Here is a 72,089-nt window from a genome sequence, read left to right on the forward strand (position 1 = left end):
CCATTCACTCAGTCTATCTAGGTCATCTTGTAGCCTCCTACTATCATCCTCTGTTTCAATCCTCCTCATAATTTCTGCATCGTCGGCAAACATTGAGAGGAACGAATCTATACCCTCTGGGAGATCATTTACATATACCAGAATCAGTATAGGTCCAAGGACTGACCCCTGCGGGACTCCACTTGTAACGTCTCGCCAATCTGAGACCTCACCCCTCACACAGACTCGTTGTCTCCTGTTGCTTTGGTACTCCTCTATCCACCGGAGTACCTTCCACTTCACTCTAGCGTCTCCAACTTTCGCACTAGCCTCTTGTGTGGCACTGTATCAAAGGCTTTCTGACAATCCAAAAATATGCAGTCTGCCCACCCTACTCTTTCTTGCCTTATTTTTGTTGCCTGGTCGTAGAATTCAAGTAACCCTGTGAGGCAGGACCTGCCATCCCTGAAACCATGTTGATGCTGTGTTACAAAGTTCCTTCGCTCCAGATGCTCCACTAGTTTTTTTCGCACAATCTTCTCCATCAGCTTGCATGGTATGCAGGCTAGGGACACAGGCCTGTAGTTCAGTGCCTCCTGTCTCTCCCCTTTCTTGTATATCGGGAATACGTTAGCTGCTTTCCAAATATCTGGCAGTTCCCCTGTTGCCAGTGATTTGTTATACAATATGGAGAGTGGTAGACACAGTTCTCCTGCTCCTTCCTTTAGAACCCAAGGGGAGATTCCATCTGGGCCTATAGCCTTTGTCACATCCAACTCTAGTAAACACTTCCTTACTTCCCCGCTGGTAATCTCAAACTCTTCCAGTGGTTCCTGGTTAGCTATTCCCACACTTACCTCTGGAATTTCTCCTTGCTCTAAGATGAAGACCTCCTGGAATTTCTTATTCAATTCCTCACACACTTCCTTGTCATTTGTAGTGAATCCTTCCGCCCCTATCCTTAGTTTCATAACCTGTTCCTTTACTGTTGTTTTTCTCCTGATGTGGCTATGCAACAATTTAGGCTGAGTCTTTGCCTTGCTTGCGATGTTATTTTCGTATTGTCTTTCTGCCTCTCTTCTCATCCTGACATATTCATTCCTGGCATTCTGGTATCTTTCTCTGCTCTCCAGTGTCCTGTTATTCCTATAGTTTCTCCATGCCCCTTTACTTTGCTGCTTAGCTAGCCCACATCTCTGATTAAACCATGGGTTTCTCATTTTCATTTCTCTCTTTTTCCTTTTGGACTGGGACAAACTTGTTTGCTGCGTCCTTGCACTTCTGTGTGATGTAATCCATCATATCTTGGGCCGTCTTTCCCCTGAGCTCTGTTTCCCATGCTATATCTGTTAGGAATTTTCTTATCCCCTCATAGTTTCCCTTTCGGTCTGCTTACCTTTTGGTTTCGGTATCCTTCCTTGAGTTCAATAACCCTTCTTCAATCAAGTACTCAAACACCAGTACACTGTGGTCGCTCATTCCTACTGGGTCCTCAAAACCGATTTTTCTTATGTCGGAGTCGTTCAGAGTGAAGACTAGGTCGAGTCTCGCTGGTTCATCATTGCCTCTCATCCTTGTGGGTTCTCTGACATGCTGTGTACGCGTGTGGGTGTGCACGCGTGTGGGTGTGTACGCGTGTGGGTGTGTACGCGTGTGGGTGTGTACGCGTGTGGGTGTGTACGCGTGTGGGTGTGTACGCGTGTGGGTGTGCACGCGTGTGGGTGTGTACGCGTGTGGGTGTGTACGCGTGTGGGTGTGCATGCGTGTGGGTGTGTACACGTGTGGGTGTGTACGCGTGTGGGTGTGCACTAGTGTGTGATTTTTCTGGTTTGAGCTTTTTGCACTATTCCTTTCCCAGGAAGTAAGTTTTGTTCTAGGGCAAGATATTTGCCTCCGCAATTTGGACGTTTAACTATTATGACTTGGTGTGCCTTATGCTTGATGGTGACTGTATATCTGACATATGAAGCTGCGCAAGGTACCTTGACATATGGTGTGTCGGTATATACCTCTATTTCCAAGATTGTGTTTTTTTCCATAAGTGGGTACAGGAACAAACGACTTCTCAATCCTATTAGCAGGCTGAGATATTTCCCTTCTCTTAGCTCATGTTATGCCTTACCCACTGATTCTGGCACCTTCCCTGTGACTGTCATCCAGAATCTGACATGTCACCGCCATGTCTTTCTTCGTGCGGCATCATTCCTCATTGAAGGTTTGCTTGTGCTCTAGTATACAAAGAAAAATCTACTCGGTATCCCAATAGTATGAGTCGTGTTTGTCTTTCTGAAGGGTCCAACGTTTCCTAGGATATATGTTTACCTTGTAGGAATGCTAATGTTTCTGAGTAATTTGCAGCCTTTTGGTCTGATAATGTCGTTATAATTTTTCCTCACAAGTTGAATGTGATAGAAATTTTGAGTCCTGGTCACTCTTTTAACTACTCCACATGCTGTAGGAAAGCCGTCTGTCTGCATTATCTTGAACCTTGGTAGATGTACAGTGTCTAACATTGGCTGGTGTGTGAGTGGTGGGTATCCTTACCAGGCTCATAATATTGTCCTGTTCCATTATGTCTAGTGTCTTGCTGGAAGAAGGATTTGGTGTAGCCTCAATAGCAATTGTCTTCTGTGCCTGCTGTACGTCGATGAATTGGCTCTCCTCGCATTCTCTTTCTCTTTGACTTCCACACATGACGTCTGTGCGTAGCGAGGACTGATTTACTGCCCTTAATGCCTAAACACTCCTATTCCTAAGAGAATTCACTATCTTCCAACGGAATATAAAACGTGTTTCCCATATGAGGATTCAGGAATACCTAGTGCCTATTTTAGCTTTTTGATCAACCTTTCCCTGGTTGACTTAGTACACCATCTCAGGGGCCCCCTTGTGGCACCGTTCGCAGGGTATCGCTTCGGCGTTTATGGTAAGACTCTGACTAGGCCAGTGATATGGTCCTAAAAAAAGGTCTTTTGGAGGTGGGCGCCCAGTGTAGTTATAGAGTTTGGGTGGCCACGGGTACCTGGGAGTGCTCAATACCAATCAGCTTGACAGAAAATAATCAACATCGATGTTTATCTTTGAATTGCAGGTAAAAGAGGTCACGTTCCCTTTCCAACAACCATTCTCTGATTCTTAGTGTTGATATGTTCTTCCTCACAACACACCGATGACTTGAAGTCGTGGTTGCTCAGAACCCTAGGATTTTCAGAGGACAACGCGGTGATGGGCCTGTTAATAGCAGTAGCGTCGGCACCGATGTTTAGTATGCTAACTAGCTCTTATTGTTATTATATGTATAATTATTATTATTATTACTATTGCTATTATTATTAATAATATTAATATTGTTATTGTATTATCTGTTATATATATCTTAGCATTTTCATAATATAACATAAACTTCATAATATATTTTCATCTACATGTCAACACAAGAACATGCGTTACAGCTGTGCGTAAGAAAATTCATGTTTTCAAAAACTCAAAAACTTTTCGTCTTTCAACACATTATCAAGGAATATTGTTTTTCAACATACAGTTGATTTTGTAAAAAAAATTAAATGTAGTATCACGCTGTCTCCAAACGCTATTCAAAAGTCTTTATACAAAATTGTTGTTTAAGTGCTGCGAGCATCCTGCTAGCAAAAACTGATTGCAAAGCAGTGCATAATAAAAATTCCATTGAAATAAAGACTTCTAATGTAACCAACAACGACCATGTTTTTTACTCTGGGTTTAAAAGTATTGCCAGAAAGTTTTCCATAAATATTTATGTCTATATTTTGTTGTAATACTTTCTTAACATCACTATTGGAAGCTAATACATGGTTGAACTAAAAACTGATACTAAGATGGTAGTCGGACTGGTGACAAATTGGTTGTAGTAGCACCATCTATGAGATGGGGACGTAGTGAGGTATTATAGCAGAACAGTACCTCTGTCTGGTGGGGGGGGGGGGGGGGGGAGACGTAGTGAGGCAGTGTACCATAATAGTACAAATAAAGCTCGTTTGTGGCTGGAATAATTTTTCACTAACTATCACCATCAACATTTCACAAAGACCGTCTATTTGCCATTACTCTGCCTCTCCTGTCAGTCTGCATCATTATCTTGTTTCACTCAACATCTGAGGAAATTCCTGCATGTGAAGGAAATAATTTTCTCGTGTATCCTCACCTATCTTTCCTATAACTTCCGCTAAAGATTTTTCTAAAGAGATTACGAGGTCTTTTTATTCGAAATCCTATATATTTTATCCTCTTTATATATTTTTACCATGGTGTTTGCCAATGAATGTGAAAATGCGAGTATATATAAACTTTTATGTATTTGGGCACATAATATACTTGAACCGTAAAAACTGTTTGAAACGTTTTACGTTCTGGTTTTGATGCTCCGCAGTGCACGTATTTGAATAGATATATATCAACTGTTTTAAATTAACTATTACGTAAAAACATAATGAAAATAAAAAATTTAAGCATGAGCACTGAAAAATAAAGACGATATCAGCATGCTGCGCCGTGGACATAATCCCAAAGTCCTCCAGACTTAGCCAGGAGTTATTCAAGTAAGCTTACGAGTATCATCCGTAGAAGAGGAAAAAGATTCGCTAACTTTTAACTTTCTACCTTGGCTCAGAGAGCAGGATTTGGTTAACGTCTTGAGAGACAATGACATGGAGAGGCAGAAAGTCAGACAGACAGAAAGGAAAGCCGAAACAAAGAAATATATCGAGAGACCGATAAATGAATTATATACAAATAGACAGAGAGCAGTAATCAGAAACATACAGGCAGAGATGGAGAGACAGATACAGAGATAATGAGAAAGACGGATACAGCGACACATACATAGACAGAGAAACAGAGACGCATGCGTCTAGTCTCCTTCAATTTTGCAGGTTGAATGGTTTGGGGTACAGGGTCGGTATTATTGGACTTATTATTCGTCAGGGTCCGAGACAGCAGTGTAGCAACCCGTTCTCGCACTTTCTTATAGGTAATAATGGCTTATTAAATAAGTGCATATGTGACATACTAATTTATTGTGAATATTTTAGTTTACCTTGAAAAGCTTTATAGAAAACACCGACTTTACCTAACCTTCTTAGTATCTTAAGATTAGCATCTTATTGCTTTGTAATTACAATTATTATTTAACCTATACCTATAATTTGTTAAGTAATAATTGTAATTAAGAAGCAATAAGATGCTTATCTTAAGATACTAAAAAGGTTAGGTAAGTCGGTGTTTTCTATAAAGCTTATCAAGGTAAACTAAAATATTCACAATAAATTAATATGTCACATATGCATTTATTTAATAAGCCAATATTGACTATTGTTACGGCCCTATTGGGTCGCAACTGGGTTCTTCTCTGATGTTATTAGAGTTTGGGTATCCGGCCCCAAGCTAGTAGTGGCTTTCAAGGGGTGCATTCCATAACGCAAGTTAAATTAAAGGGGAAGGGATACAAATGCACTGCTTTTGTATATATATTGGTAACACCACCATAAATATATCACAGTCACATGCGGGGTTGCTATAACTACACTTATTATATACAAATTAGTCTTCCTCTGAAGACACAGGATGCTCCACGGTGCTCAAGATGAGTAGCCCTGGTTCTCTTCGTCGTGGCCCACGATGAATCCTCTGATTCTCTCAGCGAATCTACCCTGGCTACAGGCCAGCCAAATCACAGTCCCACTGGGTGCACTGTCGTGGAGGCCTTCAACCACAAATCCAGCCTGTAGCTGGCAGGTTCCGATCAGCTCCACTGTGTAGGCTACTCCACGACCGATACTAGGGTTGCGAGCCCTAGGCAGGAGCCTCGTGCGATTCCTCAGATCACTCTCCTCTCTCCACACCACAGTGGGTAGTCTCTTCCACCAGCCAGCCCCCAGATAAGACGATTCCTGGTACTGCCACGTCACAGGCAGGCTAACACACTCAACAGTGTTCGTCCGACGGGTGACTTCACAGCTTCTGCAGCAAACACATGGAGAGACTTTGGCTGCCATGGGTAGACTCATCCACCGTCCAATCCAGCAGTCCCAGGTCGACTCTGTAATCAGACACGTCATCAGTACTAGGGACACTCTAGGGCACCTCACTTACAGGCTTAGACACAAACGCCCACCTATCCACTCCATAGATGGCGTTGCTGTCTAAGCGCCACCTCACCAGAGGTCAGCAGCGGCTATGTTATGAGCTGATCAAGACGGGAATCCAGCACCTGTGGCGAGTATATCCTGTCCTCACTAGATGGCGCTGTCCATTTGGAGGGAGTTTCGGGAGCAGACTGGCAGATGGCGTTGTCGTCACTGCTCCGTGCTAGGACGCTGGACTCGGGTCCGTAACAACTATAAGAAAGTGCGAGAACGGGTTGGTGTAGTAGAGTCAGTAGTGACTCTCCTGTTACGAATTAGGTGAAAGATGATACGATGATTCCCTAGATTTCGTAACTAAAAAATTATGAACAGGAATTCAGTATTACATTTCCTGAGACACAAAGAGAAAAAGATAAAGGTGAGAAAAGGAAGAAGGGAGGTGAGAGGCGATGTTTGAAGAGAGGGAAATGAAAAGGAGGAGAGGGAGGATGTTTGAAGAGAGAAATAAAAAGGAGGAGAGGGAGGATGTTTGAAGAGAGGGAAATAAAAAGGAGGAGAGGGAGGATGTTTGAAGAGAGGGGAAAGAGAGAGGTAGATAAATCTCTGAGGTGCAGTGGTAAAACACGAAGAGTGCTGTTCGTCGCACTCTTCGTAGCACCTCTTGTGCTGCTCGTCCCACTCTCTTGTGCTGCTTTTCGCTCTCTCTTGTGTTGCTCGTCCCACTCTCTTGTGCTGCTCGTCCCACTCACTTGTGCTGATTTTCGCTCTCTCTTGTGTTGCTCGTCGCTCTCTCTTGTGTTGCTCGTCGCTCTCTCTTGTGTTGTTCGTCGCTCTCTCTTGTGTTGCTCGTCGCTCTCTCTTGTGTTGCTCGTCGCTCTCTCTTGTGTTGCTCGTCGCTCTCTCTTGTGTTGCTCGTCGCTCTCTCTTGTGTTGCTCGTCGCTCTCTCTTGTGTTGCTCGTCCCACTCTCTTGTGCTGCTCTTCGCTCTCTCTTGTGTTGCTCGTCGCTCTCTCTTGTGTTGCTCGTCCCTCTCTCTTGTGCTGCTCGTCCCACTCTCTTGTGTTGCTCGTCGCTCTCTTGTGTTGCTCGTCGCTCTCTCTTGTGTTGCTCGTCGCTCTCTCTTGTGTTGCTCGTCCTACTCTCTTGTGCTGCTCGTCGCTCTCTCTTGTGTTGCTCGTCCCACTCTCTTGGGCTGCTCGTCCCACTCTCTTGTGTTGCTCGTCGCTCTCTCTTGTGTTGCTCGTCGCTCTCTCTTGTGCTGCTCTTCGCTCTCTCTTGTGTTGCTCGTCCCACTCTCTTGTGCTGCTCGTCCTACTCTCTTGTGCTGCTCGTCCCACTCTCTTGTGTTGCTCGTCGCTCTCTCTTGTGTTGCTCGTCGCTCTCTCTTGTGTTGCTCGTCGCTATCTCTTGTGTTGCTCGTCGCTCTCTCTTGTGTTGCTCGTCCCACTCTCTTGTGCTGCTCTTCGCTCTCTCTTGTGTTGCTCGTCGCTCTCTCTTGTGTTGCTCGTCCAACTCTCTTGTGCTGCTCTTCGCTCTCTCTTGTGTTGCTCGTCGCTCTCTCTTGTGTTGCTCGTCCCTCTCTCTTGTGCTGCTCTTCGCTCTCTCTTGTGTTGCTCGTCCCACTTTCTTGTGTTGCTCGTCGCTCTCTCTTGTGCTGCTCTTCGCTCTCTCTTGTGTTGCTCGTCCCACTCTCTTGTGTTGCTCGTCCCACTCTCTTGTGTTGCTCGTCGCTCTCTCTTGTGTTGCTCGTCGCTCTCTCTTGTGTTGCTCGTCGCTCTCTCTTGTGTTGCTCGTCGCACTCTCTTGTGTTGCTCGTCGCTCTCTCTTGTGTTGCTCGTCGCTCTCTCTTGTGTTGCTCGTCGCACTCTCTTGTGTTGCTCGTCGCTCTCTCTTGTGTTGCTCGTCCTACTCTCTTGTGTTGCTCGTCCCACTCTCTTGTGTTGCTCGTCGCTCTCTCTTGTGTTGCTCGTCCCACTCTCTTGTGTTGCTCGTCGCTCTCTCTTGTGTTGCTCGTCGCTCTCTCTTGTGTTGCTCGTCGCTCTCTCTTGTGCTGCTCGTCCCACTTTCTTGTGTTGCTCGTCACACTCTGGTACTATTCGTCACACTCTGGTACTATTCGTCACACTCTGGTACTATTCGTCACACTCTGGTACTATTCGTCACACTCTGGTACTATTCGTCACACTCTGGTACTATTCGTCACACTCTGGTACTATTCGTCACACTTTGGTACTATTCGTCACACTCTGGTACTATTCGTCACACTCTGGTACTATTCGTCACACTCTGGTACTATTCGTCACACTCTGGTACTATTCGTCACACTCTGGTACTATTCGTCACACTTTGGTACTATTCGTCACACTCTGGTACTATTCGTCTCACTCTGGTACTATTCGTCACACTCCGGTAATGTTCGTCACACTCTGGTACTATTCGTCACACTCTGGTAATGTTCGTCACACTCTGGTACTATTCGTCACACTCTGGTACTATTCGTCACACTCTGGTACTATTCGTCACACTCTGGTAATGTTCGTCACACTCTGGTAATGTTCGTCACACTCTGGTAATGTTCGTCTCTCTATTAATATTCGTCACACTCTGGTACTATTCGTCACACTCTGGTACTATTCGTCACACTCTGGTACTATTCGTCACACTCTGGTACTATTCGTCACACTCTGGTAATGTTCGTCTCTCTATTAATATTCGTCACACTCTGGTATTGCTCTACTAACAATCAACGATTACTTGCTCTTGCTTTTATGTGCTCATCTAACACAACGCCCAGACCCTCACCTCCTCGCAGATAGAAAATATTATCTGCATATTCTTCCCCTTTTTCTCATCCTCACTAAGTTGTCTACGTTCACGATAAAGGTAAGCAGACGCGACTGTTTTGAATAATAATACGTTCTTACCAGCGCCTCCGCGATATTGCTGTCTCTTCCTCGGCCATGTTGACAAAATCAATATTGAAAGTGGTGCTCAACTCTTTTAAAACTCAAAACTTAAAGAAGTTTTGTTTAGTAATATAAAGGTTATTTTTGGGGGTAGACTTGGTCTGTCTGGAGCAGCAACGGTCACGTGTTTTCCCAGGTCCAATTTCATTTCATGTCGGTCCATCTGAACCCCAATTTTTATATATAAAGATATATATATATATATATATATATATATATATATATATATATATATATATATATATATATATATATATATATATATATATATATATATATATATATATATATATATATGTCGTACCTAATAGCCAGAACGCACTTCTCAGCCTAATATGCAAGGTCCGATTTGCCTAATAAGCCAAGTTTTCATGAATTAATGTTTTTTCGACTGCCTAACCTACCTAACCTAACCTAACCTAGCTTTTTCGGCTACCTAACCTAACCTAACCTATAAAGATAGGTTAGGTTAGGTTAGGTAGGGTTGGTTAGGTTCTGTCATATATCTACGTTAATTTTAATTCCAATAAAAAAAATTGACCTCATACATAATGAAATGGGTAGCTTTATCATTTCAAAAGAAAAAAATTTGAGAAAATATATTAATTCAGGAAAACTTGACTTATTAGGCAAATCGGGCCTTGCATAGTAGGCCGAGTACAACGTTCTGGCTACTAGGTACAACATATATATATATATATATATATACAATCTTTGGACAACACCCACCAGTGGGACTCGAACCCAGAAAGCACAACTACCTTCCAGTAGCTGGCATAACTAGTATGCTTTAACCCACTACGCCATCAGACCTTACAAAAGAAGTAGATAGTTCGAGATATATATCTCAAACATCTCTACCTCCCGAAGGCACCAGATGAGTGAGGGGTCAGTCTGCATTTTTCGTCAAGCCACTGTCAATGTGAGAGAACTCGTGTCCAGCTTATAAGCCTATACTTGCATAAACCACAAGTGAAGATAAACAATCTTTGGACAACACCCACCAGTGGGACTCGAACCCAGAAAGCACAACTACCTTCCAGTAACTGGCATAACTAGTATGCTTTAACCCACTACGCCATCAGACCTTACAAAAGAAGTAGATAGTTCGAGATATATATCTCAAACATCTCTACCTCCCGAAGGCACCAGATGAGTGAGGGGTCAGTCTGCATTTTTCGTCAAGCCACTGTCAATGTGAGAGAACTCGTGTCCAGCTTATAAGCCTATACTTGCATAAACCACAAGTGAAGATAAACAATCTTTGGACAACACCCACCAGTGGGACTCGAACCCAGAAAGCACAACTACCTTCCAGTAGCTGGCATAACTAGTATGCTTTAACCCACTACGCCATCAGACCTTACAAAAGAAGTAGATAGTTCGAGATATATATCTCAAACATCTCTACCTCCCGAAGGCACCAGATGAGTGAGGGGTCAGTCTGCATTTTTCGTCAAGCCACTGTCAATGTGAGAGAACTCGTGTCCAGCTTATAAGCCTATACTTGCATAAACCACAAGTGAAGATAAACAATCTTTGGACAACACCCACCAGTGGGACTTGAACCCAGAAAGCACAACTACCTTCCAGTAGTTGGCATAACTAGTATGCTTTAACCCACTACGCCATCAGACCTTACAAAAGAAGTAGATAGTTCGAGATATATATCTCAAACATCTCTACCTCCCGAAGGCACCAGATGAGTGAGGGGTCAGTCTGCATTTTTCGTCAAGCCACTGTCAATGTGAGAGAACTCGTGTCCAGCTTATAAGCCTATACTTGCATAAACCACAAGTGAAGATAAACAATCTTTGGACAACACCCACCAGTGGGACTCGAACCCAGAAAGCACAACTACCTTCCAGTAGCTGGCATAACTAGTATGCTTTAACCCACTACGCCATCAGACCTTACAAAAGAAGTAGATAGTTCGAGATATATATCTCAAACATCTCTACCTCCCGAAGGCACCAGATGAGTGAGGGGTCAGTCTGCATTTTTCGTCAAGCCACTGTCAATGTGAGAGAACTCGTGTCCAGCTTATAAGCCTATACTTGCATAAACCACAAGTGAAGATAAACAATCTTTGGACAACACCCACCAGTGGGACTCGAACCCAGAAAGCACAACTACCTTCCAGTAGCTGGCATAACTAGTATGCTTTAACCCACTACGCCATCAGACCTTACAAAAGAAGTAGATAGTTCGAGATATATATCTCAAACATCTCTACCTCCCGAAGGCACCAGATGAGTGAGGGGTCAGTCTGCATTTTTCGTCTGCTACTGGAAGGTAGTTGTGCTTTCTGGGTTCGAGTCCCACTGGTGGGTGTTGTCCAAAGATTGTTTATCTTCACTTGTGGTTTATGCAAGTATAGGCTTATAAGCTGGACACGAGTTCTCTCACATTGACAGTGGCTTGACGAAAAATGCAGACTGACCCCTCACTCATCTGGTGCCTTCGGGAGGTAGAGATGTTTGAGATATATATCTCGAACTATCTACTTCTTTTGTAAGGTCTGATGGCGTAGTGGGTTAAAGCATACTAGTTATGCCAGCTACTGGAAGGTAGTTGTGCTTTCTGGGTTCGAGTCCCACTGGTGGGTGTTGTCCAAAGATTGTTTATCTTCACTTGTGGTTTATGCAAGTATAGGCTTATAAGCTGGACACGAGTTCTCTCACATTGACAGTGGCTTGACGAAAAATGCAGACTGACCCCTCACTCATCTGGTGCCTTCGGGAGGTAGAGATGTTTGAGATATATATCTCGAACTATCTACTTCTTTTGTAAGGTCTGATGGCGTAGTGGGTTAAAGCATACTAGTTATGCCAGCTACTGGAAGGTAGTTGTGCTTTCTGGGTTCGAGTCCCACTGGTGGGTGTTGTCCAAAGATTGTTTATCTTCACTTGTGGTTTATGCAAGTATAGGCTTATAAGCTGGACACGAGTTCTCTCACATTGACAGTGGCTTGACGAAAAATGCAGACTGACCCCTCACTCATCTGGTGCCTTCGGGAGGTAGAGATGTTTGAGATATATATCTCGAACTATCTACTTCTTTTGTAAGGTCTGATGGCGTAGTGGGTTAAAGCATACTAGTTATGCCAGCTACTGGAAGGTAGTTGTGCTTTCTGGGTTCGAGTCCCACTGGTGGGTGTTGTCCAAAGATTGTTTATCTTCACTTGTGGTTTATGCAAGTATAGGCTTATAAGCTGGACACGAGTTCTCTCACATTGACAGTGGCTTGACGAAAAATGCAGACTGACCCCTCACTCATCTGGTGCCTTCGGGAGGTAGAGATGTTTGAGATATATATCTCGAACTATCTACTTCTTTTGTAAGGTCTGATGGCGTAGTGGGTTAAAGCATACTAGTTATGCCAGCTACTGAAAGGTAGTTGTGCTTTCTGGGTTCGAGTCCCACTGGTGGGTGTTGTCCAAAGATTGTTTATCTTCACTTGTGGTTTATGCAAGTATAGGCTTATAAGCTGGACACGAGTTCTCTCACATTGACAGTGGCTTGACGAAAAATGCAGACTGACCCCTCACTCATCTGGTGCCTTCGGGAGGTAGAGATGTTTGAGATATATATCTCGAACTATCTACTTCTTTTGTAAGGTCTGATGGCGTAGTGGGTTAAAGCATACTAGTTATGCCAGCTACTGGAAGGTAGTTGTGCTTTCTGGGTTCGAGTCCCACTGGTGGGTGTTGTCCAAAGATTGTTTATCTTCACTTGTGGTTTATGCAAGTATAGGCTTATAAGCTGGACACGAGTTCTCTCACATTGACAGTGGCTTGACGAAAAATGCAGACTGACCCCTCACTCATCTGGTGCCTTCGGGAGGTAGAGATGTTTGAGATATATATCTCGAACTATCTACTTCTTTTGTAAGGTCTGATGGCGTAGTGGGTTAAAGCATACTAGTTATGCCAGCTACTGGAAGGTAGTTGTGCTTTCTGGGTTCGAGTCCCACTGGTGGGTGTTGTCCAAAGATTGTTTATCTTCACTTGTGGTTTATGCAAGTATAGGCTTATAAGCTGGACACGAGTTCTCTCACATTGACAGTGGCTTGACGAAAAATGCAGACTGACCCCTCACTCATCTGGTGCCTTCGGGAGGTAGAGATGTTTGAGATATATATCTCGAACTATCTACTTCTTTTGTAAGGTCTGATGGCGTAGTGGGTTAAAGCATACTAGTTATGCCAGCTACTGGAAGGTAGTTGTGCTTTCTGGGTTCGAGTCCCACTGGTGGGTGTTGTCCAAAGATTGTTTATCTTCACTTGTGGTTTATGCAAGTATAGGCTTATAAGCTGGACACGAGTTCTCTCACATTGACAGTGGCTTGACGAAAAATGCAGACTGACCCCTCACTCATCTGGTGCCTTCGGGAGGTAGAGATGTTTGAGATATATATCTCGAACTATCTACTTCTTTTGTAAGGTCTGATGGCGTAGTGGGTTAAAGCATGCTAGTTATGCCAGCTACTGGAAGGTAGTTGTGCTTTCTGGGTTCGAGTCCCACTGGTGGGTGTTGTCCAAAGATTGTTTATCTTCACTTGTGGTTTATGCAAGTATAGGCTTATAAGCTGGACACGAGTTCTCTCACATTGACAGTGGCTTGACGAAAAATGCAGACTGACCCCTCACTCATCTGGTGCCTTCGGGAGGTAGAGATGTTTGAGATATATATCTCGAACTATCTACTTCTTTTGTAAGGTCTGATGGCGTAGTGGGTTAAAGCATACTAGTTATGCCAGCTACTGGAAGGTAGTTGTGCTTTCTGGGTTCGAGTCCCACTGGTGGGTGTTGTCCAAAGATTGTTTATCTTCACTTGTGGTTTATGCAAGTATAGGCTTATATATATATATATATATATATATATATATATATATATATATATATATATATATATATATATATATATATATATATATATATATATATGTCGTACCTAATAGCCAGAACGCACTTTTCAGCCTACTATGCAAGGCCCGATTTGCCTAATAAGCCAAGTTTTCCTGAATTAATATATTTTCTCTATTTTTTTTCTTATGAAATGATAAAGCTATCCATTTCATTATGAATGAGGTCAATTTTTTTTTATTGCAATTAAAATTAACGTAGATATATGACCGAACCTAACCAACCCTACCTAACCTAACCTAACCTATCTTTATAAGTTAGGTTAGGTTAGGTAGCCGAAAAAGTTAGGTTAGGTTAGGTTAGGTAGGTTAGGTAGTCGAAAAACAATTAATTCATGAAAACTTGGCTTATTAGGCAAATCGGGCCTTGCATAGTAGGCATAGAAGTGCGTTCTGGCTACTAGGTACGACATATATATATATATATATATATATATATATATATATATATATATATATATATATATATATATATATATATATATATATATATATATATATATATGCGAACAAGCCTGAATGGTCCCCAGGACAATATGCAACTGAAAACTCACACCCCAGAAGTGACTCGAACCCATACTCCCAGAAGCAACGCAACTGGTATGTACAAGACGCCTTAATCCACTTGACCATCACGACCGGACAAAATGAGGTGATAGCCGAGGCTATTTGAACCACCCCACCGCCGGCACTCAGATAGTAATCTTGGGCATAGCATTTTACCAAATCACCTCATTCTTTGGGGCACACGTGAGGAACACAAATGCGAACAAGCCTGAATGGTCCCCAGGACAATATGCAACTGAAAACTCACACCCCAGAAGTGACTCGAACCCATACTCCCAGAAGCAACGCAACTGGTATGTACAAGACGCCTTAATCCACTTGACCATCACGACCGGACAAAATGAGGTGATAGCCGAGGCTATTTGAACCACCCCACCGCCGGCACTCGGATAGTAATCTTGGGCATAGCATTTTACCAAATCACCTCATTCTTTGGGGCACACGTGAGGAACACAAATGCGAACAAGCCTGAATGGTCCCCAGGACAATATGCAACTGAAAACTCACACCCCAGAAGTGACTCGAACCCATACTCCCAGAAGCAACGCAACTGGTATGTACAAGACGCCTTAATCCACTTGACCATCACGACCGGACAAAATGAGGTGATAGCCGAGGCTATTTGAACCACCCCACCGCCGGCACTCGGATAGTAATCTTGGGCATAGCATTTTACCAAAGAATGAGGTGATTTGGTAAAATGCTATGCCCAAGATTACTATCCGAGTGCCGGCGGTGGGGTGGTTCAAATAGCCTCGGCTATCACCTCATTTTGTCCGGTCGTGATGGTCAAGTGGATTAAGGCGTCTTGTACATACCAGTTGCGTTGCTTCTGGGAGTATGGGTTCGAGTCACTTCTGGGGTGTGAGTTTTCAGTTGCATATTGTCCTGGGGACCATTCAGGCTTGTTCGCATTTGTGTTCCTCACGTGTGCCCCAAAGAATGAGGTGATTTGGTAAAATGCTATGCCCAAGATTACTATCCGAGTGCCGGCGGTGGGGTGGTTCAAATAGCCTCGGCTATCACCTCATTTTGTCCGGTCGTGATGGTCAAGTGGATTAAGGCGTCTTGTACATACCAGTTGCGTTGCTTCTGGGAGTATGGGTTCGAGTCACTTCTGGGGTGTGAGTTTTCAGTTATATATATAAATATATATATATATATATATATATATATATATATATATATATATATATATATATATATAAATATATATATATATATATATATATATATATATATATATGTCGTACCTAGTAGCCAGAACTCACTTCTCAGCCTACTATTCAAGGCCCGATTTGCCTAATAAGCCAAGTTTTCCTGAATTAATATATTTACTATAATTTTTTTCTTATGAAATGATAAAGCAACCCTTTTCTCTATGTATGAGGTCAATTTTTTTTATTGGAGTTAAAATTAACAAAGATATATGACCGAACCTAACCAACCCTACCTAACCTAACCTAACCTATATTTATAGGTAAGGTTAGGTTAGGTAGCCAAAAAAAGCTAGGTTAGGTTAGGTTAGGTAGGTTAGGTAGACGAAAAAACATTATTTCATGAAAACTTGGCTTATTAGGCAAATCGGGTCTTGAATAGTAGACTGAGAAGTGCGTTCTGGCTATTAGGTACGACATATATATATATATATATATATATATATATATATATATATATATATATATATATATATATATATATATATATATGTCGTACCTAGTAGCCAGAACGCACTTCTCAGCCTACTATACAAGGCCTGATTTGCCTAATAAGCCAATTTTTCCTGAACTAATATATTTTCTCTAATTTTTTTCTTATGAAATGATAAAGCTACCCATTTCATTATGTATGAGGTCAATATTTTTTTATTGGAGTTAAAATTAACGTAGATATATGACCGAACCTAACCAACCCTACCTAACCTAACCTAACCTATCTTTATAGGTTAGGTTAGGTTAGGTAGCTGAAAAAGTTAGGTTAGGTTAGGTTAGGTAGGTTAGGTCGTCGAAAAACAATTAATACATGAAAACTTGGCTTATTAGGCAAATTGGGCCTTGCATAGTAGGCTGAGAAGTGCGTTCTGGCTATTAGGTACTATATATATATATATATATATATATATATATATATATATATATATATATATATATATATATATATATATATATATATATATATATATATATATATATATATATATATATATATATATATATTTATAAATATATATATATATATATATATATATATATATATATATATATATATTTATATATATATATATATATATATATATATATATATATATATATATATTTATATATATATATATATATATCTATATATATATATATATATATATATATATATATATATATATATATATATATATATTAGTATATTTTGGTAGCAGTCTTTCCTGTAGACATATATTATTAAATATGACCGAAAAAGTAAGATTAATAATTCTAACACGAATTTTCTCAATCTTTCGTACATTTCGCTTCACTGTTGGAGGTAAATAAAAAATCAATTCTCCAAAATTCATTTTTATTTCTAGTCTGACGCGACACGAGCGCGTTTCGTAAAACTTATTACATTTTCAAAGACTTTAGTTCACAAATACACAACTGAATAGAACTTACGCATCTCCGATTTTATATCTACATTTGAGTGAGGTGGAAGGGGTGATGTGGCATTAACACAAGACAGAACAAGATGTGGTATTAATAGGGTATTAATTTCATCAACACAAGACAGAACAAGAGTATTAATAGGGTATTAATTTCATCAACACAAGACAGAACACGAAACAATGGATATTGAATAGAAGTGTTTGTAGAAAGCCTATTGGTCCATATTTCTTGATGCTTCTATATTGGAGCGGAGTCTTGAGGTGGGTAGAATATAGTTGTGCAATAATTGGCTGTTGATTGCTGGTGTTGACTTCTTGATGTGTAGTGCCTCGCAAACGTCAAGCCGCCTGCTATCGCTGTATCTATAGATGATTTCTGTGTTGTTTACTAGGATTTCTCTGGCGATGGTTTGGTTGTGGGAAGAGATTATATGTTCCTTAATGGAGCCCTGTTGCTTATGCATCGTTAAACGCCTAGAAAGAGATGTTGTTGTCTTGCCTATATACTGGGTTTTTTGGAGCTTACAGTCCCCAAGAGGGCATTTGAAGGCATAGACGACGTTGGTCTCTTTTAAAGCGTTCTGCTTTGTGTCTGGAGAGTTTCTCATAAGTAGGCTGGCCGTTTTTCTGGTTTTATAGAAAATCGTCAGTTGTATCCTCTGATTTTTGTCTGTAGGGATAACGTTTCTATTAACAATATCTTTCAGGACCCTTTCCTCCGTTTTATGAGCTGTGGAAAAGAAGTTCCTGTAAAACAGTCTAATAGGTGGTAAAGGTGTTGTGTTAGTTGTCTCTTCAGAGGTTGCATGGCGTTTCACTTTCCTTCTTATGATGTCTTCGACGAAACCATTGGAGAAGCCGTTGTTGACTAGGACCTACCTTACCCTACAGAGTTCTTCGTCGACTTGCTTCCATTCTGAGCTGTGGCTGAGAGCACGGTCGACATATGCGTTAACAACACTCCTTTTGTGCCTGTCTGGGCAGTCGCTGTTGGCATTTAGGCACATTCCTATGTTCGTTTCCTTAGTGTAGACTGCAGTGTGGAAACCTCCGCTCTTTTCCATGACTGTTACATCTAGAAAGGGCAGATTCCCAAGGAAAGGGCAGCTCTGGAAAAGGATCCTCACCCCATCCACCTCACTCAAATGTAGATATAAACAAATCGGAGATGTGTAAGTTCTATTCAGTTGTGTATGGGTAAACTAAAGTCTTTAAAAATGTAATAAATCTTACGAAACGCGCTCAAGTGTCGCGTCAGACTAGAAATAAAAATGAATTTTGGAGAATTGATTTTTGAATTACCACCAACAGTGAAAAGAAATGTACGAAAGATAGAGAAAATTCGTGTTAGAATTATTAATCTTACGTTTTCGGTCATATTTAATAATATATGTCTACAGGAAAGACTGCTACCAAAATATATATATATATATATATATATATATATATATATATATATATATATATATATATATATATATATATATATATATATATATATATATATATATATATATATATATATATATATATATACATATATATATATATATATATATATATATATATATATATATATATATATATATATATATATATATATATATATATATATATATATGTCGTACCTAGTAGCCAGAACGCACTTCTCAGCCTACTATGCATGGCCCGATTTGCCTAATATGCCAAGTTTTCATGAATTAATTGTTTTTCGACTACCTAACCTACCTAACCTAACCTAACCTAACTTTTTCTGATACCTAACCTAACCTAACCTATAAAGATAGGTTAGGTTAGGTTAGGTAGGGTTGGTTAGGTTCGGTCATATATCTACGTTAATTTTAACTCCAATAAAAAAAAATTGATCTCATATATAATGAAATGGGTAGCTTTATTATTTCATAAGAAAAAAATTAGAGAAAATATATTTATTCAGGGAAACTTGGCTTATTAGGCAAATCGGGCCTTGCATAGTAGGCTGAGAAGTGCGTTCTGGCTACTAGGTACGACATATATATATATATATATATATATATATATATATATATATATATATATATATATATATATATATATATATATATATATATATATATATATATATATGTATATATATATATATATATATATATATATATATATATATATATATATATATATATATATATATATATATATATATATATATATATATATATATATATATATATATATATTTTGGTAGCAGTCTTTCCTGTAGACATATATTATTAAATATGACCGAAAACGTAAGATTAATAATTCTAACACGAATTTTCTCTATCTTTCGTACATTTCTTTTCACTGTTGGTGGTAATTCAAAAATCAATTCTCCAAAATTCATTTTTATTTCTAGTCTGACGCGACACTTGAGCGCGTTTCGTAAGATTTATTACATTTTTAAAGACTTTAGTTTACCCATACACAACTGAATAGAACTTACACATCTCCGATTTGTTTATATCTACATTTGAGTGAGGTGGATGGGGTGAGGATCCTTTTCCAGAGCTGCCCTTTCCTTGGGAATCTGCCCTTTCTAGATGTAACAGTCATGGAAAAGAGCGGAGGTTTCCACACTGCAGTCTACACTAAGGAAACGAACATAGGAATGTGCCTAAATGCCAACAGCGACTGCCCAGACAGGCACAAAAGGAGTGTTGTTAACGCATATGTCGACCGTGCTCTCAGCCACAGCTCAGAATGGAAGCAAGTCGACGAAGAACTCTGTAGGGTAAGGTAGGTCCTAGTCAACAACGGCTTCTCCAATGGTTTCGTCGAAGACATCATAAGAAGGAAAGTGAAACGCCATGCAACCTCTGAAGAGACAACTAACACAACACCTTTACCACCTATTAGACTGTTTTACAGGAACTTCTTTTCCACAGCTCATAAAACGGAGGAAAGGGTCCTGAAAGATATTGTTAATAGAAACGTTATCCCTACAGACAAAAATCAGAGGATACAACTGACGATTTTCTATAAAACCAGAAAAACGGCCAGCCTACTTATGAGAAACTCTCCAGACACAAAGCAGAACGCTTTAAAAGAGACCAACGTCGTCTATGCCTTCAAATGCCCTCTTGGGGACTGTAAGCTCCAAAAAACCCAGTATATAGGCAAGACAACAACATCTCTTTCTAGGCGTTTAACGATGCATAAGCAACAGGGCTCCATTAAGGAACATATAATCTCTTCCCACAACCAAACCATCGCCAGAGAAATCCTAGTAAACAACACAGAAATCATCTATAGATACAGCGATAGCAGGCGGCTTGACGTTTGCGAGGCACTACACATCAAGAAGTCAACACCAGCAATCAACAGCCAATTATTGCACAACTATATTCTACCCACCTCAAGACTCCGCTCCAATATAGAAGCATCAAGAAATATGGACCAATAGGCTTTCTACAAACACTTCTATTCAATATCCATTGTTTCGTGTTCTGTCTTGTGTTGATGAAATTAATACCCTATTAATACTCTTGTTCTGTCTTGTGTTGATGAAATTAATACCCTATTAATACCACATCTTGTTCTGTCTTGTGTTAATGCCACATCACCCCTTCCACCTCACTCAAATGTAGATATAAAATCGGAGATGCGTAAGTTCTATTCAGTTGTGTATTTGTGAACTAAAGTCTTTGAAAATGTAATAAGTTTTACGAAACGCGCTCGTGTCGCGTCAGACTAGAAATAAAAATGAATTTTGGAGAATTGATTTTTGATTTACCTCCAACAGTGAAGCGAAATGTACGAAAGATTGAGAAAATTCGTGTTAGAATTATTAATCTTACTTTTTCGGTCATATATATATATATATATATATATATATATATATATATATATATATATATATATATATATATATATATATATTAGTATATTTTGGTAGCAGTCTTTCCTGTAGACATATATTATTAAATATGACCGAAAACGTAAGATTAATAATTCTAACACGAATTTTCTCTATCTTTCATACATTTCTTTTCACTGTTGGTGGTAATTCAAAAATCAATTCTCCAAAATTCATTTTTATTTCTAGTCTGACGCGACACTTGAGCGCGTTTCGTAAGATTTATTACATTTTTAAAGACTTTAGTTTACCCATACACAACTGAATAGAACTTACACATCTCCGATTTGTTTATATCTACATTTGAGTGAGGTGGATGGGGTGAGGTGGCATTAATAGGGTATTAATTTCATCAACACAAGACAGAACACGAAACAATGGGTATTGAATGGAAGTGATTGTAGAAAGCCTATTGGTCCATATTTCTTGATGCTTCTATATTGGAGCGGAGTCTTGAGGTGGGTATTTAGCCAGAGTATTTTGTATGTCGTGAGCAAGGCTCACCTATGTCACAGTAAGGCACAAGTGTGCAGAGCGGGGCTACATAGAGCACTCACGGTATCTATAATTATTATTGGTGTGTGCAGGCACCCGGAGTAATTGATGAATTTTCTGTGTTGATAATGTCTTTCATGAGACTTTAATATGATCATTTAGTGAGAGAATATATATATATATATATATATATATATATATATATATATATATATATATATATATATATATATATATATATATATATATATATATATATATATATATATATATATATATATATATATATATATATATATATATATATATATATATATATAAATGTACCAGTATTTGGTGTTAGGCTATGTGCCCAGTAACTATATTATTACTATTATTGATATCTATGATTTATCTATACATATATATGTCTATGCTTGTGTATTGAATAACCACTCATGTGTGCAGTGATCAATTGAATATTCGCCTACGAAAGGAATTACTGAGAACTCCAGTAATATATACTTGCATTCGTTATCATTAAATGAAGTGCAGAGTGTTATACCATGATAGTGAATTATTGTGTTCATTAATATAGAAATGTTTGATTGAGCTCAAGATCAGTGCAGCGAAGTATTTACGTTCTATTGCTATTGTCGCAGATATTGTGTTGTTTGAACATTTAGTGATCCTTGAGAATTTAAAGAAACAGGCGTCAACAAACAAGTGCAGTAAGAGATCACGCAGTGAGGGGGGCGACTCCCAGCTGATTTTGACATTGACGTGTGGGGGAGCATTGCCAGCTTGGCGAGTTCCTGATTATTTGTGAGAACGAGCGACTTTCGCTTGAAATAGATGTTTGCTTATTGATATAATTATGTGATGTCTTGAGTTTTAAGTAAAACACAAAATACCTTGGCGTTTGTATCATCCCCTCCATATATCTTGTGGCTATATTATACGTGAAAGGAGATAGAGTGATAGAAATAAATACCTGCCTGATAGCAGACCTATTGAGTGTGCTCTTGCCACTGTTACCACAATTCAACAAAACCACTGACATGTTACTTGACACGGGAAACACCAGTTGGCGACCTTGTGGTTAGTAGTAGAGCCTTTTGTTGGGGCGGGCACACAGCAGTTAAGAGAACAAGATGTGTTCTCATTCATTCTCGATCAGCGGCAGGTTGGGATTGACTGGGATACCCTCCTGGCGTACAGTGGCGCCGCGAGGATAGAGTGAAGACCCGCAGGGCTACGGTGAGTGTACTTGGGTATACTGTTACTCGCCCCTCTTACGGTGGACCCCGACAATATATATATATATATATATATATATATATATATGTCGTACCTAGTAGCCAGAACTCACTTCTGAGCCTACTATGCAAGGCCCGATATGCCTAATAAGCCAAGTTTTCATGAATTAATTGCTTTTCGACTACCTAACCTACCTAACCTAACCTAACCTAACTTTTTCGGCTACCCAACCTAACCTAACCTATAAAGATAGGTTAGGTTAGGTTAGGTAGGGTTGGTTAGGTTCAGTCATATATCTACGTTAATTTTAACTCCAATAAAAAAAATTGACCTCTTACATAATGAAATGGGTTGCTTTATCATTTCATAAGAAAAAAAATAGAGAAAATATATTAATTCATGAAAACTTGGCTTATTAGGCAAATCGGGCCTTGCATTGTAGGCTGAAAAGTGAGTTCTGGCTACTAGGTACGACATATATATATATATATATATATATATATATATATATATATATATATTTATATATATATATATATATATATATATATATATATATATATATATATATATATATATATATATATATATATATATATATATATATATATATATATCACTAAGAACTCTTTGACCCGGCCAGGATTCGAACTCTTTGACCCGGCCGGGTCAAAGAGTTCTTAGTGATATATGGCTTGCGCGTTCATGCAGCTTTCTCACATATATATATATATATATATATATATATATATATATATATATATATATATATATATATATATATTTATATATATATACATATATATATATACATATATATATATATATATATATATATATATATATATATATATATATATATATATATATATATATATATATATATATAATATGGGTACCACCTCTGGTGCAATTGTAGGGACCCACAGCCTCGAAGAAGAAAATAAACAGTACTTAGAGAAAAACCTTGTGGATTCTCAGATACACTTTAATCTTTTCTTCTCCAACCACCCCTATTATTTTTTATATATATTTTGTTTAATGATATTTTTTTTACTGCTACAGTTTACAGAGAACACACATATATATAATAATCAGTGTTCGAAGACCTTATCCAGCTCCTCGGAGGTTGGGTGCATACCCAGGATACAGCACGCATTTCATCTCTGAACTGCGACACTGAGGCGCTGGAACAGGAAACTGGCCGCTCATGGGTCTTTAGTTTTCCCAATGAGTTCCTCGACCAGCTCCTTAAAGAACTTCAGTGCACATTTACCGCAGGCTTCCAGAGTCTCAGAGCCTATCGACACGAACCTGAAACAACATTTTAGATCTCTATACTTGTTGGTTTTCTGGGTCTCCCTGAAGGTAGCTGCGCCACCTCCCTCAACTGTACTGTAAGGTAAATAGGTATCAGCCAATGTAGATGCTCACATGTAATTCCATACGACCTATTTACCTTCCTTCCATGGCTGCAGGGTGACTCCATATGAGCGTTTTTGGCTGTTGTCAGGTCTGCACAACTGAGGTTTCCTTTGTACTGAACACCCTGCTGTGATGGACATGTGTGTGTACACACATGTCCATCACATGTTCACCTAGTTGTGCTTGCGGGGGTTGAGCTCTGGCTCTTTGGTCCCATTCAACCGTCAATCAACAGGTGTACAGGTTCCTGAGCCTATTGGGCTCTATCATATCTACACTTGAAACTGTGTATGGAGTCAGCCTCCACCACATTACTTCCTAATACATTCCATTTGTCAACTACTCTGACACTAAAAAAGTTCTTTCTAATATCTCTGTGGCTCATTTGAGCTTTCAGTTTCCACCTGTGTCCCCAAGTGCGTGTACCCCTTGTGTTAAATAGCCTGTCTTTATCAACCCTGTCGATTCCCTTGAGAATCTTGAATGTGGTGATCATGTCCCCCCTAACTCTTCTGTCTTCCAACGAAGTGAGGTTCAATTCCCATAGTCTTTCCTCGTAGCTTATACCTCTCAGCTCGGGTACTAGTCTGGTGGCAAACCTTTGAACCTTTTCCAGTTTATTCTTATGCTTGACTAGATATGGACTCCATGCTGGAGCCGCATACTCCAGGATTGGTCTGACATATGTGGTATATAATGTTCTGAAAGATTCCTTACACAAGTTTCTAAAGGCCGTTCTTATGTTAGCCAACCTGGCATATGATGCTGATGTTATCCTCTTGATATGAGCTTCAGGGGACAGGTCTGGCGTGATATCAACCCCCAGGTCTTTCTCTCTCTCTGACTCTTGAAGTATTTCATCTCCAAAGTGATACCTTGTGTCTGGTCTCCTGCTTCCTACCCCTATCTTCATTACATTATATTTGCTTGGGTTAAACTCTAACAGCCATTTGTTCCACCATTCCTGAAGCTTGTCCAGGTCTTCATGAAGCCTCAAGCTGTCCTCCTCTGTCTTAATCCTTCTCATAATTTTGGCATCGTCAGCAAACATTGAGAGGAATGAGTCTATACCCTCTGGGAGATCATTTACGTATATCAGAAACAGGATAGGTCCAAGCACAGAGCCCTGTGGGACTCCACTGGTGACTTCACGCCATTCTGAAGTCTCACCCCTCACTATAACTCTCTGTTTCCTATTGCTTAGGTACTCCCTTATCCACTGGAGCGCCCTACCAGTTACTCCTGCCTGTTTCTCCTGCTTTTGCATCAACCTTTTATGGGGTACTGTGTCAAAGGCTTTTCGACAGTCCAAAAAAATGCAATTCGCCCATCCTTCTCTTTCTTGCTTAATCTTTGTCACCTGATCGTAGAATTCTAGCAAACCTGTAAGGCAAGATTTACCCTCCCTGATCCCATGTTGATGGGTTGTCACGAAGTCTCTCTCTCTCTATATATATAGTCTATATATATATATATATATATATATATATATATATATATATATATATATATATATATATATATATATATATAAATATATATATATATATATATATATATATATTAATATATTTATATATATATATATTTATATATATATATATTTATATATATATATATCAACCCTGTCTTAATCCTTCTTATATATATATAATATATATATATATATATATATATATATATATATATATATATATATATATATATATATATATATATATATATATATATATTTTTATATATATATATATATATATATATATATATATATATATATATATATATATATATATATATATATATATATATATATATATATATATATATATATATATATATATGACTCGGAGGCTTTGGTGTCTGCACAGCCTCCCAGATTGCTCTACCAGCCTTTCTTTCCTCCTCCCATACATCACACGACCTCATCAGAGATATCTTTCCTGCAACCCTGAGAGATTCAGCAGGAATACACGATCCTGCTTTCACTGAATGTTCAAATCTGTGGGATGTTCTTGCAACCCCAGCAACCATTATAGAGCCAACAAAAAAACACAAACAGTCCGGCTAGGACCACCCACTAGTGGAAAAAGTAGCTGATGCCATGCTCAGCGCCGCAACATCACACAAGGAGAAATCCCGCTTCAGAGCAGTGCGTGCCTCCCATGCAGGAGACTTCCTTCTGGCAGTACCCATGTCGGCAATGGGCACGCGCCTAGATCCAGAATCCCTTCGTGTATCAGTGGCCCTCCGCCTTGGTGCCCCAATTCACACTGAATACAAGTGTATTTGCAACAGGGTGGAGGCAAACCAATATGGACTGCATGGGTTGCATTGTGAAAGGCTGGCATGCAAGACACAACGAGGTCAATGACATCATCAAGAGAAGCCTCGTCTCAGCTCGGTGCCCAGCGGAGAGAGAACCTCGCATCCTAGGGGTCCAGAACCCGGATTTCCCCGCACTTCGCCCTGATGGCATCACCATATACTCTTGGAAGGAGGGTAGAGAGTTGGTGTGGGACTACACATGTGTATCCACCCTGGCTGACACCTATGTACACCTCGGAGCTGATCAAGCAGGTGGGGTGGCCAACCACATGGAAATAGCAAAATCACTCAAGTACAGGCGACTGGAAGGTCATTACCTCTTTGTTCCCATAGCGTCTGAGACGCATGGCACCGGGGGCAAGAATGCCTTGGGATTTCTCAAGGAATTGGGCTCCAAGCTCATTGACGTCACCAGAGACCCAAGGGCTTCCATTTTTTTTGTTTCAGCGCCTCAGTGTGGCGATCCAGAGGGGAAATGCCTGCTGCGTCCTTGGTTCATGTCCGGAAGCGGAGAAGCTTAAAGAGATCCATAACCTTTAGGCATTTTTTGTATCAACCAATGTATGTCTTGTAACCTTTAAATAAACAATAAAGCAAAAAAACAAAAACAAAAGGAAGGGGGTGGTAGGAGAAAAACACACAGAAACTGTTGACGATGAAGAGAAAACTAACACAACACCTGTACCCCCTATTAGGCTATTTTACAGGAACTTCTTTTCCACAGCTCATAAAACGGAGGAAAGGGTCCTGAAAGATATTGTTAATAGAAACTTTATTCCTACAGACAAAAATCAGTTTTGACGATTTACTATAAAACCAAAAAACCGGCCAACCTACTCACGAAAAACTCTCCAGACACAAAGCAGAACGCTTGAAAAGAGAACAACGTCGTCTATGCCTTGAATTGCCCACTTGGGGACCGTAAGCCCCAAAGAACTCAGTATATAGGCAAGACAACAACATCTCTTTCCAAGCGATTAATAATGCATCAGCAACTGGGCTCCATTAAGGAACATATAATCTCTTCCCACAACCAGAGCATCACCAGAGAAGTCATAACAAACAACACAGAAATCATCGATGTATACAGCGATAGCAGGCGGCTTGACATGCGAGGCTCTACACATCAAATAGTCAACACCAGCAATCAACAGCCAATTAATGTACAACTATATTCTTCCCACTTCAAGATTCCGTACCAATATAGAAGCATCAAGAGGAAATATGGGCCAATAGGCCCTTTGCAGTTACTTCCATTCTTCCCTTTCATCTATACCCATTGAACCGTGTTCTGTCTTGTGTTGAAAGTTTGTTTACCTCATCCACAACTGTTGTAACATATAACCTCACCCAAATGCGAGTATATAAGACAAAAGCTGTTTAAATATTAGCATAGTTAAACTCTGTTTAGTGTTTGCAGGTTATAGTTGTGTGTGTGTGTAAACTAAAGTCTTTGAAAATGTAATAAGTTATTACGAAACGTGTTCAAGTGTCGCGTGAGACTAGAAATTAAAATGAATTTTGGAGAATTGATTTTTCAATTACCATCAACAGTAAAAAGAAACATAAGAAATATTGAGAAAATTTGTGTTAGAATTATTAATCTTACTTTTTCGGTCATATTTAACAACATGCTTTTACAAGAAAGACTGCTACCAAAATATACTTATATATATATATATATATATATATATATATATATATATATATATATATATATATATATATATATATATATATATATATATATATATATATATATATATATATATATATATATATATATATATATATATATATATATATGTCGTACCTAGTAGCCAGAACGCACTTCTCAGCCTACTATGCAAGGCCCAATTTGCCTAATAAGCCAAGTTTTCATGAATTAATTGTTTTTGGACTACCTAACCTACCTAACCTAACCTAACTTTTTCGGCTACCTAACCTAACCTAACCTATAGAGATAGGTTACGTTAGGTTAGGTAGGGTTGGTTAGGTTCGGTCATATATCTACGTTAATTATAATTCCAATAAAAATTTTTTTACCTCATACATAATGAAATGAGCAGCTCTATCATTTCATGAGAAAAAAATTAGAGAAAATATATTAATTCAGGAAAACTTTGCTTATTAGGCAAATCAGGCATTGCATAGTAGGCCGAGAAGTGCATTCTGGCTACTAGGTACGACATATATATATATATATATATATATATATATATATATATATATATATATATATATATATATATATATATATATATATATATATATATATATATATATATATATATATATACACAACGAGGTCAATGACATCAAGAGAAGCCTCGTCTCAGCTAGGTGCCCAGCGAAGAGAGAACCTCGCATCCTAGGGGCCCAAAACCCGGATTTCCCCGCACTTCGCCCTGATGGCATCACCCTATACTCACAGAAGGAGGGTAGACAGTTGGTGCGGGACTACACATGTGTATCCACCCTGGCTGACACCTATGTCCACTTCGGAGCTGATCAAGCAGGTGGGGCGGCCAACCACAGGAAAACAGCAAAATCACTCAAGTACAGGCGACTGAAAGGTCAATACCTTTTTGTTCCCTTAGCGTCTGAGACGCATGGCCCCTGGGGCAAGAGTGCCTTGGGATTTCTTAGGAATTGGGTTCCAAGCTCACTGACGTCTCTAGAGACCCAAGGGCTTCCAGTTTATTGTTTCAGCGCCTTAGTGTGGCGATCCAGAGGGGAAATGCTTGCTGCATCCTCGGTTCCTGTCCGGAAGCGGAGGAGCTTCAAGAGATCCATAACCTTTAGGCATTTGTCTTGTATGTTTTGTAACCTTTAAATACACAATAAAGCAAAAAAAAAAAAAAGGAAGTGGGTGATAGGAGAAAAGCACACAGAAACTGTATTGGAGGGGACCTACAATCCCTCCAATGCGTTATGTGTGGTTTCCTCTGAGGTTATGGGTCCCCCTTCTTCCAGCCAGAGGTAGTACTCCCTTCCATATATACATATATATATATATATATATATATATATATATATATATATATATATATATATATATATATATATATATATATATATATATATATATATATATATATATATATATATATATATATATATATATATATATTAGTATATTTTGGTAGCAGTCTTTCCTGTAGACATATATTATTAAATATGGCCGAAAAAGTAAGATTAATAATTCTAACACGAATTTTCTCAATCTTTCGTACATTACGCTTCACTGTTGGAGGTAAATCAAAAATCACTTCTCCAAAATTCATTTTTATTTCTAGTCTGACGCGACACGGGCGCGTTTCGTAAAACTTATTACATTTTCAAAGACTTCACAAATACACAACTGATTAGAACTTGCGTTTCTCTGATTTTATATCTACATTTGAGTGAGGTGGGAAGGGTGATGTGGCATTAACACAAGACAGAACAATAGGGGATATTAATAGGGTATTAAAAGTATCAACACAAGACAGAACAGAAACAATGGGTATTGAATAGAAGTGTTTGTAGAAAGCCTATTGGTCCATATTTCTTGATGCTTCTATATTGGAGCGGAGTCTTGAGGTGGGTAGAATATAGTTGTGCAATAATTGGCTGTTGATTGCTGGTGTTGACTTCTTGATGTGTAGTGCCTCGCAAACGTCAAGCCGCCTGCTATCGCTGTATCTATCAATGATTTCTGTGTTGTTTACTAGGATTTCTCTGGCGATGGTTTGGTTATGGGAAGAGATTATATGTTCCTTAATGGAGCCCTGTTGCTTATGCATCGTTAAACGCCTAGAAAGAGATGTTGTTGTCTTGCCTATATACTGGGTTTTTTGGAGCTTACAGTCCCCAAGTGGGCATTTGAAGGCATAGACGACGTTAGTCTCTTTTAAAGCGTTCTGTTTTGTGTCTGGAGAGTTTCTCATGAGTAGGCTGGCCGTTTTTCTGGTTTTATAGTAAATCGTCAGTTGTATCCTCTGATTTTTGTCTGTAGGGATAACGTTTCTATTAACAATATCTTTCAGGACCCTTTCCTCCGTTTTATGAGCTGTGGAAAAGAAGTTCCTGTAAAATAGTCTAATAGGGGGTATAGGTGTTGTGTTAGTTGTCTCTTCGGAGGTTGCATGGCTTTTCACTTTCCTTCTTATGATGTCTTCGATGAAACCATTGGAGAAGCCGTTATTGACTAGGACCTGCCTTACCCTACAGAGTTCTTCGTCGACTTGCTTCCATTCTGAGCTGTGGCTGAGAGCACGGTCGACGTATGCGTTAACAACACTCCTCTTGTACCTGTCAGGGCAGTCGCTGTTGGCATTTAGGCACATTCCTATGTTTGTTTCCTTAGTGTAGACTGCAGTGTGGAAACCTCCGCCCTTTTCCATGACTGTTACATCTAGAAAAGGCAGCTTCCCATCCTTTTCCGTCTCGTAAGTGAAACGCAGCACGGAACTCTGCTCAAATGCCTCCTTCAGCTCCTGCAGATGTCTGACATCAGGTACCTGTGTAAAAATGTCGTCAACATACCTGCAGTATATGGCCGGTTTCAAGTTCATGTCGACTAAGACTTTTTGCTCGATGGTACCCATGTAGAAGTTTGCAAACAGGACACCTAGGGGAGAACCCATGGCGACCCCATCTACTTGCTTATACATGTGCCCATCCGGGCTCAAGAAGGGTGCCTCTTTAGTACAAGCTTGGAGTAGTTTCCTCAGAATACTTTCTGGCATGTCAAGAGGAGTACAGGCTGGATCACGATACACTCTGTCGGCTATCATTCCGATTGTCTCGTCCACAGGTACGTTGGTAAACAGCGATTCTACGTCCAACGAGGCTCTTATCCCTGTGGCCCGTGCGCCCCGCAGTAAGTCCACAAATTCCTTTGGAGACTTCAGGCTGAAGGCGCAAGGAACATAAGGAGTCAGCAGGCCGTTGAGTCGCTTCGCCAGTCTGTACGTGGGTGTGGGTATCTGGCTAATGATTGGCCGAAGTGGGTTTCCAGGCTTGTGCGTCTTGACATTTCCATACGCATATCCAGGTTTATATTCCCCAATGATCTTTGGCAGGTGGAGTCCGGATTTCTTGGCGTTCACAGTTTCGATCAGTACAAGAGGAGAGGTTGTTAACGCATACGTCGACCGTGCTCTCAGCCACAGCTCAGAATGGAAGCAAGTCGACGAAGAACTCTGTAGGGTAAGGCAGGTCCTAGTCAATAACGGCTTCTCCAATGGTTTCATCGAAGACATCATAAGAAGGAAAGTGAAATGCCATGCAACCTCCGAAGAGACAACTAACACAACACCTATACCCCCTATTAGACTATTTTACAGGAACTTCTTTTCCACAGCTCATAAAACGGAGGAAAGGGTCCTGAAAGATATTGTTAATAGAAACGTTATCCCTACAGACAAAAATCAGAGGATACAACTGACGATTTACTATAAAACCAGAAAAACGGCCAGCCTACTCATGAGAAACTCTCCAGACACAAAACAGAACGCTTTAAAAGAGACTAACGTCGTCTATGCCTTCAAATGCCCACTTGGGGACTGTAAGCTCCAAAAAACCCAGTATATAGGCAAGACAACAACATTTCTTTCTAGGCGTTTAACGATGCATAAGCAACAGGGCTCCATTAAGGAACATATAATCTCTTCCCATAACCAAACCATCGCCAGAGAAATCCTAGTAAACAACACAGAAATCATCGATAGATACAGCGATAGCAGGCGGCTTGACGTTTGCGAGGCACTACACATCAAGAAGTCAACACCAGCAATCAACAGCCAATTATTGCACAACTATATTCTACCCACCTCAAGACTCCGCTCCAATATAGAAGCATCAAGAAATATGGACCAATAGGCTTTCTACAAACACTTCTATTCAATACCCATTGTTTCTGTTCTGTCTTGTGTTGATACTTTTAATACCCTATTAATATCCCCTATTGTTCTGTCTTGTGTTAATGCCACATCACCCTTCCCACCTCACTCAAATGTAGATATAAAATCAGAGAAACGCAAGTTCTAATCAGTTGTGTATTTGTGAAGTCTTTGAAAATGTAATAAGTTTTACGAAACGCGCCTGTGTCGCGTCAGACTAGAAATAAAAATGAATTTTGGAGAAGGGATTTTTGATTTACCTCCAACAGTGAAGCGTAATGTACGAAAGATTGAGAAAATTCGTGTTAGAATTATTAATCTTACTTTTTCGGTCATATTTAATAATATATATTTATATATATATATATATATATATATATATATATATATATATATATATATATATATATATATATATATATATATATTAGTATATTTTGGTAGCAGTCTTTCCTGTAGACATATATTATTAAATATGACCGAAAAAGTAAGATTAATAATTCTAACACGAATTTTCTCAATCTTTCGTACATTACGCTTCACTGTTTGAGGTAAATCAAAAATTAATTCTCCAAAATTCATTTTTATTTCTAGTCTGACGCGACACGGGCGCATTTCGTAAAACTTATTACATTTTCAAACTTACATTTTCAAACCTAGAAAGCCTAGAAAGAGATGTTGTTGTCTTGCCTATATACTGGGTTTTTTGGAGCTTACAGTCCCCAAGTGGGCATTTGAAGGCATAGACAACGTTAGTCTCTTTTAAAGCGTTCTGTTTTGTGTCTGGAGAGTTTCTCATGAGTAGGCTGGCCGTTTTTCTGGTTTTATAGTAAATCGTCAGTTGTATCCTCTGATTTTTGTCTGTAGGGATAACGTTTCTATTAACAATATCTTTCAGGACCCTTTCCTCCGTTTTATGAGCTGTGGAAAAGAAGTTCCAGTAAAATAGTCTAATAGGGGGTATAGGTGTTGTGTTAGTTGTCTCTTCAGAGGTTGCATGGCTTTTCACGTTCTATTCAGTTGTGTATTTGTGAACTAAAGTCTTTGAAAATGTAATAAGTTTTACGAAACGCGCCCGTGTCGCGTCAGACTAGAAATAAAAATGAATTTTGGAGAATTAATTTTTGATTTACCTCCATCAGTGAAGCGTAATGTACGAAAGATTGAGAAAATTCGTGTTAGAATTATTTATCTTACTTTTTCGGTCATATTTAATAATATATATATATATATATATATATATATATATATATATATATATATATATATATATATATATATATATATATATATATATAACTGAAAACTCACACCCCAGAAGTGACTCGAACCCATACTCCCAGAAGCAACGCAACTGGTATGTACAAGACGCCTTAATCCACTTGACCATCACGACCGGACATAATGAGGTGATAGCCGAGGCTATTTGAACCACCCCACCGCCGGCACTCGGATAGTAATCTTGGGCATAGCATTTTACCAAATCACCTCATTCTTTGGGGCACACGTGAGGAACACAAATGCGAACAAGCCTGAATGGTCCCCAGGACAATATGCAACTGAAAACTCACACCCCAGAAGTGACTCGAACCCATACTCCCAGAAGCAACGCAACTGGTATGTACAAGACGCCTTAATCCACTTGACCATCACGACCGGACATAATGAGGTGATAGCCGACGGTGTGCCGGCGGTGGGGGTGGTTCAAATAGCCTCGGCTATCACCTCATTATGTCCGGTCGTGATGGTCAAGTGGATTAAGGCGTCTTGTACATACCAGTTGCGTTGCTTCTGGGAGTATGGGTTCGAGTCACTTCTGGGGTGTGAGTTTTCAGTTGCATATTGTCCTGGGGACCATTCAGGCTTGTTCGCATTTGTGTTCCTCACGTGTGCCCCAAAGAATGAGGTGATTTGGTAAAATGCTATGCCCAAGATTACTATCCGAGTGCCGGCGGTGGGGTGGTTCAAATAGCCTCGGCTATCACCTCATTATGTCCGGTCGTGATGGTCAAGTGGATTAAGGCGTCTTGTACATACCAGTTGCGTTGCTTCTGGGAGTATGGGTTCGAGTCACTTCTGGGGTGTGAGTTTTCAGTTGCATATTGTCCTGGGGACCATTCAGGCTTGTTCGCATTTGTGTTCCTCACGTGTGCCCCAAAGAATGAGGTGATTTGGTAAAATGCTATGCCCAAGATTACTATCCGAGTGCCGGCGGTGGGGTGGTTCAAATAGCCTCGGCTATCACCTCATTATGTCCGGTCGTGATGGTCAAGTGGATTAAGGCGTCTTGTACATACCAGTTGCGTTGCTTCTGGGAGTATGGGTTCGAGTCACTTCTGGGGTGTGAGTTTTCAGTTGCATATTGTCCTGGGGACCATTCAGGCTTGTTCGCATATATATATATATATATATATATATATATATATATATATATATATATATATATATATATATATATATATATATATATATATATATATATATATATATATATATCACAATGAAGTGATATTTCAATGAAAATCAGTTTGAGGCAATAGAATGCCTTGACCAAGCAACGTGGTGATTCCCAGACGCCTGCCATAACCGCTCGGCCATGGTGGTATATACGTTGACCAACCCAAAACCCTACTGAGTTCTCTGGGAGGCTCTGGGGGACCTAAATCCGTGCCCAACTAGGGTTTTACTGTCACCCCGACCACACTCGGACCTATAGTAATGGTGTTTACACTCTTACGGGCCTGTCTGGTAGCTATGAAATCAGAGTTTAAGGCGGACGTCTGGGAATCACCAGATCGCGACTCCAAATCACTGCACTTCTTCAAAAGAATGTTGGTACATCTACAACAATATGAAGTTAATCTCAGGAAAGTCAATATATTTTAGAGCACATACAGCTAGCTGGTGGGGCATGGAGAGACTGGACTAATTTCTCTATAGTCACAGCTATTCAAGTACTCTTAGATGAGGACATACACACACGTATTCAGATAGTCACGTTGTCTAGAGCGTTTGCAAGACACACACACACACACTCACAAACACACACACACACACACACACACGCACACACACACACACACACACACACACACACACACACACACACACTACACACTACATAGCAGGTACTATAACAAATGGAGGGAAAAAATTATAGTCGTAGTCATATATAATCCACCACCAAATGACAGAAGACCTAGACAGGAATATGATAGAAACAACATGGCCACCATTAACATAATAGAAAGAGCAGCTTCTGTTGCTAGCAGGAATGGATCTGGACTACTAATTATGGGAGACTTCAACCATGGGAAGATAGATTGGAAGAACAGAGACCCGCATGGAGGACCAGAAACGTGGAGAGCTAAGCTGCTGGACGTGGCAACAAGAAACTTTCTAAGCCAGCACATCAAAGAACCAACAAGAATGAGAGGAGAAGATGAACCAGCAATGCTTGATTTGATATTTACCCTAAATGAGAGGGATATAAGGGAAGTTAAGATGGAAGCGCCCTTGGGAATGAGTGACCACAGTGTATTGAACTTTGAGTACCTGGTAGAGCTAGGACTTATCTCCCCCAAAAAAGAACTAGGAATCAAAAGGCTGGCATACCGAAAAGGGAATTATGAACAGATGAGAAGTTTCCTAAGTGAAATACCTTGGGGCACAGACCTCAGAGACAAGTCTGTACAGGGTATGATGGACTATGTTACCCAAAAGTGTCAGGAGGCAGTAAACAGGTTCATCCCGGCCCAAAGGGAAAAATCCGAGAAGCAAGAGAAGAATCCATGGTATAATAGGGCATGTATGGAAGCAAAGAAACTGAACAAAAAGGCGTGGAGGAACTTCCGGAATAACAGAACACCAGAAAGCAGAGAGAGATACCAGAGAACCAGGAATGAGTACGTCAGGGTGAGAAGAGAAGCAGAGAAATTTTTTAAAAATGATATAGCAAACAAAGCCAAGACCGAACCAAAGATACTCCACAGTCACATCAGAAGGAAAACAACAGTGAAAGAACAGGTATTGAAACTTCGAATAGGCGAGGACTGGTATACAGAGAATGACAGAGAGGTGTGTGAGGAACTCAACAAGAGGTTCCAGGAGGTCTTCACAATAGAACAGGGTGAGGTCACTGTGCTAGGAGAAAGGGAGGTAAACCAGGCGGCCTTGGAAGAGTTCGAAATTACGAGAGAGGAGGTCAAGAGAAAACTGCTGGATCTGGATGTTAGAAAGGCTGTTGGTCCAGATGGGATCTCACCATGGGTACTGAAAGAGTGTGCAGAGGCACTTTGCTTGCCACTCTCCATAGTGTATAGTAAGTCACTGGAGATGGGAGACCTACCAGATATATGGAAGACGGCGAATATACATGGTCCCAATATACAAAAAGGGCGACAGAGAAGAGGCACTGAACTACAGGCCAGTGTCCTTGACTTGTATACCATGCAAGGTGATGGAGAAGATCGTGAGAAAAAACCTGGTAACACATCTGGAGAGAAGGGACTTCGTGACAAATCGCCAACATGGGTTCAGGGAGGGTAAATCTTGCCTTACAGGCTTGATAGAATTCTACGATCAGGTGACACAGATTAAGCAAGAAAGAGAGGGCTGGGCGGACTGCATTTTCTTGGATTGTCGGAAAGCCTTTGACACAGTAGCGCATAAGAGGCTGGTACATAAGCTGGAGAGACAGGCAGGTGTAGCTGGTAAGGTGCTCCAGTGGATAAGGGAGTATCTAAGCAATAGGAAGCAGAGAGTTACGGTGAGGGGTGAGACCTCCGATTGGCGTGAAGTCACCAGTGGAGTCCCACAGGGCTCTGTACTCGGTCCTATCTTGTTTCTGATATATGTAAATGATCTCCCGGAGGGTATCGATTCATTTCTCTCAATGTTTGCGGACGATGCTAAAATTATGAGAAGGATTAAAACAGAAGAGGACTGTTTGAGGCTTCAAGAAGACCTAGACAAGATAAAGGAATGGTCGAACAAATGGTTGTTAGAGTTTAACCCAACCAAATGTAATGTAATGAAGATAGGTGTAGGGAGCAGGAGGCCAGATACAAGGTATCATCTGGGAGAGGAAATTCTTCAGGAGTCAGAGAAGGAAAAAGACTTGGGGGTTGATATCACGCCAGACCTGTCTCCTGCAGCACATATCAAGCGGATAACATCAGCGGCATATGCCAGGCTGGCCAACATACGAACGGCATTCAGAAACTTGTGTAAAGAATCATTCAGAACTTTGTATACCACATATGTCAGGCCAATCCTGGAGTATGCAGCCCAAGCATGGAGTCCATATCTAGTCAAGGATAAGACTAAACTGGAAAAGGTTCAAAGGTTTGCCACCAGACTAGTACCCGAGCTGAGAGGTATGAGCTACGAGGAGAGACTACGGGAATTAAACCTCACTTCGCTGGAAGACAGAAGAGTTAGGGGGGACATGATCACCACATTCAAGATTCTGAAGGGAATTGATAGGGTAGATAAAGACAGTCTATTTAACACAAGGGCAACACGCACAAGGGGACACAGGTGGAAACTGAGTGCCCAAATGAGCCACAGAGATATTAGAAAGAACTTTTTAAGTGTCAGAGTGGTTGACAAATGGAATGCATTAGGGGGTGATGTGGTGGAGGCTGACTCCATACACAGTTTCAAGTGTAGATATGATAGAGCCCAATAGGCTCAGGTATCTATACACCTGTTGATTGACGGTTGAGAGGCGGGACCAAAGAGCCAGCCAGAGCTCAACCCCCAGCAAACACAACTAGGTGAGTACAACTAGGTGAGTACACACACACACACACACACACACACACACACACACACACACACACACACACACACACACACACACACACACACACACACACACACACACACACACACACACACACACACACACACAGAGGGGAGGGCAACACAACCACCCCCTTTGCATAGAAACCCTACCTGCCCCCACCCAACCTTCCCTCCCTCCCCACCCCATTCTGAATCTGTCACCCCTTCTCCATTCCTATCATGTCCCCCCTTCCACCTTTCCCCCCCTGTCACCCTTCTCCTTCATCCCATACCCTCCCTATCCCTCCTCCCCCCCACCCTGTATCCTCAATGTCCCCCCTATCTCCTTAACCCACACCCTACCTGTCCCCCCTTCCCTTACACCCCCACCCCCCACCCCAAAATCCTTTGAGACCATGCAAACCACCTCACAGATCTTCTCACCCACGGAACAGTTTCCCACACCAGCAGAATGCTCGCCAAGACAGGGACAAGAAAATGAACAGAAGAAAGTGAGCTTCAAGGCAATGTACACTAACATAGATGGGATTACAAATTAAACAAGTGAACTCGAAGAATGGGCACTAGAAGAAAGCCCAGACATAATAGCACTCACAGAAACAAAGCTAACAAATACCATAACAAATGCAGTGTTTCCACAGGGCTACTATGTAGTGCGGAAAGAGAGAGAAGGGAGAGGAGGAGGTGGTGTAGCATTGCTACTAAGAGAAGGTTGGAGTTTCGAAGAGATGGTAATTCAGAACTGTGAAGGTTTCAGTGACTACATATCAGGCACCATAGCAACTGGAGGACAGAAAATTATAGTAGTAGTCATATATAACCCCCCCACCAAATGTCAGAAGACCCAGACAGGAATATGATAGAAACAACTTGGCCACCATCAATATAATAGAGAGAGCAGCTTCTGTGGCTAGTAGGAACGGATCCAGACTTCTAATCATGGGAGACTTCAACCATGGGAAGATAGATTGGGGGAACAGAGACCCACAAGGAGGCCCAGACACATGGAGAGCTAAGCTGTTGGATGTGGCAACAAGAAACTTTATAAGTCAACACGTCAAGGGACCGACAAGAATGAGAGGAGGGGATGAACCAGCCTTGCTTGATCTGATATTTACCCTAAATGAGTCGGATATCAGGGAAGTTAAGTTGCAAGCCCCTTTGGGAATGAGTGATCATAGTGTATTGAGCTTTGAGTACCTGGTTGAGCTATGAATTATCACCCCCCCCCCCAAAAAAAAAAGAACTGGGAAACAAAGGGATGGCGTACCGAAAGGGAAACTATGAGGAGATGAATAAGTTCCTATGGGATATACATTGGGACACAGAACTCGGAACCAAGTCCGTACAAGACATGATGGACTATGTCACCCAAAGATGTCAGGAGGCTGTAAGCAGGTATGTCCCAGCCCGACAGGAAAAAACAGAGAAGCAAAGGAAGAATCCGTGGTTTAATAGGGAATGTATGAAAGCAAAGGAGCAGAACAAAAGGGCATGGAGGAACTTCCGTAATAACAGAACACCAGAAAGTAGAGAGAGATACCAGAGAACCAGGAACGAGTATGTTAGTGTGAAAAGAGCAGCTAAGAAAAGGTATGAAAATGATATAGCTAATAAAGCCAAGACCGAACCAAAGCTACTACACAGTCACATCAGGAGGAAGACAACAGTGAAGGAACAGGTGATGAAACTTAGGGTGGGCGAGGACAGGTACACAGAGAATGACAAAGAGGTGTGTGAAGAACTCAAAAAAGATTCCAGGAGGTCTTTACAATAGAACAGGGAGAAGTCACGGCGCTAGGAGAGGTGGCAGCAAACCAGGTGACGTTGGATAGGTTCGAAATTACAAGAGATGAGGTCAAGAAGCACCTATTGGAGCTGGGTGTGAGAAAAGCTGTTGGGCTGGACGGAATCTCACCATAGGTATTGAAAGAGTGTGCAAGAGCACTTTGCTTGCCGCTCTCCATAGTGTATAGTAGGTCACTGGAAACAGGAGACCTACCAGAAATATGGAAGACTGCTAATGTAGTACCAATATTTAAAAAGGGTGACAGACAAGAGGCACTGAAATACAGGCCTGTGTCCTTAACTTGTATACCATGCAAGGTGATGGAGAAGATTGTGAGAAAAAACCTAGTAACACATCTGGAGAGAAGAGATTTTGGGACAACCCATCAACATGGGTTCAGGGAGGGTAAATCTTGTCTTACAGGCTTGATAGAATTCTATGATCAGGTGACAAAGATTAAGCAAGAAAGAGAAAGGATGGGCGGACTGCATTTTTTTGGACTGTCGGAAAGCCTTTGACACAGTACCCTATAAAAGGTTGATGCATAAGCTGGAGAAACAGGCAGGAGTAACTGGTAGGGCGCTCCAGTGGATAAGGGAGTACCTAAGCAATAGGAAGCAGAGAGTTACAGTGAGGGGTGAGACCTCAGAATGACGTGAAGACACCAGAGGAGTCCCACAGGGCTCTGTACTTGGACCTATCCTGTTTCTGATATACGTAAATGATCTCCCAGAGGGTATAGACTCATTCCTCTCAATGTTTGCTGACGACGCCAAAATTATGAGAAGGATTAAGACAGAGGAGGGCAGCTTGAGGCTTCAAGAAGACCTGGACAAGCTTCAGGAATGGTCGAACAAATGGCTGTTAAAGTTTAACCCAAACAAGTGTAATTTAATGAAGATAGGGGTAGGAAGCAGGAGACCAGATACAAGGTATCATTTGAGAGATGAAATACTTCAAGAGTCAGAAAGAGAGAAAGACCTGGGGGTTGATATCACGCCAGACTGTCCCCTGAAGCTCATATCAAGAGGATAACATCAGCAGCATATGCCAGGTTGGCTAACATAAGAACGGCCTTTAGAAATTTGTGTAAGGAATCTTTCAGAACATTATATACCACATATGTCAGACCAATCCTGGAGTATACGGTTCCAGCCTGGAGTCCATATCTTGTCAAGCATAAGACTAAACTGGAAAAGGTTGTAAGGTTTGCCACCAGACTAGTACCCGAGTTGAGAGGAATGAGCTACGAAGACAGACAACGGGAATTAAACCTCACTTCGTTGGAAGACAGAAGAGTTAGGGTGGACATGATCACCACATTCAAGATTCTCAAAGGAATCGACAGGGTTGATAAAGAGAGGCTATTTAACATAAGGGGCACACGCACTAAGGGACACAGGTGGAAACTGAGTGCCCAAATGAGCGACAGAGATATTAGAAGGAACTTTTTAGTGTCAGAGTGGTTGACAAATGGAATGCATTAGGAAGTGATGTGGTGGGGACTGACTCCATACACAGTTTCAAGTGTAGATATGATAGAGCCCATTAGGCTCAGGAACCTGTACACCTGTTGATTGACGGTTGAGAGGCGGGAGCAAAGAGCTAGAGCTCAACCCCCGCAAGCACAATTAGGTGAGTACAGACACACACACATAACACACACACAGACTCCGACATAAGAGAAATCGGTTTTGAGGCCCCAGTAGGAATGAGCGACCACAGTGTATTGGCGTTTGAGTACCTGATTGCAGAAGGGTTACTGAACTCGAGGAGGGATACCGAAAACAAAAGGTTAGCATACCGAAAGGGAAACTATGAAGAGATAAGAAAATTCCTAACAGATATAGCATGAGAAACAGAGCTCAGGGGAAAGATGGCCCAAGACATGATGAACTACATCACGCAGACGTGCAAGGACGCAGCAAACAAGTTTGTTCCAGTCCAAAAGGAAAACAGTGAAATGAAGATGAGAAACCCATGGTTTAATCAGAGATGTAGGCTAACTAAGCAACAAAGTAAAAGGGCATGGAGAAACTATAGGAAGAACTGCCTGTAATTCCATAAGGGTAACTATGAGGAGACTAGTGGTACGCGAACAAGGGGATACTGGTGGAAACTGAGTACCCAAATGAGCCACAGGGACCTTTGAAAGACCTTTTTCAGAGTCAGAGTAGTTAACAGGTGGAATGCATTAGACAGTAATGTGGTGGAGGCTGACTCCATACACAGTTTTAAATGGAGATATGACAGTTCTGTAGGCTCAGGAATCTGTACACCAGTTGATTGACAGTTGAGAGGCGGGACCAAAGAGCCAAAGCTCAATCCCTACAAACACAATTAGGTGAGTACACACACACACACACGCACACACACACACATACACACACACACACACGCACACGCACCCACACACACAATAATACATACGCATATGCATACAGTCATAAACCGCCAAACAGTCTCATCGTGTCCCAGACGATCATTACCAGGAGCTCCAACACAACACACAGCTCATGTTCCACCTTCGGACCCCGCAAGTAGTGGAGACTACATGCAGCAGCGGCATCAACCTTCCCAATGTGATGAGAGGCAACCATGGCAGAAGGCACAATTCCGGACGCACCAGACAATTATCCGGACCAGAGATAGCACTAATTTGAATAACGATCCTGGCCATCTTGCCTGCGTGTGGTTGTGTGTGTGTCTCAGTAATGATGCCTGTATCCCCTAGTCTGAGAGCTTCCGTTTCTCTTCTGCTTAGGGCACTGTGTTCCCAGACCTCACACCCTGGTTTTTGGCTACGACGAGGCTTAAAGACGCGTATTTTGTAGTGAAGGAAAAATGCGAAATTATTATTTATATAAAAGGGAAGATCATATGATCGGCCAAATGGTCATCAATATATATAGGCAATCTCTGTTGTTGAGGGAGGGAATTATTGTGAAAATGTTCACAATGAATTCCAATAGAACATGAAGGCATGGTTGCAAGCTTCAGACAACTGTGTCATAGAGATTTAAAGTTTTCATTTGGCGTAAGATCAGTGAGAATTTCAAGGGATGGAAATTATCAGGGCCAATCCATTACGACTATATAGCACTTGGAAGAGATAAGGATTTGGGATGGGACGGCGGGGAAGGAATGGTGCCCAACCACTTGGACGGTCGGGTAGTGAACGCCGACCTGCATGAAGGGAGATCGTCGTTCTACCGTCCAGCCAAAGTGGTTTCAGATACTCTCCTTTGATACACTCACTCATGCAAACGGAGTTCTATTAAGGACTCCGATTTATTACATAACAACTCTTCTCGAAACATTTAAATGTTATTAAAAACTGTGGATCTTGCATACTGGCCAACAGTCCAGTGTTCGTATGTCTAAACTTTATTTTTAGTTACCATTGCATATGTATACCATTAGTATAACCCTATACATTATGACTGGTTACATAGCTTGTGGCCAGAGATAAGAGTGCCGTGTTACAATGAACCTCTGGAAGAATGGCAAGTCATACAGGAACATGTAATCAGCATCCTGCACTTGCAGACTAAGGATGCGATATGAGATCAATCCTCTGGAACAACAAAGTGAATAACTTCATTGAAAAGTTCCAAGTGCTTCGTACCGGCAGGCCTGAAGGGTCCAATGATTGAGTTCTTGGTCACAGAGTTTACCTTTGGATTGCCCTTGGTTTGGAGGTCCTGATCATTGTTCACAACTAGAGAAAACTTTAGGAGTAAAACTTAAAAGTAACTAGAAAGTCAAGAGTAAACTTAAGAGTAGAATCTTAAGTTCAAACACACCGAAATGTTCATTACCTCGTTACCATGTATTGCGAGTATATGAAGTAAAAAATAGGTATGATGTTTGGGTGAATGCCATACAGCCGCGACACACATGAGATCAATGTTTTGCCCAATAAGCATATATTCTTTAGTCCTAATCAAGTCCTATATATATATATATATATATATATATATATATATATATATATATATATATATATATATATATATATATATATATATATATATATATATATATATAAGGTATTGTGGTATATATATATATATATATATATATATATATATATATATATATATATATATATATATATATATATATATATATATACATATATATATTGAACTAATTGATCTAAAAAGCCTTCTAGAGAGAGAGTCAGTACTCCGATTTACACATGAAAATAGTGAAAATAACAGTCTGCCATTCTTGGATGTACTAATAACAAAAACAGGAACCTCTTTAAGCACCAACGTATATACCAAGCCCACCAACATAGGATTATGCCTGAACGGTAGAAGTGAGTGCCCCCAAAGATACAAAGCCAGTGTTCTCAATGCTTATATTCGTCGAGCGCTTACCCTGAGCGCTTGTTCTGAATGGAGCAACGTGAGTAGAGAGTTTGAAAGAGTAACTCAGGTATTGGTGAACAACGTATATAGCAAAGCGGAAATAAACGCTGCTATAAGAAGACACTTGGACCGTTGGTATAATCCTGAACCCAGAACAGAAACCACAATACCTCCAATAAAATTATATTACAAATCAACCATGCACAGTGAACATATAAAAGAGGAAAGAATAATGAAAGAAATAATCCGTAAAGGAGTAAAAAGCATTACTCCTAACCAAAACATAAACCTGATAATATTCTACAAAACCAAGAAGACTTCCGAACTCCTTATCAAAAACAGCCCGAAGCCGACGGAGAACCCTCTACAGCAGTCAAGCGTTGTATACATGTACACTTGCCCCCACGAAGGATGTAACCTTCAATCTAAGTACATAGGAATGACTGTCGACCAAGCTGACGAGGCGTTTGACATGCCATCTTCAATCTGGTGCCCCTAGGAATCACATAAGACAAGCCCATGACATCACCCTAACAAGAGAAATGTTGAACAAAAATACCTGTATAATAGACAAAACCCAAGATGCAAGAAGTTTACAAATTCTTGAAGCAATTTACATAAGAACAGAACAACCTACCATGAACACCCAAATCACGGAACTATTTACTCTACCCACGATGAGAGTAAGGAAAATACCAGAACATAACGATGCCAACATGGAAGACACTGTTCAACATAACAGGCCAATTACACTTGATTAATCTTTGTACGTAGTTAGCAGCTGCCTCGTATGGGCCAATAGGCCTTCTGCAGTTACCTCTATTCATATGTTCTTATGTTTCACCCCCCCCCCTTTATCCCTTATGTATCCCCCCATGTTTTCACCTTTATTGTCTTATCACCTGACCCAGTGCGGGTATAAGATCAACCAAACTTGAAAATTCTTTTCACTTGAGAATGAACCGTGGAGGTTCGAAACGTTGTGCAAATTGTATAAATAAGTGTAATACATTCTATAGTAATTCACTTCTTTTCTTCACCTTGAAATTACGAAAATGAGTTTTGGAGAACTCCTATTTCAGCTAAGCCTTGATGCTAAGAAAATAATTGTAGGGATAGAAGCCCTAAATCAAAAGATAGTATTTATAAATTATATATATATAATATATATATATATATACGTATATATATATATTATATATATATACGTATATATACGTATATATACGTATATATATATATATATATATATATATATATATATATATATATATATATATATATATATATATATATATATATATACATATATATATATATATATATATATATATATATATATATATATATATATATATATATATATATATATATATATATATATATATATATATATACATATATAAATGACAGTGTTAGACCACGAAGGAAAATTGAAACAGGAATTTCCTTAAGTACTTTCCTATATTAATACATCTTCAGAAGGAGTGGTTTTACAGGTCGAGTACTGGACATAAATAGGCAAGAGAGAATGGAGGAGTGAGGTGAGGTACAATACGTGAACACTGTAGAGTGCCTATTGGCCCATCCGATGCAGCAACCACACACAGGCCCACACATGGATAATTATAGCATAAAATAGTAAATATTTACAATGAATTAGTGAGACAAATGTGTTCCAATGATCCTACTTAAATCGCCCTTTAATTGATCTATTAAAAATAGATCTAAGTTATATAAACCACTGCTAATGTTCAAATTACTTTCTTTTGTGATCTGTATCAAAGCAGATTCAATTATATTTCTGTTATAGGTGCTTTTAAATTACTTATTGAAGAAGCCATCTCCCAATCAATTTGGTGAGAATCTTCTGACTGATGAACAAACAAAGCATTAGACAATTGGCCATGTCTTACAGAGTATTTATGTTGCGAAATTCTACGTTTCAAATCATTAGATGTTTGCCCAACATAGAACTTATTACAGTCTTTACAAGATATTTTATAAATGACACAATTATCACTACGAGGGCTGTTCCTAACTAATAGCTTACCAACAGTATTTTCGTAGCTAAACATTACATGTATATTGAATTTCTTTAATCACGTGTTTATTTTCATGATACACATACACACACACACACATATATATATATATATACCTGATAATATTCTTCTGTGTTGTTTGCTAAGATTTCTCTGGTGATATATATATATATATATATATATATATATATATATATTGTGACGGTGTTTCCCCCCCCCCTTATATTTCTACCACGCCTGCAGTAAGAGTCATGTCCACTTTACCCGAGCGTTCTCTACGTCGCAGGCATCAGGTTGATATGTGTAGGAGAATGTAGTGTTCTCGAAGTGCCGAGAAATTCATAAAAGAAGAGTATTTTGGCCTGTGGTTTAGGCCCTTTAGGAAGCCAATATGGCGCTGGCCCCTCTGTTTTCCCGCCAAAACTGTGTGACGTCAGTGACACCCGATTGGTCACCGACAGCGACGTGGCACAGGGAGCCAATGAAAACCTCCCGTGGCGAATATGACGTCACGAAGGAAGTGGGGTCCGGTCATCGCGCCGCGCTGGCGCCATCAGTCTAAGACAGCACGTCAAGGAGGTCGGACGTGCGCTGGGGGGTCCTGTCAGTTGGACAGTTTACCCCGTCTCCGGAGGACTTACGCATCACCCGTGGTCTGCCATCACCTGTGGGGTCTTCCTTCGTTCATGTGTTGGACCAGAGAAGGAATTGACTGGATATTGAGCAACAAGTGCTCCAGGAACAGGTGTTGTGCAAGAGTGGAGTCTAGGCAGCGACGTATGCGACGGCTGATAGCTCCACAGTGATGACGTAGTTGCTGAGCCAATCCTCCGTGAGGGAATCAATCTGACACGGCACGTCAAGGTGGTTGGACGTGCGAAGATTGGTCCAGTCAATTTGACAGTTGTTTCCCGCTCCCGTGGATTTTACGCGTCACCCGAAGTCTGCCAGTACTCTGTGAGGTCTTCCTTCGTTCATGTGTTGGACCAGAGAGGGAATCGACGGGATATTGAGCAACAAGTGCTCCAGGACAGGTACTGTGCAAGAAGAAGTGAAGTCTGTGCAGTGACGTATGTGACGTCTGAGGCAGTTCACCCGTTTGTGACGGCGTAGTGGCTGGACCGAGCCACCGGGAAGCAGTGGAAGAAGAAAACTATTCGGGAATCCGAACGACTGCAGCCGAGACGTAGGCAGGCAGCCGTAGCTTGGAGGAGAAGTCGACGGCCGGGAGACCGAATCCAACCCTACCAGAAGTCGAGGAGGAGCATGGACCTGCAGTGAAAAGGCACCGTAAGCGCCGAGGAATTCGCGCTTATGGTGGGACGTTGATTGAGTTCCTGGAGGACACGACAGTGTGTGTGTGGGGGCGTTCCCTACACGAGGCAGGAACCAGGACCAAGAGCTACAACTCAACTCTCGTCGGAGGATAGGTGGAAGTAGGTGATTCTAGTTTCCCTCCCAATTCCCCTTTAGTCAGCTATATTATTTAGCCTGAGTATTTTGTATGTCGTGAGCAAGGCTCACCTATGTCACAGTAAGGCACCAGTGTGCAGAGTGGTACTACATAGAGTACCCACGGGATTTATTACTATTATTGGTGTGTGCAGGCACCCAGAGTAATTGATGAATTTACTGTGTCGATAATGTCTTTAATGAGACTTTAATATGATCATTTAGAGAGAGAATACATATATAACTATGCCAGTATTTGGAGTTAGGCTATGTGCCCAGTAACTATGTCATTACCATTATTGATTTCTATGACTCATCCATTTATATATATATATGTCTATGCTCGTGTATTGAATAATCATTCATGTGTGCAGTGATTAATTGTGTTTTCGCCCACGGAAGGAATTACTGAGAACTCCAGTGATATATACTTGCATACGTTATCATTAAATGAAGGGCAGTGTGTAATACCATGACAGTGAATTATTGTCAACTTTAATATAGAAATGTTTGATTGAGCACAAGATCAGTGTAGCTAAGTGTTTACGTGCTATTGTCGCAAATATTGTGTGTTCGAACTTCTAGTGATCTTTGAGAACTTAAAGAAACAGAGTGCGGGACGCCAGGAAAACAAACAGATAAAGTGACATTCGCGCGGGGGTAGTCGCCCAGCTGATTTTAACATTGACGTGAGGGGGAGCATTGCCGGCTTGGTGAGTTCATATTATATGTGTGGGAACGAGCGACTCCCGCCTGAAACAGCTGTTTGCTTATTAATATAATCTTGTGATGTCTTTGAATCAGTTTTAAGTAAAATACAAAGTACATTGGTGTTTATATCATCCCCTCCATATTTCTTGTGGCTATATAATACCTGAAAGCAGAGAGCGATAGAAGTAAATACCTGCCTGATATCAGACATATTGAGTGTGTTCTTGTCACTGTTACCACAATTCAACAAAACCACTGACGTGTTACTGGACACCGAAAACACCAGTTGGCGACCTTGTGGTTAGTAGTAGAGCCCTATGTTGGGGCGGGCATACAACAGTTAAGTGAACAAGTTGTGTTCCCACTCCTTCTCGATCAGAGGCCGGTTGGGATTGACTGGGATACTCTCCTGGCGTACAGTGGCGCCGCGAGGATAGAGTGAAGACCCGCAGGGCTACGGGGAGTGACCTTGAGTATACTGTTGCTCGCCGAGGAACCCCGACAATATATATATATATATATATATATATATATATATATATATATATATATATATATATATATATATATATATATATATATATATATATATACATATGCAATATATGCAATTGACGATCATAAAACACTGATCATTTTATGCGGAAAATCCACAGAGAAATATGAAATGAGGTGAACGTTTCGGTTTTGTTAAAGCCTTTGTCAACACCAGACTGACTATGGAGAAGGGAGAAGGGGGAGGATATATAGGCCGACACCTGACCAACCCATCCCTAGGGTTGGTCAGGTGTAATTAACCAAAAACAGGTATAGCTTAGCTTAGAATGGTCAAAGAGGATTAAGCGGTCAGAGAATAAGGATGAAAGATTAATGAAAAGCCTCATGAACACACAATATATGAATATACAATTATAATGAGACATTGTAAGCCTCTGTATCAGAGTTGTTTCTTAAATTAATAATTAATAACTCAGTAATTATTAATAACAATTAATAATTAATAACCCACTGCTCAGGACACAAATGTCCCAGACATGGGACCTCTATTCCTCCAAGCGTCAGAGGTATACAAAGCCATCATGTCATTTCCGCCAGGCTCGGCAGGGGGATACACTGGAGTAAGACCTCAGCACCTCAAGGAGATGGTAAATCCAGTTCTCGGAGAAGTTGCCGAGACACTATTGTCAGAGGTCACGAAGTTTGTCAACGACTGCCTCTCTGGGTTGATCCCAGATACAATAAAACCCTTTTTCTTTGGAGCATCCCTTTGTGCCCTCAAGAAGAAAGATGGTGGAGTCAGACCCATTGCCGTGGGTAACACACTTCGGCGCCTTGTTGCTAGGGCAGCTGTCAGAAAAATTAGCATAGACGCTGCGACGATGCTTCGACCCCATCAACTAGGTTTTGGTGTTCCCCATGGCTGTGAAGCAGCAGCTCATGCAGCACGAGCCTATATCAAGCACCTCCCAGAAAATAAGGCATTAATTAAATTAGACTTTAAAAATGCCTTCAACCAGGTAAAAAGGGATGTGGTACTGGAAGCAGTTCGAACAAGCTTTCCTTCTCTACTCCCCTTCGTCTCAGCAGGGTACAGTAGGGAATCGACGCTGCTGTTTGGGGAACATGAAGTTGTTTCTGCAGAAGATGTCCAGCAGGGAGACCCACTTGCCCCTTTTCTTTTTTGCATGGCTGTTAAAGAGGTCACAAGCAGGTTGACCAGCGAACTCAACATCTGGTTCCTGGACGATAGCACCCTGGCAGGGACACAGGAGTCCCTGCTAGAAGATCTACAGCTGGTAAAATCTAAGGGAGAGGAGTTAGGACTCACCCTAAACCCATTAAAGTGTGAAATCATCTCATCTAGCCAAACAACCATAGATGCAGTGCGAACCATATTGCCAGGAGCCCAAGTGATCGCTCCCACCGACAGTGTGCTGCTAGGGGCACCTCTGGGCTCGAGCGCCATTGAGGTAGTCCTCGAAGAAAAGCTGAACGACCTGAGGAGGATGGAGGGAAGAATAGGGGCTTTGGACGCCCACGATGCTCTGTACCTTCTCACAAGGTGCCTGGCTTTGCCCAGACTGACCTATTTCCTAAGGTGTGCTCCCTCCTTCGACAGCCCAAAATTAACAGAATATGACACACTCCTAAGGTCAATAACCGTGAAAGTGTTAAACCTCTCCCTGCAAGATGACCAATGGGACCAAGCAACGCTCCCAGTTAGACTCGGGGGGATAGGTATTCGCAAGGCGACCCAGTTAGCATTGCCGGCATTCTTATCCTCGACCAGTGCAACAGGTGAATTAGTTAAGGAAATACTACCGGAACAACCTAAGAGACTTCATTGGGATTCATGATCCCAAATTTTCGGAAGGAGCCGGTCAGTGGGACACTCTTGTCAACTCTCATCCTCGACCGACTTTTCCAAATTGACTGCAAACAGTCCAAATGGGATAGCCCCATAGTGGAGAACATCGCCACATCATTGCTGGAAGCAGCTTCCAGGAAGGACAAAGTGCGTCTTCTAGCTGTGCAAGCTCCCCATGCCGGGGACTTCCTGTTGGCAGTCCCTAATTCCGCCTTGGGCACCCGCCTGGACCATCGGACCCTAAGTATTGGTGTTGCTCTGCGCCTTGCCGCCCCTATCTCCACCGAGCACCGGTGTATTTGCGGCCATGCACGGGCAGACCAATACGGCAGCCATGGTCTCATCTGTCGTAAGACACAGGGAAAGATTGCCAGACATGAAGCAGTCAATGACATCATCAAGAGAAGTTTGGCTTCAGCTGGGTGCCCAACACAAAGGGAACCTCAGTTGTGCAGGCCTGACAACAGCCAAAAACGCCCAGATGGAGTCACCCTGCAGCCGTGGAGGGAAGGTAAACAGGTCGTGTGGGACTACACGTGTGCATCCATATTGGCTGATACCTATCTACCTTACAGCGCAGCTGAGGGAGGCGGGGCGGCCACCTTCAGGGAGACCCAGAAAACTAACAAGTACAGGGACCTAGAACGTTGTTACAGGTTCGTGCCAATAGGCTCTGAGACTCTGGGCGCCTGGGGTAAATGTGCACTTAAGTTCCTGAAGGAACTGGGCGAGGAACTCATTGGGAAGACTAGAGACCCAAGAGCGGCCAGTTTTATGTTCCAGCGCCTCAGTGTCGCTGTTCAGAGGGGAAATGCGTGTTGTATCTTGGGTACGCACCCGACCCCCGAGGAACTGGACGAGGTCTTCGAACACTGATTGGTATATTGTTATATTGTTATATAAGTGTGTGTTTTCTGTAAACTGTAACATTGCAATAAAATCATGTATATATATAATATATATATATATATATATATATATATATATATATATATATATATATTATATATATATATATATATATATATATATATGTATATATATATATATATATATATATATAATATATATATATATATATATATATATATATATATATATATATATATATATATATATATATATATATATATTAGTATATTTTGGTAGCAGTCTTTCCTGTAGACATATATTATTAAATATGACCGAAAAAGTAAGATTAATAATTCTAACACGAATTTTCTCGATCTTTCTTAAGTTTCTTTTCACTGTTGATGGTAATTCAAAGATCAATTCTCCAAAATTCATTTTTATTTCTAGTCTGACGCGACACTTGAGCGCGTTTCGTAAAACTTATTACATTTTCAAAGACTTTAGTTTACACACACACACACAACTTTAACTGAATAGAGCTTAAACATCTTTCGAGTTTTTATACCTGCATTTGGTGAAGTGACATGTTACAATAGTTTTGGATGAGGTGAAAATAAACTTTTAACACAAGACAGAACACGAAACAATGAAATACAAACAGGTATTAAAGGTAGGTAACTGCAGAAGGCCTATTTTTATTGGCCCATATTTCTTGATGCTTCTATATTGGAGCGGAGTCTTGAAGTGGGTAGAATATAGTTGTGCATTAATTGGCTGTTGATTGCTGGTGTTGACTTCTTGATGTGTAGTGCCTCGCAGACGTCGAGCCGCCTGCTATCGCTGTATCTATCAATGATTTCTGTGTTTTTGCTAAGATTTCTCTGGTGATGGTTTGGTTGTGGGAAGAGGCTATATGTTCCTTAATGGAGCCCTGTTGCTTATGCATCGTTAAACGCCTGGAAAGAGATGTTGGTGTCTTGCATATATACTGAGTTTTTTGAGGCTTACAATCCCAAGAGGGCATTTGAAGGCATAGACGACGTTGGTCTCTTTTAAAACGTTCTGCTTTGTGTCTGGAGAGTTTCTCATGAGTAGGCTGGCCGTTTTTTTGGTTTTATAGTAAATTGTCAGTTGTATCTTCTGATTTTTGTCTGTAGGCAAAAATCTACAAAGTTTCCAAAGCTCCAACACATGGGAATGTGTTGGAGTGTAGATGTTCGGCAGTCCTCCAATGGCTGGTGTTAATGCCTAGTCACACTAACAAAAAAAAAGATAGACTGCTTGCCTGTTTGTGGCGACAAAAACAGAGGCAGACGTTACAGGGAGACACCCCGCACTGTAGGGCGGGGTGACGAGGTCACGGCAGCAGCTGATCCACGCACGCATAGCGTTGTGCACAAGACGTTAACTAATATTTCTCCGGGAACTTGTATATCGGAAAGCGCAAGCAGGACGCTTCTTAAATCACCCACGTGTCATCGGGCACCTGGCCACCAGGCGGTGACCTCAGCAGAGACATCTTATCCGCCACCCTACAAACAAACTCCTTCACCCGCGACACCCAGACAGTGGACGAGCACCACGGGATCGGAAGCACCCGGGCATCCCGATAAGGGCCCAACACCGGACCCCCACTGGTCACGACCCTAGCAGTCGGGACTAGGCTTCCCCCAGACCGGGGCAATGAAGGATTGGGGAACCGCAGGGGGATGCAGGCGCGGCATCGACCCCACCACAAGGCATATAGGCCGAGGCCCCTGGCACACTTCTTTCTGCAACACCACAACGAGGTCCCGATCATCAGGGGCAACCTCCCACTGCGGAGATCCAACAGCAGATGACGAAGGAGGAGGGGCACAGGTAGCAACTTCGGAGCCCCTCACAGCACCATCATCCTCGGTGGGGGCGCCAGAGCACCATACTCCCCCACCATCTCCCAAGGCATACCACGAAGGGGAGACACACTCCAAGCCCGCCGCGAACGCTTCGAGACAGGCCACACCACTCCCAGCAGGTCCCTCCGCAGGCACAGCCACCATCTTCACATCCACACAGGCCACACCCGCACCGTCCGAAGAGTCCACAGAGGCCACATCACCCACACTGTCTGCATCATCCAGGGAAACAGCCTCAGAACACCGACGCGCACGCTTCTGCAAAGGGATGGAAAGAGCAAAACTACTGTCGCCAACACACACAGACACGGCAGACACCTCCTCCTGCCGAAGCCCCCCCTCCAAAACAGCAGGACCCGCGTCCCCGGGAGCCGGTACCACATCCACAGACGGGGGCGGGACTTGGACATCCATTGGGACATCCACCACACGCAGTGCGGGCGACGGCCCGACATTCTTACACTCCGGCGCAACAACTACCTCCGGGACCACAGCAGGTAACTGACTGGACGTGTATGGCATAGTTTCCGCCTCAACAGGCAGAGCAGCAGACAAGCAATCAGGCGCCTCAGGCACAGCACCCACTCCATCCCCAGAAGCGTCAGAAGTCAACAGAGGTGGAAAGTCCTCCTCCCGAAAAACATGCACCCTGCCAGTTTCTCCCACGTCGCACGCTGCAGCGAGATGACCCATATTACCACACCTGTAACAGGTGCGCGGTTGCCCATATTCAATCAATAATTTAGTCAAGTATTTAAAAGAGGCTTATTACTTATTAAATCACTTATTATTCCTTTTTACTGCCACTCGATAATAGCGATAAATTTCCAAATTTAATTCACAATCGATATTACGGTTTCTTTGTGTAATGATTGTATAATGTATAATGATTGTATAATTATTAATATATCAGCTGGTGAAAGAATCGACAAAGGCATTAATCAGTCTCATATGTTGGCCGCCTCAACCAGCTCCGGCCTCGATCACTGATAATTAAATGTCAACAGCTTAGATAAATGCCGCTATTCAATAAGATAAACGTAAATGTTCAATTTACACTCGAAGTGAAGTATAAACATTGCAGACGACAGTGAACAGCCCGTGTTTGAGAGCAAGAGAACTAACGCGCGTGCACACACACACACACACATACACATGTAAAGACTTGAATACACACAGCCCGTACCTTGCCAAGGACAAGAAGAAGCTGGAAAAAATTCAGAGGTATGCCACTAGGCTAGTCCCAGAACTAAGAGGCATGAACTACGAGGAAAGGCTGCGTGAACTGCACCTCATGACACAGGAATACAGAACAGTAAGGGGAGACATGATCACTGCCCACAAAATTCTCAGAGGAATTAACAGGGTTGAAAAGGATACACTGTTAATCACGGGTGATATGGGAACAAGGGAACACAGGTGGAAACTGAGTACCCAAATGAGCCACAGGGACAAAAAAAAATTTTTTTCAGTGTCAGTAGTTAACAGATGATGGAATGCACTAGGAAGTGATGTGGTGGAGGCTGACTCCATGCACAATTTCAAATGTAGATATGATAGAGCCCAGTGGGCTCAGGAATCTCTACATCAGTTGATCGACAGTTGAGAGGCGGGACCAAAGAGCCAGAGTTAGACCCCCGCGAGCACAACTGCACATTCACACACACACTCACAAACAAACATTCACACACACACACACCTGCACACCAGTTGATTGACAGTTGAGAGGCAGGACCAAAGAGCCAAAGCTCAAGCCTCGCAAGCACAAATAGGTGAGTACACACACACACACACACACCTAATAAACTCCTAGTAAAGCAGAAATGGAAGTTTGAAGACCTGGCAAATCGGGGTACCTATGAGAGCACAAGCTCCATACATGGAACTCTGACTGCAGAGAGGAGGAAAATTGTGATCTTGGTAATCTACAATCCCCACCAAATAGTAGAAGACCCAGGCAAGAGTATGATGACAACAACAAGGCATGCATAGATGAGCTACAGAAGGCAGCAACGTTAGCTCACAGAATGAGAGCGAAAATGCTGGTAATGCGGGACCTAAATCATGGAGAGATAAATTGGGAATCAAGGAATCCCCATAGAGGGGACGAAACGTGGGGAGCAAAGTTAGTAGGTGTTATAGACAGGAATTTCCTAAAACAACATGTGAAGGAAGACAGAAGGGGAAAGAAGAGGAGATGCACCGAACCTATTAGACCTGATTTTCACCCAGAACGTAGAAGACATCGAGAATTTAGAACATGAAATAAATTTAGGGTCCAGCGACCATTGTGTCCTAGTTTTTGACTACATGATGGAATTCAAACTTGTGACCAAGGGACAAGAGGTCTCGGAAAGGAGAGTTGGCTACAGAAAAGAGTACTACAGGAAGATAAGGGACTATCTTGGAGAAGTGCAGTGGGAGGAAGAAATTATATGAAAAACAGTCCATGATATGGTCAACCTAGTCATACGGAAATATAATAACCCATGGTTTAATGGACAGTGTCAGGAAGCAAAAATGGCCAGCAGGCAGTAGTGGAGGAAGTATAGAAGACAAAGGATAGAGGACAACAGGATCAGATGCAACAGAGCTAGGAATGATTACATTAACATAAGAAGAACGGTGAAGGATATGATTGCCATTTTAGCAGAGATCCGGCCACTTGGGATGAACAGTTGCCCTTTGTTCAGTTTGCAATAAACACCGCAATGCGTCAGTCAATAAATACTCAACCACTCTTGCTGTTTACTGGAAACTCGTGTAATTTTGCGTCAAGCTTGCTTAACAGACCTGCTATTAGTTATGGAGAGGTTTATCCTTCAGAAATCCACACCAAGATGAAGAATGCATGGAGGATTGCAGCTGAAGCATCAAAGAAAGCAAGAACACTGTATGCCCATTATTATGATAAGCAGGTACAACCATTAGGAGTGAAGGAGGGAAGCCTAGTGATGCAGTTGAATCGCCAGCGCCCGCCAATCAGAGTAGGAAGTTAGCAGCTAGATGGCGAGGCCCTTATAGAGTTATTAAGAAACAAGGCCAAGTAAATTTCATAATCAAGGATATATTTGAAGACCAGGTTGAAAGAACCATCCATATAAATAAATTGAAACTATATAGCAAGAGAAGAACTGGAATTACCTTCAGTAATTCCAGTAATCGAGAGAGAGGAGGGAATGGTTATTCCTGATGCTCAATCAGAGGAGGATGATGATCTTCTGTCATCCTTACTTAGTAGCCAAGTTAGGCCTGGTGACCCTATGGTCACCAGACCTCGCGCGCACATGAGCGCAGAGTAACTGTGTTAAACTGTCATCTGAGTTAATAAGTAGAGGCAAGAATTGTAATGTATGTGCTTAGTCAAGAGTGATTTACCTTTACCTACCCTGGAGGAGTTATCTTTCTTAAAACCTCTAGGGCAGATCCTGGTCTCCACCAGACATGAGTTATGAATGTTTCTTTTCCCAGGTCTGCTCACATTGCCACACTGTCGGTCATATCCCCTCTCGACAATTGAGGCCAGAGTAGCACGTCACTGCTATTGTCTGGCGGGAACCAGGTTTAGTTCCCTAGGGACAGGAGGGGTCACACTACATCACCCCCCTTCCTCCCCCCCCCCCCCCCCACCCTTGTTAGTAGTACCAGCCATGGTGGGGGCGGCAACAAGTCAAGGTCACAGCCGACACCTCATCACTTTATGAGGTTGTGGAACTGCCAACACTAGCTGTCATCTGGAGGACTGATTCAACATATCAGACGAGACATTAATGAGGCCACCTGCCTTGCAATGAAGAACACCGGTGACAGGAAGTGAATAACCAAGAACAACGGAGTGGATTGGGCAACGGTTGCAGGATTACACAAGGTCTTGCCTACTCCTGAGGTTTCTGATATGCCGAGCAACAATATGTGAAACTTGATGGCTACGTATGAACAGCACGTTCCCTCTAGAGTGTGCATGATACGCCAACGCGGATGCATGATTTGCATCTTGGGCCTACAGTCATGTGCATGATGGGATAACAAAGAAAGTCGTAAAGGCCTTGTACGACGTAGCAGATGAAACACCTGTAAGTGGATGGAACCCAAGAGCTGGAGCCGGAACCCAAGGGTTCTGCCGCCACGCCCACCCCGCCTCCACGAACTGGAGCTGTTCACTTATCAAGCAAGACCTTGTCTGGTGTCAACGTCTCAGTACTCCCAGGAAGACAATATGTATACGGCAGATAGAACATCGCCAGCAGACGTTCAGCAGGCGACAACATCTTTCACAAGGATGAAACCCAGGTACGCCAGGCTTCCCCCTGTGATCGGACAGCAAGTCAATCATTTCACTGCGGATTGTGGACTAGATCAGTGGAAAACTAATCAGGAGGGAAGTGGATCTCTTCTCACAGCAACTGACACCATCTGAAGAGCATCGTTGGTGAAGAACATGACGCATCGTTGCAGAACTACAGTGAGAATACAGCAATTGGCGAGTCAACAACATCGTGACAACGGACTCGTCGGGAATAAAGACTATTTGTTATTTTTTATATACCATATATGTATTTTTTTAAAGTTCAGAAAACTTGGTGTTCACCGTTACAGAGAAAATAAGTTATGAATGACAATTTTTGTGTACACTCTGGTGAACTGGGGAACCAGCAGAAAGATGGTTCCAGTATAAATTTAATTGTTTATCATAAATTGAAAGCTTTTTTTCAAATTAATGTTGATTTGTCATCTGAGAGGATTGCTGTGCTGCCGTGGAAGGTATGGTCAGCCTGGATTTTGAGTTACCATGGTAACTGTTATTGTTGAGAGTTTTTTTATAAATATTTCTCGACTGTGAGATGTATATATTTAGACAGGGTAGTTATTTTTTTGTGGCATGTGCTAGTTCCTTTATGGTCTGGGATAAGAAAAGCCATGTTCGAGTTCCTCGCCCACAGTTTTTCTTAAACCGGGACATTGGGGGATATGTAACAAGACCAGTACATAGTACAACAACATGAACATCATAACAGCATGGACAAGCCACGTGGAGGATGAACAACCCACAGGCGCGGCGCCAGTCAGGCGGCGGCAGACAATGGAAAAGTTACACCTCTGTACAAGTTTACCATTGGGACAGGTCAACGGTCACCGAGTCACGAGGAGGTCAGAGTTGATGCCGTCATGATAATCTACAGGGATTAACTCCTCCACATCAAATGCAAACCCTCATGTTCAGCTGGGGAGCAGGAGATCAGGGAAGAGGGACAGTAGAGTGGGTGAAGCCCAGTAGGACGGTGTGAGTGGTCTCCAGGAGAGCTGTGGAACACGATACGAGTAAGTACGGCTCTCTTAAACTAAAGCACCTCATCGAGTACTCTTTGCCTCTGGTAGGGAATATAGTTAGGGAGTGTCTTATTTAATTATTTTAAATTAAGTCATATATTGTCAAGTGTTATTAAATGTGTATTAATTGCTCCTTGTCTTAGTGATATTGGGCCTACCGTCCCTTTGCCTTAGTGACCTAGTGTCGTAATTATCCAGTACTCCTCCCCCCGTCCGTCCCTTGTTGAGGTGTGTCCCGCCTTATTCTTGTGTACTCTATAGTTCCCAAATGGTCAGGATTATTCGGGCTGACAGGCCAGGATCCTTGCACCATTCAATTGTCCCCTACACCTGTCCTGGTAGGTTTATACCATCTGCAAGGATCTGCAAGGCCTACGAATCTCACTCCGGTCCCCTGTCCGGTAACTCAGGGTGGTGGCAGCGTTACTTGGTAACTCATACGAAGGCTGCGACTACGAATATTTCTATCTTTCTTTCTCCCTCTCCCTCACTAGGTTCTCAAGCTCCTTCTCCCTCACTGGCTCTCGTTATCACTCTGCCTCACTCTTCCTCACAATCTCTCTCTCTCTCTGTTTACTGGTTTACGTCCTCGTATGACGGCCCGAGTGTTAACATCTTACATGATCGGTAGAGCATCCGTTTTTCCATAGAAGAAGCGGAGATTGCACGGTTATTTCAGTGGTAGTAATGGGTTGCACGTTCGAGATATCACAAGAAAGTGACAAGGAAATCTGAGAGGCACGGAAGGACAGTTTCCATTGAGTGTTCACAACTGGGCATGAGCAGCTCCCATTGTTAGAATAGATTACCCTAGATGAAAGACTATCAGATATAGAGGTGACAGCAGGGGAGGTATTGAAACATTTGACAACACTGGATGCAACTAAAGCAGTTGGACCAGACAAAGTATCACCATGGAAACTAAAAGAGGCAGCACAGGCCCTCAGCGTGCCTCTGGCAAAGATCTTTAATGAATCACTTATGTCGGAAGAATTGCCCAATTGCTGGAAGAGTGCAAATGTTGTACCGATTTTCAAGAAAGGTGATAGGGAGGAGGCACTTAACTATAGACCTGTATCACTAACAAGCATCCCCTGTAAAATACTTGAAAGAATAATTAGGCTACGACTGGTTGCACACCTGGAGAACATTTGGTTTGTGAACAAACATCAACATGGGTTCTGGAAAGGGAAATCGTGCCTAACAAACCTTTTGGAATTATATGATAAAAAAAACGAGGATAAGACAGGACAGAGAAGGTTGGGAAGACTACATATTTCTGGACTGCCAAAAATCCTTTGAAACAGTACCGCACATGAGACTGCTGTTCAAACTCGAGAGGCAGGGAGGGGTGGGTCCTTAGCATGGATAAGGAACTACCTAACAGGAAGGAGCCAAATAGTTACGGTAAAGGGCGAGAAGTCGGACTAACAGGTTACAGAACAGGTTACTGTTCACCTGTTACTGGTGAACAGTAACGAGTGGAGTACCTCAAGGATCGGTGCTGGGACCAATCCTATTTCTAATATATGTTAACGACATATTTACAGGAGTAGAGTTATACATGTTGATGTTCGCGGATGACGCAAAGTTGATGAGAAGAGTTGTGACAGATGAGAACTGTAGGATCCTCCAAGTGGACTTGAACAGGTTGCAGAGATGGTCAGAGAAATGGCTACTGGAGCTCAACACGAGCAAATGTAAAGTTATGGAAATGGGACTAGATGATAGGCGACCAAAAGGACAGTACACAACGGAGAACTGCTTTTTGTGTGACGACGCGAGAAAGACACCTGGGTGTGGACATAACACCTAATCTGTCTCCTGAGGCACATATAAATAGGATAACGACAGCAGCATATTCTACACTGGCAAAAGTTAGAACATCATTCAGAAACCTAAGTAAGGAGGCATTTAGGGCGCTTTACACTCCCTAAGTGAGGCCAGTCTTAGAGTAAGCCGCCTCATCATGGAGTCCCTATCTGAAGAAGCACATAAGGAAACTGGAAAAGGTTCAGAAGTTTGCAACAAGACTCGTCCCAGAGTTGAGGGATGAGGAATGAAGAGCGCCTGAAGGAACTGTGCCTTACAACACTAGAAAGAAGAAGGGAGAGGGGGGGTTATGATAGGAACGTATAAAATACTGAGGGGGAATGACAGAGTGGACATAGATGAAATGTTCATACATAATACTAACAGAACGAGGGGACATGGGGTGGAAGCTGGAAACTCAGATGAGTAACAGAGATGTTAGGAAGCGTGAGAGTAGCGGAGAAATGGAATGCACTTGAGGAGCAGGTTGTGGAAGCAAATTCTATTAATAATTTTAAAGCTTGGTATTAAAGGGAAATAGGACCGGGGTCATTACTGTAAACAACCGATGGCTCGAAAGGCAGGATCCAAGAGTCAATGCTCGATCCTGCAGACTCAAATATGTGAGTACACAAACAGGAAGAAGCTCGTAACAGCATCTAACTCCCAGGTATCTATTTATTACTATGTAACACGGGCATCAGGGTGAAAGAAACTCTGCCCGTTTGGTTTCTGCCATCACAGGGAATCGAACCGGGACCCTAGGATTTCGAGTCCATAGCGCTGTCTGCTCAGCTATCAGGCGCAAATAGCGTGTGTGTATGTGCGTTTTTACTCACCTAGTTATGCTTAATGGGGTTAAGCTCTGGCTCTTTGGTCCCACCTCACAACTGCCAGTCTGCTGTTGCACAGATTCCTGAGCCTACTGGGCTCTATCATACCTACTTTTGAAACTGTGTATGGAGTCAGCCTCCACCACTTTACTGCCTAATGCATTTCATCTGTTAACTACTCTGACACTGGAAAGTCCCTGTGGCTCATTTGGGTGCTCAGTTTCCACCTGTGTCCCCATGTTCACGTACCACCCGTGCTAAACAGTTTATCCTTATCTACCCTGTCAATTCGTCTGATAATTTTATTGATAGTGATCATGTCTTCCCTAACTCTCACATGTTTTGTGTATGGGTGTGTGTGGGGTGGGATAGGTGATGCGGATATGAATCCTTGTATTTGAGAATCTGTATTCACTCCGGTGACGAAATTCTAGAATGTAAAATCCCCACGTAGCGCTTAACTTCAAAACATGCAATAAGCTGCCAATTCTCTCTCTGTCTGTCTCTCTCTCTCTCTCTCTCTCTCTCTCTCTCTCTCTCTCTCTCTCTCTCTCTCTCTCTCTCTCTCTCTCTCTCTCTCTCTCTCTCTCTCTCTCTCTCTCTCTCTCTCTCTCTCTCTCTCTCTCTCTCTCTCTCTCTCTCTCTCTCTCTCTCTCTCTCTCTCTCTCTCTCTCTCTCTCTCTCTCTCTCTCTCTCTCTCTCTCTCTCTCTCTCTCTCTCTCTCTCTCTCTCTCTCTCTCTCTCTCTCTCTCTCTCTCTCTCTCTCTCTCTCTCTCTCTCTCTCTCTCTCTCTCTCTCTCTCTCTCTCTCTCTCTCTCTCTCTCTCTCTCTCTCTCTCTCTCTCTCTCTCTCTCTCTCTCTCTCTCTCTCTCTCTCTCTCTCTCTCTCTCTCTCTCTCTCTCTCTCTCTCTCTCTCTCTCTCTCTCTCTCTCTCTCCCTTTCCAAGAATACTCAGTGTGATCCATCAACATTATTCAATGTATTTCTAGTTCTCTGCTTCCAGGCTCTCTCTTTCTCTCTGTTTGTTATTTCCTGATTAATACATCTATAAACTCCAAGGTGTTTTCTTCCTCCGGATATGAGGCGGTGAAGACATTCGTAGCCGATATAGGAAGGATGAAAGATGCTTGAGAGAAATTCAATTTTCTAAAAAGTATTCAGTGTGGGACACGTATAATAGAATGAAAGCTGTAGAATAGTTATATCCTCTTTCACTGATGTTACAATGGTCGTCTCTGTCTCTCTCTCTGTCTCTCTCTCTCTCTCTCTCTCTCTCTCTCTCTCTCTCTCTCTCTCTCTCCCTCTCTCTCCCTCTCTTTCTCTCATTTCATTATTTTCCGCCTTCATTATCACTATTTATTCCTCATGCAGGCATCTGAACATCCAAAACACCGCAGTTGCTGGCAATGTAACAACTCAGAGAAAAAATGGATTAACATTATTGTAATTTAAGAAAAATATTGTATTGGAAAAAATAGTGTAATTATTTACCAGCTGTGGATGAATAATTAGTTCATTTCCATCTGGTATTTAAAAAAAAAATGCCTGAAGAATACGATATTTTAGGTCGGTAATAAATAATATATTGTTGTACATAGGACGATACATTAAGAAAAAAATTAATTATCTTGGCGATGATGTTGATAGTGATGATATGAATAATGATGATGGTACGAGTATGATTCGAATGATGTTATTTGAACTTTTAATTGATGATAATGATAGTGGTAATGGGTGATGATGACGGTAATTATGAAGTTTGATAATGATATTGAGGCTGACAAAATGATAAGGAACACCAAAAGGAAATGTGAAACACCTCACTAACAAAACAGTGTTTCTCCCCCGGGGCTCCATGGAACCATAGCGTTCCGCGAGAGGTCGTTATATAAGGGGGTTTTGCGAGAGGTCGTTATATAAGAGGATTCTGCGAGAGGTCGTTATATAAGGGGGTTCCCCGAAGGGTCGTTATTTAAAGGGGTTTCCACGAGAGGTCGTTATATAAGGGAGTTCTGTGAGAGGTAGTTATATAAGAGGGGTTCCGCGAGGGGTCTTTATGTAGGGTGGTTCGACGAGAGGGCGTTATAAAAGGTGGGTTCTGCGAGAGGTCGTTATACAAGGGAGTTCCCCGAGAGGTTATATGAGGGGGTTCCGCGAGAGGTTGTTATATAGGGGGTTTCAACGAGAGATTGTCATATAAGGGGGTTCCACGAGAGATCGTTATATAAGGTGGCTGCGCAAGAGGTCATTATATAAGGGGGTTCCGCAAGAGGTCGTTATATCAGGTGGTTACGCAAGAGGGCGTTATATAAGGGAGGTTCTGCAAGGGGTTGTTATATAAGAGTGTTCCGCGAGAGGTCGTTATATCAGGTGGATCTGCGAGAGGGCATTATAGGAGGGGGGTTCCCCGAGAGGTTGTTATATAAGGGGGTTCCGGAGAAGGTTGATATATAAAGAGGTTCCAGGAGAGATCGTTATATATTGTGGTTCCACAAGAGGTTGTTATATAAGGGGGTTCCGCGAGAGGGCGTTATATAACGGGATTCCACGAGAGGTTGTTATAAAAGGGGGGTTCCACGAGAGATCGTTATATAAGGTGGTTCCACAAGAGGTTGTTATATAAGGCAGTTCCACGAGAGGTTGTTAAATAAGGAGGTTGCACAAGACGGCGTTATATAAGGGGGTTCCCCTAGAGGTTGTTATATAAGGGGGTTCCGTGAGAGGTTGTTATATAAGGGGGTTCTGCGAGAGGTCGTTATATTAAGGGGTTCCACGTGAGGTCGTTATATAAGGGTGTTCCGCGAGAGGTCGTTAAATAAGGCAGTTCTGCAAAAGGGCGTTGTATAAGGGGGTTCCGCGAGAGGGCGTTATGTAAGGTGGTTCCGCGAGAGAGTATTATATAAGGGGGATCTACGACAGGTTGTAATCTTAGGCGGTTCCGCGAGAGGTCGTTATGTAAGATGGTTCTGCGAGAGGTGGTAGTATAAGAGGGTTCTGCGTGAGGTCTCTATATAAGGGTGTTCCGCGAGAGGTCGCTATATAAGGGGGTTCTGCGAGATATGGCGATAAATGGCATTATGTTACTAATGTGCAGGTGTAGTTTTTTTTTAGTAATTCTTGCATTTCATTAAATGTTCTTAATTTTAATATTCATGTACATTTAATTATTTTTTTTAATGCATGCTCATTTTTCTATCTATTTTGCATTTTTTTATGTCCATTTTTCTATTTTTGGCAATTTTTATAATATATTATACAGCTTTTTTTTTAGTGTTATTGTTCATGTTATATATTTTCCCTCACTCTCAAGTGCATGCTCTGGTGAGGGACCAGTTCTCAGAATGTTCTCAGAATCATGAGAACTTGCCTATAAGAAAAGAGAATAAATTTTGCGACCTGCAGTATGATAGTTCACACAAGATGAGATGCCCTGACCCTATCCCTGGATAAGTTCTAGATTTCTGTGAAAGATGATTATCTTGTCATTCACACCAACCTCTTGGGCTGGATGGTAGAGCGACGGTCTCTCTTTATGCAGGTCGACGTTCCATTCCCGATCGTCCAAGTGGTTGTGGCACCATTCCTTTTCCCCCGTCGCATCCCAAATCCTTGTCCTGATCCATTCCAAGGATTATATAATCGTAATGGCTTGGCGCTCTCACCTGATTGCCCCCCCCCCCCTCCTACCCTGTCATTCACAGGAAAGCAAGAATTATATTGCTGCAGTTATCAACTTCTTACACGTGTGAGAATTTGTTTTTCATTTAACCAATGTGAGGAATAAAGACAGAAATCGTCTTCTCTCAGTTGAAAATTAAATCCGTGTGTTTAGTTAAAGTTGGACCCCGGATTAAGTATTTGTTTAGCAAATAACAAGCACCGGTTCCAGATTAGAGAAACAAATTTCATTATCTAAATTGGTTTGAAAAATAATATTGACTTGGTCCTCAAGCAAGTTCATATTGCCTTGATATATTTTATGCCTTTTTCAACATTATCATTTTTTGTGTGTTTAGAAGTATGGTTGATTTTTGTGATTAATAAATATATATTTGAGAATAATACATATATATCGAATAATATGTGTGCATGGGTTCCTTGAGACATGAACATTTATCTTTTCACCTGTCCCTAATCATCTTATATATTGGTATTACCATAAAACACTCATCCCACAAGTCTTTAATACCTATGCTTAAAATACATTTATCAACAATGGCTTGACGGACAAGCATTATTTCTTGTGCTTCGAATATCATCTATTGTTGATTAATAAGCAGACAGAAGACTTTATTAACTACCAAGGACAAAACGTCTGTAGCATAAATCCCTGTAATATTCATTAGATTAAGTACAAACAGAATATAAGAGACGTCATTTCATTATAATCTGAACTTGATATTTTTCTACATCAGGAGTTGCTGGTCTGATGAACACATCCTCTGGTTCTGTATCAAATGATTAAATGTTCCAATGTTGATCTAGTCTGTGCTGGTCTAAGGTTGCTCTAGTATGAATACCTTCCATGGTTCCTACAGTGTGTGTGTGTGTGTGATACAGTTGCAGACATATGAGTAGAACACAGAAACGAAGATATATTTTAGTCCTCAAATAACATACAAAATAAAACTTAATAACGTATTAAAATTATGAATTTTCGGTTGGCTTGCTGGCTCATGCGAGTTAGCTTTTCATCATAATATTCCAGAAGGTTCCCAAATATGCGCTAATTCTTCGTATGCCTCATTATGTTATAGTATTACTAAGTGTGCAGATGGCTGGTTAAAAGTAATATTTTATCTAAAATTTTAGTTATTTAAAGACCATCACAGAAGTTTTCTTGTTAATGTTTATATTTTCCTCGACGCTCCGCCCACCCGTCGCCAATTTCACTGATTGTAATGTATGCCAATTTATTGACAAGCTGTAATTGGTCCCGGTTCTTCTCGGCCATTTCGTACTCCTTTCTTCTGAGTCAATTCTTACAACCCATCTTATTGTTTAGACAGTACATTTGGTAACTATGGGAGTATCGTACATGCATAGAAGTAATTGGCAATTAGATAGTAGAATTTTGTACTATTCACTTTATAGAGTCTGAAACAAATAGCTACAAACCAAACTTAAATATTTCTAGGCCTAGTATTGCGCATATATTTACTATATTAAGCCTCAGATAGCTTGTATTAGGCCTAGAAAGGTTAAGTTAGAATCGGTTAAATTTTCATTGCAACATCAGTAGCATAACGTTTCCGGTTTGGCGGCCAACCACTTAGGCTGGACGGTAGAACGTAGGTCTCGCTTCATGCAGGTCAGCATTCAATCACGGACCGTCCAAGTTGTTGGGCACCATTCCTTCCACCCTGTTCCATCCCAAACCTTATCCTCACCCCTACCCAGTGCTATATAGTTGTACAACCCATTCTTGCACTTGCTTAAAGTCAATAATTGGCTTATTAATAAGTGCATATGTGACATACTAATTTATTGTGAATATTTGAGTTTACCTTGAAAAGCTGAATAGAAAACACCGACCTAACCTAACCTTCTTAGAATGTTAAGATAAGCATCTTATTGCTTCTTAATTACAATTTGTACTTAACCTATACCTATATTGATATTACAGTTTTATAAAGATAGTAAAACAAAACCAAAATATTTAAATAAATTGTAAAGTAACTCAGGATATTGTCAAATATTGTATAAAATCTCAATTTTTTAATAAAACTGAAAAAAAATCTAATATTATAACTGGTGTTTAAGATATCTCTAGGAAGAATTTTTACCTTAAAAACAAAATGTAACTTGGCATATACCACATATGTACTTATTAACCAGCCAAATAGTTACTATAAGCAATAAGTCATATATTTACTTTCTTGTGTGAGAGTGGGTCGGTTCGCAAGGACTTGGCGCTTTTCCCTGATAATTCCCTTCCCTTTCTGTTTGCCAAACGCTATAGTACTGATTTCTGATTATAATCTTCTTTTACATCAATATATGTATGGTGATCCTCGTCGCTGGTATAAGTACTACCTAAACAGGAGGATGGACTGTATCTTAAATATTGCATTGATAGCAAGCATAATCAAGTAGGATTACTTGATTATGGTATATGGTAGACATACAACAGAAGCCGTCTAGGTCAAACAACTAATCACTGTGGCACTTTGATTATGACTGATCCACTTTGTTGCCTCCTTGCTCACTCTCTCTCTCTGCCCCCCTTGATAATCTCGTGTTATCTCCCTTGTTCTTATCCTTACCGTTAATCACACGATCTTGTGAACCTCTGAAGGAACGCTGTTTGGTAGTTGGTACATTGGACGTCTTCCTCCTGTCGGGGGCTCAAACCATTTAAGTTTTTCATTTTTTTCTTTCCCCCTAAACATGACTTGTGTGACGGACATCGTCACACAACATCTATGATCCAGGTTTCGAGTTGAACAGTTGACCCTCCCATTAATATCAGTTTGTCATCTTCTAGTCTTCTGTACTGGGAGGTGATGAGGTACCGGTGACTGGCAACAGATGGCAGTGAAGCAGAGATAGAGTGAAGAAGTACACTGGTCGACCTTGAGACTCACTAGCCAAAGGGCTAGTGGAGAGCTGAGGATAAACTGTTGGAGTGAGCTAGCCAGAGGGCTAGTGGAGTGTTGTCAACGTCACTGTTGGAGCAGCACTAGCAAGCCAGAGAGCTAGTGGAGCACTCAGGGACTTCAATGTTGGAGTGTGCTAGCCCAGAGGACTTGTGGACCGCTGAGGGACATCACTGAGCGTGCTAGCGAGTGAGCTAGTGGGGGCACTTGAAGACGTCACCATAACTGCAGCAAGCGTGAGGGCTAGTGATACATAATAGTAGTTGTAGATAATAATAAGTTATATTTTTAAGTGCAATTTAATTTATTACCTTAAACATTACACTACATTTCCACCAAGGTTAGGGATCTCTGTACTTGAGTTGGATCGTAGAGTTTAGAAGAACCCGGTTACGGAAGGGTTCGTAACAACTCGCCAGCCGAGTTACCTTTAGGTAGCCGGTTACGGCACCGAGTACATTGATGTTAAGAAACGTAATAGATATATTGCCCCAACCTGCCTGGAATTTGAAAAGATTTCCACTCGACCCTGTGTGGTTTGTGCTCTATTTTACCAAAGGGTGCCACTTCTATGACCCTTGATAGTCCTGAAAGATGCAATTACCCTATTGGTTTTTAAACAAATTTATTACCGTCAAATTATCTTACAATTTAAGAGTCTCTATTCTAGGTTTGGTTAAATTCTCTAGTATCTTGCTTACTTACGTGACGGAAAATTCATATAATTCTAGTTTTGTTATGGAGAAAATAGATAGAGGATCAGATAGGGAGAATATCTACTGAGGGAAAATAGTATGGCTTATATAACTACCATCTCTAATGATAAATTATTTGATTAAATTAAGTCTTCTCATTAGCTCTGATGGCAATCGAAGCTAACAAGTTTGGTAAATATTGCATAATCATTTAGTCTTTGCTATTCTTGAACTGGACCTTTCTGTGAATTCGTTGCAAACAACCAATGGGATAATTTCTTTCTAAGATTTAACTATAACTTACTTGATATCCAAATAATATAATGTAAATACAAGTACAGGTTAAACAGTTCTCAATAGGCCTGAAACATTTGAATAAAAATGTCTAATTTCCAACCAATAAAACGGTTTTTTACTTTTAGTAAAAGGGATTCAAAATGTGTTACTGAAAAATCTTGTTTCCATTTGTACTAATCGTTTCGTGTCTCCCAACGGTCCATATGCATCTATTCTACGCTGTTGCCCAGACCAGGGTACTTTGCCGTGTGGCTCTGACACAGGACAACACGGTAAAATATTGTCTCTACGGTAAAATATTGTCAACAATCATTGATACTATTTTACTGATATACGCACTCAGGAGGTAAATAACTTTTCAATGTATGTTTTTCCGTGTGCATGTTAGCATCTCCTGTCAGCATGCCATCAATTGTTTTCATTGTGCTGGAAGTTATTCATTCTATACCAATCTCCCTGATTCTGGCTCCAGTTGGTGCGTGATACTAGACAGTATGTGGCCATCCCGATGTTCCTGTTGGAGCGCTGTCTGGTGGCCTCAGACACCTCCATAACCTGGAGTACATTATGTAACAAGGGTTTCGTGCTTGGTCTGTAATCATCGGAAAAAGTGATGATCTTGACCGATGGGTAATAAAACCTTCATGGTTCGTTCCACTAAAAATATCTAATAATTCATTCTATATTCGTGCCACACGGTGCTTTCCACTTGAATTAACAAACTGCGTACTCTTAAGTGTGCGTCCTCGTGGCCGTATTCCTACCACCATAACCGGCGATGGGAAACGGCTCTGACAAGGTTGCGTATTGGCCATACTCGCTTAACTCATGGTCACTTGATGGAGCGCCGCCCTTCTCCTTATTGTCCAAATTGCATTGTTCCTCTTACAGTCGTGCATATCCTTGTTGAATGTTTTGACTTCCGAGACGAGTGTGTGTCTTGTTTTCCGACCGTCCCCCGTGGTCGCTTTACCCTCGATAGTATTCTTGGTGACTCAGATACTTTTGATATCGTTCGCCTTGTGCGTTTCTGTTCTTGTATTGGCATCCTTGGTGATATTTAGCGCCATCTGATTATCCCGCACATTTGATTGTGCTACATAGCCTTCCCGGTTTGGTGCCTTCTTTTGATAATTACTTACTTTCCACTTGAATGAAGTAATGTCATTGGTTTAGATTAAGCAATACACTGAGATCGCTGCATAGTCTTTGAAAACGACATAATACTAAAAGGATGATTGAATCCAAGCATTCATCTATTGAAGAAACATAATAAATTCTAATTGACTTTGTTGATCTATTTCCAGGTAGATGTGCCTCAAGACTGGGATAAAAAATTAATGATATACTTTTATCTCTTTAACCTCTCTGTGTTCTCTTTTTTTCTAGTCCCTTGGAACTGCATCATGCAATCAATTTTCGAAAGTTGCCACTCTGTGTAGCTCTGAAGCCTTTAGTGTTATCAGATACACCATTGATATTGTCCGGCTGTATTCTGTTGTTTACCTTCATTGTTTTGCTGGTACGATACCATATGAAATGGTTTGGGTTACAGTGTGATGAAGGACATGGAGACACAGCCCAGAAGTCACTGGACTTCAATGTTAATTAAAAAAATTATTTTTATTATTAGGTATTATCATCTGATAGATATATCTTCATTAATTATTAAAACAATACATGCAATTATAGTAGAAAACAGCATTAGACGTAATACTATTAACAGCACAAAATCATTTCCAAGTTACAAAGTACAATTTTCCCTCATCTCTCTCATCTCTACAATGTTTCCTCATCTCTCTCATCTCTACAATGTTTCCTCATCTCTCTCATCTCTACAATGTTTCCTCATCTCTCTCATCTCTACAATGTTTCCTCATCTCTCTCATCTCTACAATGTTTCCTCATCTCTCTCATCTCTACAATGTTCCCTCATCTCTCCCATCTCTATAATAACCCCATGGTGATCACTGAGAGTGTGGGCGAGGAGGAGAGCGGATCGCGAAGATCTCCTTCAATGTCTTCAACTCCGATATATAATTCCTGTTACACAAACACTAAATGGGAAGTCATCAAAGGATTCCAGCATTTATTTCAGTAATCTGCTGCAAAATGCTTCAACGTTTTAATTCTAGTAAAAGGTTCTGATCACAGCATCGCATGATAATTTGAGCGTCATATGAACTCCACCGTCGGGGTGTTGATCATGTAGTCATGTTAGTGTGTACTCACCCATATGTATAGTCATGATAGTGTGTATAAACTATTGTGTATATTCATGTGAATTGGCGAGTTCAGATTACACCAGTCAGAGGGGAAACAACCCCTGCTGTATGGTGTGAAGGAACAGCCACACGCCGTAATTGAAGACCTTTTTGAGCAAAATATAGTATGGACGAAAATGTGTTTGGCGGGAGAGAGAATTGGCGTCGCGTTCACTCTGTGGTGTGATGACTTCGGTGACTTGATGGCATGTAGAGCCAACTCACATCAATATACACAATTGTTAATACACACTAGCATGATTATACATATGGATGAGTACATACTAACATGACTATACATAAGGATGAATACAGACTAGCATAACTATACACAAGGATGAATACACACTAAGTACTAATACATACAAAGTACTAAGTAATACACTGGGTACTAAGTGGAAACTTAGTACCCAGATGAGCCACAGAGACGTTAGAAAGAATTTTTTCAGTGTCAAAGTAGTTAATTAATGGAATGCACTAGGAAGTGATGTGGTGGACGCTGACTCCATACACAGTTTCAAA

General features: G+C 41.2%; 1 protein-coding gene across 1 annotated transcript; it reads right to left on the reverse strand.

Moving 5' to 3' along the window:
• Nucleotides 1–7,233: 7,233 nt before the first annotated feature.
• LOC123747606 (trichohyalin-like) lies at nucleotides 7,234–54,432 on the reverse strand. Its single transcript, XM_069335244.1, has 2 exons — nucleotides 53,947–54,432; nucleotides 7,234–8,190 (listed from the first exon to the last, which is right to left on the reverse strand). The coding sequence occupies exons 1-2, from the start codon at nucleotides 54,430–54,432 to the stop codon at nucleotides 7,234–7,236; spliced, it is 1,443 nt and encodes a 480-aa protein (XP_069191345.1).
• Nucleotides 54,433–72,089: the final 17,657 nt, after the last annotated feature.

Source organism: Procambarus clarkii, chromosome 4 (genome assembly GCF_040958095.1).
Source record: "Procambarus clarkii isolate CNS0578487 chromosome 4, FALCON_Pclarkii_2.0, whole genome shotgun sequence".
NCBI lineage: Eukaryota > Metazoa > Arthropoda > Malacostraca > Decapoda > Cambaridae > Procambarus > Procambarus clarkii.

Coding starts and splice junctions, on each gene's coding strand:
- LOC123747606 (XM_069335244.1), bottom strand. CDS start 54,432: ATGGGTCATCTCGCTGCAGCGTGCGACGTGGGAGAAACTGGCAGGGTG. Junction 8,191..53,946: donor CCCTGGATGATGCAGACAGT/GTGGGTGATGTG, acceptor TGTGACGAATAG/TACCAGAGTGTGACGAGCAA.